General features: G+C 46.3%; 5 protein-coding genes across 15 annotated transcripts; 4 read left to right on the top strand and 1 right to left on the bottom strand.

The window, feature by feature from the left end:
- Positions 1-4,673: 4,673 nt before the first annotated feature.
- On the top strand, positions 4,674-14,720 carry LOC136509251 (uncharacterized). Its single transcript, XM_066504074.1, has 7 exons — positions 4,674-5,012; positions 10,139-10,224; positions 10,772-10,960; positions 11,987-12,095; positions 13,514-13,628; positions 13,963-14,146; positions 14,253-14,720. The coding sequence occupies exons 4-7, from the start codon at positions 12,068-12,070 to the stop codon at positions 14,556-14,558; spliced, it is 633 nt and encodes a 210-aa protein (XP_066360171.1). The 5' UTR covers positions 4,674-5,012; positions 10,139-10,224; positions 10,772-10,960; positions 11,987-12,067; the 3' UTR covers positions 14,559-14,720.
- A 1,376-nt stretch (positions 14,721-16,096) lies between these two features.
- LOC136508261 (uncharacterized) lies at positions 16,097-21,291 on the bottom strand. Of its 3 annotated transcripts, none has more exons than XM_066502911.1 (4): positions 20,873-21,291; positions 19,119-20,387; positions 18,939-19,018; positions 16,097-16,444 (listed from the first exon to the last, which is right to left on the bottom strand). In XM_066502911.1, exons 2-3 carry the CDS (start codon positions 20,355-20,357, stop codon positions 18,980-18,982), a joined length of 1,278 nt encoding a protein of 425 aa, XP_066359008.1. In that variant the 5' UTR covers positions 20,358-20,387; positions 20,873-21,291; the 3' UTR covers positions 16,097-16,444; positions 18,939-18,979. The 3 variants fall into 3 exon arrangements, with proteins under 3 accessions (XP_066359008.1, XP_066359007.1, XP_066359009.1); XM_066502910.1 differs by having other exon boundaries at positions 16,098-16,444; positions 19,123-20,387; positions 20,868-21,291; XM_066502912.1 differs by having other exon boundaries at positions 16,098-16,444; positions 19,123-20,387; positions 20,873-21,023.
- Positions 21,292-40,023: 18,732 nt separating this feature from the next.
- On the top strand, positions 40,024-51,242 carry LOC136508728 (uncharacterized). 5 transcript variants are annotated; one of them, XM_066503494.1, is made up of 21 exons: positions 40,024-40,456; positions 40,563-40,704; positions 40,816-40,864; positions 41,953-42,031; positions 42,135-42,197; positions 42,277-42,387; positions 42,469-42,705; positions 42,797-42,885; positions 42,966-43,037; positions 48,067-48,234; positions 48,352-48,625; positions 48,724-48,826; positions 48,904-49,043; positions 49,115-49,196; positions 49,274-49,409; positions 49,559-49,713; positions 49,810-50,339; positions 50,433-50,496; positions 50,577-50,671; positions 50,763-50,838; positions 50,945-51,242. In XM_066503494.1, exons 4-17 carry the CDS (start codon positions 41,995-41,997, stop codon positions 49,991-49,993), a joined length of 1,851 nt encoding a protein of 616 aa, XP_066359591.1. In that variant the 5' UTR covers positions 40,024-40,456; positions 40,563-40,704; positions 40,816-40,864; positions 41,953-41,994; the 3' UTR covers positions 49,994-50,339; positions 50,433-50,496; positions 50,577-50,671; positions 50,763-50,838; positions 50,945-51,242. The 5 variants fall into 5 exon arrangements, with proteins under 5 accessions (XP_066359591.1, XP_066359592.1, XP_066359593.1 ...); XM_066503495.1 differs by having other exon boundaries at positions 50,574-50,671; XM_066503496.1 differs by having other exon boundaries at positions 42,469-42,729; positions 42,839-42,885.
- A 591-nt stretch (positions 51,243-51,833) lies between these two features.
- Positions 51,834-54,581, top strand: LOC136508872 (uncharacterized). 5 transcript variants are annotated; one of them, XM_066503650.1, is made up of 7 exons: positions 51,834-52,071; positions 52,187-52,263; positions 52,353-52,784; positions 52,888-52,969; positions 53,046-53,461; positions 53,553-54,077; positions 54,161-54,581. In XM_066503650.1, the coding sequence occupies exons 5-7, from the start codon at positions 53,201-53,203 to the stop codon at positions 54,389-54,391; spliced, it is 1,017 nt and encodes a 338-aa protein (XP_066359747.1). In that variant the 5' UTR covers positions 51,834-52,071; positions 52,187-52,263; positions 52,353-52,784; positions 52,888-52,969; positions 53,046-53,200; the 3' UTR covers positions 54,392-54,581. The 5 variants fall into 5 exon arrangements, with proteins under 5 accessions (XP_066359747.1, XP_066359749.1, XP_066359748.1 ...); XM_066503652.1 differs by lacking the exon at positions 52,888-52,969 and having other exon boundaries at positions 52,353-52,420; positions 53,276-53,461; XM_066503651.1 differs by having other exon boundaries at positions 52,353-52,420; positions 52,506-53,461.
- Positions 54,582-55,447: 866 nt separating this feature from the next.
- LOC136508209 (uncharacterized) lies at positions 55,448-68,219 on the top strand. The gene is made up of 2 exons (XM_066502849.1): positions 55,448-58,401; positions 67,606-68,219. The coding sequence occupies exons 1-2, from the start codon at positions 57,414-57,416 to the stop codon at positions 67,758-67,760; spliced, it is 1,143 nt and encodes a 380-aa protein (XP_066358946.1). The 5' UTR covers positions 55,448-57,413; the 3' UTR covers positions 67,761-68,219.
- Positions 68,220-69,466: the final 1,247 nt, after the last annotated feature.

The raw sequence follows: 69,466 nt of genomic DNA, 5'->3' as shown, positions 1-69,466 counted from the left end.
GGACGCCTGGTTATTCTGAGACAAATAAACACAAAGGAAATAGCCCAACCAAAAGGTACTATCTGGTCCAGTGCAGTTTAGTATTTTCAGTTTGCCTACTGTCATTGGTTTGTTCAGTTATTTGCTATTAGTGTTGCGGCACGATCGTTATCTGGTCAGTATGGATATTGCAGTACAAGCTGTAATGTTGTCGTCAGAACTGTTGCCTGAGCTGCAAGTCGAGGAAGCTCTTAATTTAGTGTGAACTATGAAAACCTGTTCCATGTGTTGCTAGCTTCATTTGTTAGCTACCTATTGATTACAATGGACCTGGCATCATTCCTTTCAGAGGAAGCTCTTAATTTAGTGTGAACTATGAAAACCTGTTCCATGTGTTGCTAGCTTCATTTGTTAGCTACCTATTGATTACAATGGACCTGGCATCATTCCTTTCAGGCTATAATAGACATGATTGGGAGTGCATGGGCCACGAACCCGTCAGGGAACAAATTTTGGTCCTATATTATTGCACAATGCAAAGATACAGGAGCAGGAAGGTCTACCTAGAACAAAAGTAAATTGTGGGGAACGTGAAATGTATAGTCCTTTTACTTCTATTTTATGTTACAAATCCATTACTTATATTTTTGCTAAAATTATTTGATTTCTAGGAATATGGGCACCTGGAGGTCAGAGGCTGCTACATTCTCTAGCCATCTGATGGCAGTGCTTCCTTTAGTAGACGGTGCATTGAGCAAAGTATGTGTTCTTGAGAGACTTCCACATAAAAATTACACACCTGTAGGCACATTGGCTGGTTTTTTGCCGCACGATTTGACATATATATCTAACCTTGGATATGTATTATCAACCTGCCTTCGCAATGCACTAAGTAAAATGCATGAGCTTAATTGGGCATGCACTTATATAGCCTACACTATTGTTGTCCATATATAAGATAGTAATATATACCACTGTCATGTTAAGGTTTAAATAGGTGATGACAGCAGGTCAATGAAAAAATGAATTAACTGCAGGTTCCATAATAGTAGCTCTGTTAAAAGGCTATTGGGGTTTTGTCATAGAAATTTAGAATGAGATCCAATCGAGGTTTGTGTTTAATCATCCTCTAATACTGCTAGAGAGCCTCTAATAGAAATAGCTAATATGTATTGGTAGGGCATAGCAGGTTAGCACTATGCATGAGTTTTTTTTCCCAGAGCCTCTGAAAAAGTGTCTAATATACTTTTTTAGAAATGCATATACATGTACTGCATAAAAAGTCTGTAGTTTGAAGGACATATCACTATCTCTAGACAATTGCGAATACTTTGAAACTCCCACTATCTCTAGACAATTGCGAATATTTTAATTAACTCAATTAAATTTTTTTACCATATAGACGTCTTGTGGAGATGGAAATCTTTCCCTGGGTTTTTACATTACTTTGAAATCGGTAGTATGTCATGCAAACTGCCACTTTCTAGGAACGCTGTAAAATTGAGACCATTTCATAAATTTCCACTATGAACTGAATATTCACTGCTTGAATGGATGAAATTGCTTCAAGCTGTAAGATCATTGGACATGCTCTGATGCAGCACATAAGTACTGTTTGGATTCATTTGCAGGTCTGTTGCTATGATAGGCCTGTTCCTTTGGGTTATGAGTACATGACTCTCGGATGCGAAACCTATCTATTCACGTCTAGGAGCTTGGTAAGTGGTAGAAGATACAATATGATTGTGTGGTGTTTTTATATGTCCATTCCTGTGTCCAGATTCTTGATGTAGTCACCTCCATGGCCGTTTGGTTTTCAAGAGTTTGTGAAAGTTCACAGCTCTAAAAAGTCGCTGAGTTTCTATATCTGTGTTGGACAAAAACTTGATTTGGTCAGGTTTTATCTCTGCATGGTTTTAACTCCCGAAAGTGCTCTGGACATGGGCAGCAGCCCCTTGCCCCTTTCTCCATGTGGTTATACAAATTCAGTACTATGTTGCTGTTATATTTTAATTTTTGTTCACAAGGCTCAAAAAACTATTCCGTTGTAAGTGCCATGTCAGGATGGTAAAAAAGATCAGCTCTTTCATAACTATTATTTGTCTATAGTTTTAGTGCTACCAAAATAAATGATTGCTGAGTTTCAAAATCGGTGTTGGACAAAAACTCGATTTGGTCAGGTTTTATCTCCGTGTGCTTTTAACTCCCGAGATATGCCCCGGACATGGGCAACAACCCTTTGCCCCTTCCTTCATGTGGATATACAGATTCAGTGCTATGTTCCTGTTATATTAAATTTTTTATTCACAAGGCTCAAAACCGTTGTAGGTGCCTGTCAGGGTTCTAAAAAGAGCACCTTCTTCATAACTGTTATTTGCCTATAGTTTTAATTAGTGGAAACAAAATAGCGATCACTGAGAAACTTTGTTATCTTTTGTACAAATTTATTAGACTGTAAGTGGCATGTCAGGATGCTAAAAAGAGCAGCTCTTCCATAGCTATTATTTCTCCATAGTTTTCATGCTACCCAAATAGCTAACACTAAACAAGTTTCATGGTTATCTTTTACAGGTTGGGATGAAATAAGAGGCAACTAAAATATATGAAGTCCAATTGTTCTACAACCGTCAAAACTCCATGCAGATCGACCCCTCCAAGGTTTGGTCTCTTCATAGATGCACTAGCGATAAATGTATGTTATTGTTTCCAGCATTATCAACCTTCCATTACAACTGTTTCTGTTCAATTTCAGACCCCATTCATGGGGCCATTGAATTTCAAATAAGAATTTGCTCAGGTTACATTCTCCTCCTCCTTACAGTTACTATCATAGTTACCATTACAATATATCTTTATGGGCCTCTTAGCCACGTGCGTTGTGTAGGCAGTCATCTAATTATGCTTATTCCATTTGTTTCGATTGACTACAGATTTCACATGTTGCTGCTTCCACTAATTGGACTTCATTCTATTCGCTTTAATGTCCATCAATTTCATATACGCAAATGCATTCTGTGCAGACAAGTTCAGATGTCCTCTCGCTGTGATGGCTGAAGATTCAGCATTTGCAATGCCCTATACAGCCCATTCAGTGGTTCTCACAGCATGCAGCGCAAAAATCTAAGGTTCGATTTTTCTTTCCCATTAACAATCCAGCAGAAAGAAGAGGTTACGCATTCCTGTAGTGGAAATGAGTTTTGCATCCTCATTAGTTGTTTCCCATTATGATTGGATGACCAGCTCACCAGCAGGACCAGGAAAAATTCGTAGACAACTCTTTGGTGACAACGCAGTCAACAAAAATGTAACTCCATACAACTTGTGTTTTTTGCTCCCCACTTATCCCACCATATTGAAACCCACCAAATTAATTTACCTCTTTTCTGCAGGAAACCATTGTACATACTCCGAATGAGATCGGTCCAGTCTGTTGGTCGCAAAACAATCTCATAAATATGTTCTTTTGGCCTATCCTCATCGGTACATATCATCTGTAATATATGCATAGCCATGCTTGAACCTACTGCCATGCTATTTTCTTAAGTATATTCAAGATTTTTCTTGCATGGGGGCGCGCCCCGCCACTAGTAGTAGAAAGAAACGCATGCACGCACGCACGCAGATAGCAGGGATGGATGACGTACTTGATACTGTTGGCGTTGCCGGGCCACGCGCGTACATCATCCTTACCGAGATCTCCCTGGTACGCGCCGCCAGCTGGGTGCACCGCGGGGACGTCGACGGTACTGGTGGTGTTGGCAGCAGCAGCTGGGTGCCGGCCGGTGCCCACTTGGGCGGCGGAATGCGTGCCCCCACCGTGGTGCCCGCAAGGAAGAGCGCGAGGATGGTACCGGACTTGCCCATCGCCATCTCCGCACTTTCCCTGTGTCTGTGTGTGGTGTGCGTGCGGTGCTGCGTGGCTGATCTGGCCCAACGAGGGAGAGGGAGAGGGAGAGGTAGAGACAGAGAGAGAACAGAGGAAGCGCGTGCATCTGTTGGCTTTGACTCCTGACGACCTCAGCTGATCGAGACATGCATGATCCGCTGGTTTTAAAAGATCCTCCCAATTATTATGTAACATAATTTTAATCGTGTCAGCATACATTCAACTATGTAACATATATATATATATATATATGTTAGTGTAACATATTGTACATTAAATTAACGTGTTAGGTACTAATCTTTTTTTTATGCCGCTGGAGACTTCGTATGCTGCGGTGTCATATAGCTGGTTGATGGGTTTGCACGTCCGAAAGATTTTTGCATGCAAAGGAACAACAGAAAAGGAAGGGCCTCCGCCCATGATTTGTCAAGTATATAGTATAGTCTATACTAGTAGTCTGGCCCATAAGGCCCAAGTGCCTATTGTATACTCCCTCCGTCTTAAAATAAGTGTCGTTCTCGTTTCCCGAGAAACAACTGCCGGCGATTATATATTAAAATATATAAATATTTATGCTAAGTAATTAGTATCATCGAAAAGATCTTTCAGTCTAGTTTTTTAACAAATTTATTTGAAGATATAAATATTGCACGTATTTTCTACAAATCGAGTCAAACTTGTGGCACGAAAACCCAAAACGTCACTTATTTTGGGACGGAGGGAGTAAATGTACAAGTATCTGAATACTACAGTCTGGATGATTCTATTTTGTGTTGTTCTACTAAATTAGCATGGCATCAGAGCTAGGTCTTCCACCGTCGCCGCCGCCGCCGTCGTCGGCCAGTCATCACCGCCGGTGAACGGTCCTCGGTCGCGGTGCCCCTCATTTTTTTTCGTTGCCAGGCCAAAATCCTCTGCATCCGAGGCCGCTGTCCTTACGCGGCCCGTCCCCACGCTGTCCGTGCGGTCCTGGTCGCGCCGTTCGCGCGGTCCTTCGTCGTCTACTCGTGCGGCTGTCGCTGCACCGTACCTGCACACCCGTGAAGTCTGCGCGGCTGTCCGCCCACGAACTGGCATCGACGTCCGGCGCCTGCACATCTGCACCCGTCCGGCCGGTTGTTTGTGCAGCGTTGCCTGCTTGCTTTCTGTGAGAGCCTCCTACCCCTGAGAAGCTAGTTGTTCGTGCTTGCTGTCATTGTTGCTACTTGGCTGTCAGAACTGTAAATGGGTTCATCCGCTGCATCAATCTCCACTATGGCACCTTTTACCTTTGCTGCTCCTGCTCTTGATATCAAATTGACTGGTCAGAATTATAGAGAGTGGGCTTATTCCTTCAGAATGCTTCTTCTTTCTGTCGGTGCCGGCTTCGCTTCACATCTTACAGATTCCCCGCCTGATGCTAGTGACAAAGATGCAAAGGCTTGGAGTGATGTTGATGGCCATGTAATGGCTAATCTAGCCATGAATGTTGATCCAACTATAAGATATTCTCTGGAGGATTTCAATACAGCTAAAGAAATGTGGGATTTTCTAAAGGAGCGGTATCAGCAAAGTAGCTCTGCACTTCGCTATTCCACTCTCAAACAACTTCATCATCTACAGCAACAAGATCTATCGGTTGAGGAATATCATACTGCTTTTATGAAACTATCTAGTCAGTTAGACTCAATGGTGCCAAAGCCTAATTCAGCTTGCAAGGAGTGTGCGTTCAGGGATAAGTATGAGCAGCAAAACAAGATATTTCACTTTATGATGGGCCTTTGGTCCGAGTTTGAGCCTATTCATGCTAAAATCCTTGGGCGCTCCAGTCCTCCTACCATGGCTGAAGCACTTTCAGCTGTACTTGCTGAGGAGACAAGGCTTCGCATTATAGATGCTGCTCCTCCAATTCCTCAACACTCTGTCCTAGCAGCACCTCCTCAGTATGTTGTCATGGATAGCTCTCTTGTTTCTAAAGAGAAACCTAAATAAAAACCAAAATGCAAGCATTGTGGTGGAAAAACACATACTGAAGAGCGTTGTTTTCAGAAATATCCACATCTCTTGAAGGAGTTTAGGGCCAAGCGTGCAACATCTCATAAGGGCACTACAGCAACTGTTTCTCCGGTCACTCCACCGGTGCCTCCAAGTACCACTACAGCAGCATCACAGTTCTCCACACCTGTTGGTGCCTACATGTTTGGTGGCTCTATAGCTTCAGCTTCCATTTCAGGTACTTCTGTACCCTGGGTCTTGGACTCAGGTGCCTCTTTTCATATGACTTCCGATAAATCTCAGTTGGATTTTTGTCGCCCTCTTCCTAAAAATCGACATGTTCAAACCGCTTATGGTAGTTCTTGTATTGTTACTCATCATGGCAATCTTGCCACTTCTGATTTCACCGTTTCAAATGTTTCTTTTGTGCCCCAACTTTCTATGAATCTTATGTCTGTCGGTCAACTTACTGACATGAATTGTTCCGTTGTGTTTGATGATACCTCTTGCTTTGTTCAGGATCGTCGAACCCAAGCTCTTCTTGGTACTAGCCATCGCCATAAGAGTTCCTCTGGCCTCTACATCCTTGACCGTCTACATCTACCGATGTCTTCGTCAACATTTTCACCACCACCATCATCACCATCGTTCGCTTATCCTATGGTTACTTTTCCTCAGTGGCATCACCGTTTGGGCCATTTATGTGGCTCTCATTTTTCCAGCTTAGTTAAGCAAGGTGTTCTTGGCCAAGTGTCCATAGATCCCTCTTTTGAATGTACTGGTTGTAAGTTGGGAAAGCAGATACAACTGCCATATCCCACTAGTAAATCTAGAACTGAACATCCTTTTGATCTTGTTCATTCAGATGTAAGGGGCCCGGCTCCTTTTGCTTCAAAAGGTGGTCACAAATACTATGTTATCTTTATTGATGACTACTCTCGTTATACATAGATCTATTTTATGAAACATCAATCTCAATTGTTGTCTATATATCAAGCCTTTACTCGTATGATACATACTCAATTTTCATCTACTATTCACATTTTTCGTTCCGATTCTGGAGGGGAATACTTGTCAAATGCCTTTCGTCAGGTTCTTTCATCTGAAGGAACTCTTGCCCAATTATCATGTCCTGGTGCTCATGCACAAAATGGTGTTGCAGAGCGAAAGCATCGTCATATTATTGAAACAGCTCTCTTTTGATCGCATCTTTCATGCCTGCTCACTTTTGGGCCGAGGCTATCTCAACTGTTGTCTACCAAATTAATCTTCAACCCTCCTCTCGCCTTCAGGGCAAGTGTCCTGGAGAAATTCTACATGGATCCCCTCCTAGCTATGATCATCTTCGTGTGTTTGGATGCAAGTGTCATGTCCTTCTTGCTCCTCATGAACGCACTAAACTGACCGCTCAGTCAGTTGAGTGTGCTTTCCTAGGATATAGCCTTGAGCATAAGGGGTATCGTTGTTATGATCCTTCTGCTCACTGTATTCGTATTTCTCGTGATGTCACCTTCGTTGAGTCTTGTCCTTATTTCCACACACCCACCTCAAAATCATCATCTTCAAATAACTCTATTTTCTTTCTTTCATTACCTCCTATCTACGTTGATTTATCATCACCTTCCTCATCTACTCCCCCTATGGACTCTCCCACGCCTCCACCTGATATACATATTTCTTCTGATCCCGTTCCTTCACAATCTATTCTTACACGCCCACGCCCTCCCATTCATTTCCAATATAGTCGTCGTCCTCGTGCTCCTTCAAATCCTGAGCCATCTTCTAGTCTTCATGATCCTGAGGCCAGTACCACAGACTCTCCCCATGATCCTTCTTCTAGTCCAGACACAAATTATAATCTTAGAAATCGAGCCACCATTCATGCGCCCGATAGGCTTGGTTTTCTCATTTCTGGTGTTGCTAGTGAACTCGAACCTTCTTCATATAAGGAGGCAGCAGATATTCCAGTTTGGGAGCAGGCTATGTCTGAAGAACTTGCAGCTTTGGAATGTACTGGTACTTGAGAGGTAGTTCCTTTACCTGCACATGCTGTCCCCATCACATGCAAATGGGTATTTAAAGTTAAGACCAAAGTTGATGGATCAATCGAACGATACAAAGCTCGCCTAGTTGCTCGAGGTTTTCAACAATCTTATGGTCGTGACTATGATGAGACCTTTGCTCCTGTTGCTCATATGACTACTGTTCGAGCTCTCATTGTTGTGGCTGCCATTCGCTCATGGAGCATCTCCCAGCTAGATGTTAAAAATGCTTTTCTTCATGGTGATCTACATGAAGAAGTCTATATGCAACCACCCCCAGGTGTTAAGGTACCAGATGGTTATGTTTGTCGCCTTCGTCGTGCTCTATGGATTAAAGCAAGCACCTCGTGCATGGTTTGAAGGATTTGCTTCAGTTGTTAAAGCTGCCGGTTTTACTCCTAGTGATCATGATTCTGCACTTTTTGTCCATGTTTCTGAGCGTGGGCGCACACTACTCTTACTCTATGTGGATGATATGTTGATTACTGGTGATGATACTGAATATATTGCCTTTGTAAAGGCACGTCTTCATGAACAATTTATGATGTTAGATCTCGGTCCTTTGAGGTACTTTCTTGGCATAGAAGTCACAATGACATCTCATGGCTATTATCTGTCACAGCAGAGATATCTTCAGGACTTGATAGCTCGATCTGGCCTTTCCGATACTCGAACCATAGCAACACCTATGGAGCTTAATCTTCAGCTACGACCCAATGATGATACACCTCTTGCTGATCCTTCCAGATATCGTCATATTGTTGGTAGTCTTGTCTACCTTACTATAACAAGACCCGACATTGCTCATGTTGTACATATTCTTAGTCAATTTGTTGGTGCCCCCACATCAGTTCACTATGCACACTTGCTTTGTGTTCTACGGTATTTACAAGGGACAGCAACACAGTGACTATTTTATGCCAAGTCAAGTCCACTTCAGCTGCATGCTTACTCTGGTTCTACATGGGCAAGTGATCCTATAGACCGTCGCTCTATCACTGGTTATTGCATATTTATTGAAACTTCTCCGATTGCATGGAAATCAAAGAAACAAAGCTTAGAGCTCTTGCTACTACCACCGCTGAGCTAATTTGGCTTAGATGGTTGCTGGTTGATCTTGGAGTTTCATGTGATAACTCTACACCCCTTTTGTGTGATAATATGAGTGCTATTCAAATAGCAAATAATCCAATCAAGCATGAGCTGACCAAACATATTGGTGTTGATGCATCATTTATTAGATCTCATTGCCAACAATCCACAGTTGATCTCAAATATGTTTCATATGAGCTTCAAGTGGCAGACTTCTTCACCAAGCCTCAAACAAAGGAACATCATCGCTTTTATCTTCTCAAACTCAATGTGTCTGATTCTTAATCAGCATTCACCTTGAGTTTGAAGGGGGGTGTCAAGTATATAGTATAGTCTATACTAGTAGTCTAGCCCATAAGGCCCATAGTCTGGCCCATAAGGCCCATGGCCCAAGTGCCTATTGTATACATGTACAAGTATCTGAATACTATAGTCTGGATGATTCTATTCTGTGTTGTTCTACTAAATTAGCACATTGAACCAATCCGCAAACTCGCTGAATATTGCTTTGCAATACACTCTGTAGCTCGATAAGAAATACTCATCATAATCTAGCAAACCAAAACTCCATGTCCAGTTAGGTGGACCTGGTGGGCATGGAAGTGGAAAAGCCTGGGAGCTGCAAGATAGCTGCATATCGGTGGTGGCCCTGGAGAATTCTGCTGCACATCTCCCTTGCTCTCAAGCACATAGTGAGTCTCACGAGCATCGACAGCAAAATATGACAGAGCCATGCCACTATCACATAAATGAATCCCAATTTTCTGTAGTAGGCCCCAATGTTGAACTTGACAGTAAGCATACCATGTTCGATCAGTTGGTGGCCAAGGAACTTTGTAGTGTATGTCCATTCGGCAGCAACCAAATAGAAGAACATCCAGTAAAGGAGTATACCAGCAGTCCATCGAACCCCAGTTGAACACCCAATTGAGCAGATGTCAACTGCCTAGCAGCTAATTTTCGGCCCATCCGATGGCCTGGTTCATGACATCTTGTTCAGTATATTAGGTTTGGGCTGTTTAGTTTTCTGATAAGAATGCCTATACCAGTATACCACTAGTGCTTTGATCCACTGAGATGCTTCAATGTGAGCTTTTAAGCTTTTGTATGTAGTATACTTTGCATGTATTCTATAGTTTGACACTCTTTTCTTTGTTGCATGTAGGCAACATATGGGAGGGGAACTCGAGATGAGGTTGATGAATTCATTTATCAACTATGTGATGTCACAGGAGATGGTGCCTTAACTAGGTATTGCTCGAGAGAAATTATTTGCTTCTGATATATTGGCATGCCATGTGTGATCATGTCCTTTGCTAAGCTGATTCAATAGTTGAATGCTTCAAATTTGAAAATTGCCTTCAAACAAAGACATTGTTTCTGATATAGAATCATGTTCGGCTGATGGTTTCTGCAGCTGATAAGCCGGGTAGCCGGCTGATGCTATTTTGTTGTGAGAGAAAAATACTATACCATGGCTGATAAGTTCAAGCGAAAAGAGTGTCAAACTATAGTATACATAAAAAGTTCAATTGCTATGAATGAGGGGTTGGAGTTTCTGGTTAACATGTTTCAGGTAGTTTTTTTGCTGGGCGATATTGGCTGAGATGAATTTGTTTGCATTTAGTTGAATTCATACTCTGTGTTTAACAAATCTTATGATTTATTGTTTGTTTTGTTTTTTCTATTTAGACTTTTAGGCGTTAATTGGTGTTTACTCTTGCATTTACCTCTCCGTGCACTGCCAGGTCTGATTTGGAATCTGTCTTGGCATCCGTTTATAAAACTATATTTGCAGTAAAGAAGGAAGTTGCTGAAGGTTCCAACAACAGACCATTTGAAGCATTCCTCAACTCTGCAGTATTTTCAAAGGATGCTGAAGGGGTCTCAGAGAAGTCTATGTCATTATCAGACTTCAGGAACTGGTGCATTCTCTTGCCATCCTTGAGGAAGTTCCTTGGGAATTTGTTGATGCCCCCTGATTCAGGTCTGTCTTATTCGTGCCATTCTGTTAGTATTCCTAAGCAGCATTTCCGTAATTTTTGAAACAAAACAATCAGACCCATCTGATGCTGACATTTTTTGCTAGGTCATTCCTCATTAGTCCTCACATCTAGGAATTTACACCATGATGTCCGGGTGAAGTTTTTGCACTATTCTCTCAAAAAAGTTTATGCACTTACTCTGCAGCTGGAGTGTTAGGAATAAGCTCATAAACCTGTACAAAAGGATGTAGATGCGATCTTACATCTAAGTAGTTTGCCATGCACATAACTATGTGAAAATACAAAGACATAGTGTTGAAGAACTTATACTATTTTATTGAAAAATGGGATGCCATACTACATTAAGACTATTCCTCTAAAACTTGTATCAGAAGTAGTAGAGGTAGAAGTTATTATGGAACCATTGCTTTTCTAAGTATCAAAACCATATCAAATCAAATAGTCTTGAGGCATACTGTTTTCTCCTCCTACAAACTTTTGAGACCTCTTTCTCAAGCATGCCTCATTCTCAACCGTACTTTTATGTTTTATGCCTGGATTAATGGCAGATACAGACATATGTTTTGCTGAGTTTCAGAAAGATGCCAATATGACTGATTAAGTCATAAATAATGTAATTTAATATACAAATCAATTAATTAAATTAAATAAATGTTCTAAGTGTAGTGAATTTGATATTTTCTTACTTGATTCCACAACATGATACCAATTAGAACTAATATGTTATTTGGCTTAGTGTTTTTTACGTGTTTACTAGATTCAGTTATTAGGACATTTCCTAGATATGGTGCTTGTGCTGCATGAGTGCCAGCATTTGTCACTTATGTCATTTCACACTTGCCTATTCATTCTGAAGCAATTTCAATTGGTTCTGCACATGGTATCTTTAGTTGTACGCTTAGTCGCTTATACATCTAGCATGCTTATTAGCATTTGAGCAGTATAAATGAAATACAACGTACATGATATATCATGTCACGCTTTTGCTGACTTTACTTCGTTTGTAGGTGTTGGCGTTCGGACCAGTGGGTCCTAAACCAACGAATAAATTTGTGGCTGCATGTCCCTGTCCCGGATGGTGATGCAAGATGACACAAGGGGTTTATACTGGTTCGGGTAAAGAGTGCCCTACGTCCAGTGGAGGGGGGAGAGTTCTTGTATTTCTTGCACCGAAGTGCTTGTTGTAGGGGGTTACAAGCGGGCGAGAGAGGGAGCTTATCCCAGGTCTCTAAGAGTGGAGTGTTTGATTGCGTGAGATGTTGATCTCTTGCAATGAAGGTGTGTGTTACCGAGTGTGGTGTGGTCTGATCGCAAGTTGTCTGATCTTTTTCGGTGCCTAGAAAGGGTCCCGGCCACTCCCTTTTATAGCCGCAAGGGGGGCACAGGACACTGTACAAGTATACTACGTGGCATTCCTTAACATAGAAGGCAGGTTCGAGCCCTGTAGTTCTTCACTGTAGCGGCATGGTCAGCGGTGTGGTCTCGGTCCTTGGTGTACTGGAGCAACGCGTCGGTCACACCTGATCCTGTATGACGTGGGAACTCCTGTGGATGTCCGGCGGGCATGGCCTCTTCTGTAGAAGACGTGCCGATCCCTGTGTGCTTGACCGGCGTGGAGAGCCGAGGCCGGGTCGGGGCGATGGCGTGGGTGCGTTGATTCCGAGGCTACAGGAGCTTGACCCTATACGACGTGGGGACTCCTGTAGGCGCTGGGCAGGGCATGGCCTGCTCTATAGACGACGTGCCGATCCCTGTGCTTTGACGACGCAGAGAGCCGAGGCTAGGTCGGCGCAGAGGCTTGGCCGTCGTGGGGGCTCGGCGGGCGCCGGTTCCGAGGCTACAGGGACCTGAAGCGGATAGCCAAGGCTCAGAGGGAGTAGTAGTCATGTGCGTTGATTATGAGGTTACAGGCGGATGTGACCCGCATGCCGCGCCGTAATGGCCGGCAGTTAATGTCACGCAAGGGTTGGGAGACACAGTGCAGCACTGGCCTCGGTCGTGGGCATAGTGCAGAGCACAGCGGCCAGTGACCCCTGCCCTGTTCCGTCATGGGCAGCGTGGCAATGAGGTGACCCCTGTCCCATTGGTCATGTCGCCGTGCTGCGCCGGAGTGCGGCTGTCGTTGCTGGAGTGGTTGGGAGCATTGAATGGGTGTGACGCCCCGTCAGAGGGATTAGGCAGAGCGGAGATTGCGGTGTAGCTGCCCGAGCCGGCCTCGGGCGAGTCGGCCGGTTCCTGGGGCCTCGGACGAACTAGAGGATTGACTGTTGGGTTACCTCGGGCCGAGCCTGCCTCGGGCGAGTCGGAGAACTAACCGTAGAAGGCTGGCTGGCCGAGCTTGCCTCGGACGTGGTGGGGGCTGCCTGAGGGCATCTTGGCTTTGGTACTTTTCTTTGGGGTCTAAGCAAGTTTTTTCGGATATTGCTTAGGGTACTCCTTATTATGGTACCCGACAGTAGGTAGACCAGGGTTTGAAGTACCACTGCTTCATTATCCTGAAAACATCTCCACTGATTTGCTGCTTCTAAATAAAGAGCATGCCTGGCATATTGGAGGAGGCTTTTCCCAACAAGAGGTGCAAGAGTGGAAGCTTTTACATCACAGTTCTCTTCATGGACAAAGCTTCAACACTTTCTTAGGCAAAGTAACGTGAGTACTCTTCAATTTTGTAGATCTGCTGGAGTGAAAGCCACATTTTTAAAACTTTATTCATAATAATAATAAAGATGTGTTATTATATATGGAAATGGCATAATGAAACTAAGTTCCATCCTTATGATATGATTTTGGTCACTTTTCTTTGTTTAGCAGCCGCATTTATGCCAATTGTCATTGCTAATAATGGGCAAAAGCATGGCAATTTTACAACCTATCCTCATGATTCAAGAGAGTCCTTATTCTTGCCCTATCACTGCTCATACTTTCCATCTGAATAATTTTGGACTTATATATGTCCTTCTCTGATATGTTTCTTGTTTTATAGGAATGGAGATGCTCAGACTGTTCTGATTGTTAAGGATACAGAAGGTTCAGTTTATGGTGGATATGCATCGCAGCCTTGGGAAAGGCACAGTAATTTTTATGGTGACATGAAGACATTCCTCTTCAAATTATATCCTCAAGCATCCATTTTCCGCCCTACTGGAGCAAACAAGAATTTGCAATGGGTATGCTCTGCTCTGACATATCCTGCTTTTTTTTCCTTCACTGTTTGTGTTACTAATCATCTCCAGAATATAAAGGGTAGTTTACATCATTAGCTTATTTTGGCAGTGTGCTATAAACTTCAGCTCTGAGAACATACCCAATGGTATTGGATTTGGAGGGCAGCCACATCATTTCGGACTCTTTTTATCTGCAAATTTCGATCAAGGGCACTCATTTACTTGTAGCACGTTTACCAGCCCTCCCCTTTCCAAGACAAATAGGTTCAGCCCAGAAGTTATTGAATGTTGGGGTATACAAACGAGAGGATCACAAGATGAAAAACTGGAGCTAGTCAAGGGGACAGTCCTCGAGAGATTCAAGGAGGACCGGAACATGCTGAAGATGGTTGGTTTGGCAAATGCGAGTGATTAAGTGCGAATATAACAATGATGTACATGTTGGAGAGCCTGTACAGCACATGTTCATGACACCATGTCTCTGTGTTCTACTGATCATATATTGCTTTTGTCGAATTTATCACTCAAAATATTCATTTGATCCACACTTTGTAACAATTGACCTAGATGATGGTCTATCATAAGTTCATCTCATTAACTTTAGTGGGATGACTATCCCATTCGTCGTACTAATATGCAAGTGAGGATGAAGTAGCGATGGATCAACCCAAGCTATGCCAAAGAACTAGCTCAGTTGGTTAGTGCTTTCCGACGACACCTCTTTGGGCTGGGGGCAAATAAAAATTCCCTCGCTGGCGTAGCCAGAGTTCGGGGTTTTTTTTCTGCGATCGGGAGAATCGCTTTATTCTTAATGAAATACGGGTGGGGAGCCTCTCCCCCTTCGATCGTGTTTTTTTTTATCAACCCAAACAATTATTCAAACCAACCTAAAATATGACAAGTGATAAGGTAAATGATGATCTTTACAAAGACCATCCCTTCTTTCAGTCACCGGAGGCAAGATAACAATGGTAGAAGTCTCGTAGGAATGACTAAAAAAGCATTGGATTGTGCACATGGTATCGCCAGAGGCAAGATAAGAATGGTAAAGTCTCATAGGAATTGAATAAAAAACGTTGGATTATGCACATGGTACATGTAGGGAATTGACAGTGACGTACTTATCTGTCAAGCCTTTGCATTTGAGGTTTGTGTGGTTATGATACAATAGTAAAAGGCCAGCTACCAACACGTCTGTATGAAATATTTGTGCCACAGTTTATTAGGGTCATTGCTCAAAAATAATTATAATGAACAAAATAGTAGGTTTCATAACTATTCCATTACAGGCTAGAATTGTAGAGTACTGAACACATTTACCAGAATTGACGAAAGCCAGGGTTAGTCGCTATCCGTAAAGAAACTCGATTGTTCCTCCCAATGGTTCTCTAATAGTTTTGACAGAAGTGTTAGCTGCAGAAAGAAGAGACATATGCTAATAGCCTAATACAATGCACACTTCACATCTCAAATTGCACGGCTAAAGTTCGGGTCTTGTTAAGCCATAGTAAACCACTAGAGAGCTCTTAGAAAATTGGCAATATCAGAACATGGGTAATGCTGAATTCTTGGCAAGGATGCTACGATACATTTAAAGAAGATTCGGGGGGCAGAAACAAATGTTTGGTTTGTGAGCGAGGAAATCCAAAACTCTTGTACGAATTATATGGACATAGCCAAAGTTTATTTAGTATAAAACAAGTGAATGTGATCTATAGACATGGTCTGACGGGTGCCATTTATGGCGCTGCAAAACACTTTCTTTTATGAATTAGTAGTAGTAATACATATGACAGAAAAAAATAATAGTAGTAGTAAATCGGTCACTGCCCTTTTCTATGCAGAGCGGTGGATGCTATGTCAAAGCCTGCAACGAATAACACCGCGAGTCTGCTATCCGCCACTGTAAATCAAGCAAAGATCCTACTGATCCCAAACCAGCAGAAGAGTTTAGGCGCCACGCAGAACGTCCCTAAAGCAGCAACGTAAGACCTTGCCATTTCTTTGGCAGAATTTGAAAAGATGGTGTTCAGTTTCCACCTAAACGTCACACTTTACCGATAGAGGTATACTAACAATAAATTTGTCAAGATCCACATTACAACAATTTTCTGGTGCCAGAGTGCAGCACGTCTATAAAGATTTGTAAGGAACAATATATAGTAACATAATACGGCAAGGTACTGTGAAAGTTAGCATAAGCAATGATAGTATTTGTCACAACTGGGAATCTCATATCCTTTTGATACTGCTATAAACTGCTATGCTGGTATAAACTGGTAGCCAAGTGTTGGTTTACGCCTGAAAAAGGGGTATGAGAAGAATATTGTGTTAAATGCATGATTATACCCATTGAATCAAATTGATTAATAAAATATATAAAAATATAATGTGCAAAAAGAAATGGGGTATGAGAAGAATATTGATAATATCAATATTGTTGACAGAAAGCACAAACATAGCACTTCATATCATCAATAAAAAATATAAGCTAGTTCTAGGATTACTTCGTTTCGACCATTTTAATATAAACCAATTATGTAGATTTGCAGCATGCCACCAGTGTCATGAAAAAAAATCCCAATCCCAACACATAGTTACTTTGGTCAAAACTACATAAACGTAGAAATCACTAGTCAGAGTGTCAGACCCAGCAGTGTGTTAAACTAGCTAATACTTGATCACTGACAACCATTCATCCTGCCAAACTCACCCTGCCGAACTCAACTTGCTGCTACGGGTGAAGGAGGCCAACGAAGAGAGCTTGGGAAGGGCGGCAACAATATGGCATAGAGGGATACGGTGCATCAGTTGGATATAATGTGAGTAGGGCTGTGCCTCTGTGTTGAATACAGTTACCCAAATGTGAACGATTGTTTCAGGATAATGAGAAAAGGGGGCACTTGATAATTAGTTATTTTGGGATAACCGGTGGCTGGGCAGGCCATTGCACACATGAACCTTACACTAAACTAAGGCATCCACCTCTACTATGGTAGGCTGGTAGCACAAAACAGTAGTAGGTAATGAGACAAATGGGCAAAATCTCTATATGTAGGAAGCGCCTTACAACATCATACCGGAGTTGCTGCGGAGGTTGTAGGGGTGGAAGAGGGGAGGACGTGGCTGAAAGCCCCGTCGTCGGCGCCCTGGCGCCATGGCTGCTGCTCGCGGGAAGGAAGAGGGAAGAGGCGGCTAGGGCAAAGTAATTCTCCCGGCTCCCTTCAGGAAGCCGGAAACAATAATATGTTTCTGCTTAATTCCTCCAAATTGTCTTACAAAGATATATATATATATATATATATATATATATATAGCTATCCCTCTCATCTAACAATAGGAATTATCAATATGGTGCTAAATATGATAAATTGGGCCTTGAGCCCCTAATCCCTGCGCCCACATTAGCCACTAATGGGCCTGCGCCTGGTATAGGAGATGCCGGTCATAACATCTCGGACGACGCGGTGGGCAGCGGCGCGGTGGAGGAGATCGGCAGCGACGCGGAGGGCGGAGGGGCCGACATCGTTCCAGGCAACGCTGATACCAGGTTGATAGGACTAGTAGCCCTACCGGAGTTGCTGCGGAGGTTGTAGGGGTGGAAGAGGGGAGGACGTGGCTGGAAGCCCTGTCGTCGGCGCCCTGGTGCCATGGCTGCTGCTCGCGGGAAGGAAGAGGGAAGAGGCGGCTAGGGCAAAGTAATTCTCCCGGCTCCCTTCAGGAAGCCGGAAACAATAATATGTTTTTGCTTAATTCCTCCAAATTATCTTACAAAGATATATATATAGCTATCCCTCTCATCTAACAATAGGAATTATCAATATAGTGCTAAATATGATAAATTGGGCCTTGAGCCCCTAATCCCTGCGCCTACATTAGCCACTAATGGGCCTGCGCCTGGTATAGGAGATGCCGATCATAACAAGCATCTTATTAATTTTGCAACCATTCTGCATTCAGTAATAAAGGCAAGGGTGGAAAGCTCCCACACAAAGTGAGGTCTGGTGAAGGAAATATCTAGGAAAATGCAGTAATGCACATTATAAAGGCTTGTTTGGAAGATGGGTTATATAATGCTGCAGTATAATTGTATAAATGACGTAAATTTCAACTAATAGATATGAAAATAACATAATGTGACATTAAAAAAAGGAATGAAACAATTAATTGGTTGTGCGAATTGGATTTGCATACAAAACAAGGGCTTGCGAGTAGCATAAGAACTGGCGTGTAGGATTACAAATAAAGAGGGTATTGGCAAACTGAGCACAGCTCAGGTGGTTGGGTTTCTTGTGGTGGAACATGCCCATCCAGGTTAAAGTACACTTGAGCAGTGGCAGATTTTCAAGGAGGGGCCAATAGTTTTCAAGTTATCTCTGTGTATAAATCTCTAATACTTCCTAAGTACTAACCATAGACATCGTTAGGAAAATGCAATTGCTAGGGGGGGCACTTTGGCCTCTACATAGCTCCGTTACTGCACACAATTGCTCGCATTTTCCTAGATTTATTCCAAGATTTAATGGCCTTGTTTTTTTTACAACAAGATTTAACGGCCTTGTTCTTTCAGTGGTAGGCAACATACTCATTGACAGTGAGGCTCATGTCATGACTTTGTCAATCTCGAGACATAGGGGTATGGTGTGTATGCTTGCATTCATAGAGATGAGTGTACGTACATGTATGCATGCCTACGTTGTACTGTGATTTAAAAAATAATAAAGGTATTGGCAAATTCTAGTCCAAGATTGATGAACCATGTGTTGGTATAGAAAACAAGGGATGAAGGACTAGCCTCATTATTGATCTTGCTCTTCATATTCCACAAACCATCCATCAGCATCCCTTGCTCTTCTGAATAGTAGTCCTCGGTTCCTACAAGCACATAATGGAACAATCTTCTAGGTAGCCCAAAACAAAACAAGTAACTGTACGGAGAGACAGTGCAGAAAGAAAATAAACTAAATACACTTACATACCACAGATCACGATTGCAGCAGCTGAAGATATAGTGGATGAGGCTACTTGGTCCCGGTGCACGGCCATACAGGCTGCAATTATCAATTGCTGGTGTCAAACTGCCACTACTGAGGTGGTACTGTGCAAGATAGGGTTGTCTTGAACGCTTGTAGACAACATTGTCACCCTTGACTGTAGGCAGGATCTTAGAGGAGACACTTAGGTTCCTTTCTCCAAGACATAAGGTATTGCCTCCAATGTTGTCTACTGGGATAAACCTTTGCAGCACAAGGTCTGCGAGTTTGCAAACTAAAATTTGTGACACTAAAAGGTCATTGTGTCCAAGCACCAAGATCTCTGTGCCACATTGTACCAGACCATCAGGCTGGATGAATTTGCCTGTGGGGATTGTGGCAATCAACTTCGGTGGTTGTAGTTGAGGATCTGCACCGGCCCCATCCTGTTCGGGAGGGTCAATCTGGAAGACCTGGTGCATTTCATCTAATCTGGGAGTATACACTTCGCAAAAAATGTATAGCTTTCCCTGGAACGACAATGGTGAATAGATCAAAGGGCATTGCCAGCTTGACAGGGTCCATTGCCTATCCTGGGAGGTAGCATAGGCTACACGCGCTACGTCATGAAGCGCAAGCATGATGGTCATGGCTCCAGCTTTGAAGGAAACAGAAGCACAAACAAATCTTACAAGTCTTCTTATCCTGTGTAGTGTAGGGCCGTTGGGTAGCCAAGAGTCGACCTGTGGCTGTGGGAGGAGGGTCCCTAGGGGTGGGAGCTTAGTGATGTCGCCGGTGAAAGGGTGGAGAAGGCAAACGGTGCCTTCCTGGTCTGAGTTCCGCAGCAGAAGCAGGAGGCCATCAACTGAGTCAATGGCACAGTGATCCCCTAGGAGCAGGATCTGGACGCAGACCAAGGTCCCTGTGTCGAGGTTGAGGAAGTGGACATACCCATGCAGGTTGGGGTGGCCTGGGTACAGGTAGTGGCCCTCGGGAAGCAACATCCAGCGGCGCGGGTGGAAGCGCGGGTCAGTGACCCCGCGGCCACTCGGGGAGATGGTGCTGGACCGCCAGCTCGTGCAGACGGCTCGGAAGCGGACGTAGTCCAGAAAGTCACTGTCAAGCAGGCGCGACGCCACCATACGGATAAGATCTTCAGGCAGTGACGCCCAGCAAGATCCAGGGCCCAAGGTGCGGCGGCACTTCCATGTGCTGCCCCCAGCTGCCTGAGACGATGACATCTTGAGTGATTGCAGCTCTCGTTTGGCGATCTGATCCACCAAGACAACAGTCAGAACAGAAAAGATATAAGATTAAAATTCTTTGCATACACGACCTGAATACTGAATCAAGCCTCAAACATTGGTAACTGATAGTGGCAGAACTAGGATTTTAACATAGGGCAGTCCTATGCAATGTTTCACATGCAATTTTGTATAATCCATACTCAAAAAACGTTATACAAGTACAAATTTGCCAATTCAGTATAATCCATATTAAAAAAGCACCAGGTGTGGACTTTACAAGGTCTCAAAATGTATCAAGTTCAATTCTGAAACAGTACCCATAAAATGGCAACAGTATTTTCATTCTTCCTTAAAAGCAATAATCCATATTCCTAAAGAGCAATGCAATATTTCCAATACCTCGACTATCTAGCAGCAGTAACATAAAATGGAATTGTTAGGAATTGAACTAAATGCTTCAACTGTAAATGGCAGTGTCTAAGTAGCAGAAGTTTAAAATTGAACCTCACCACTTCATCAATGACTAGATGAGATGAGACCAAGAGCAGTGGAGAGCTGCGCGGCTCTTGCCTGACAACTGCAGACTGCAGTCCTGCAGAAGGGCTGTCGGGGCTTACGGCTGATCGAGGTAGTGAGGAGCCAAGGGGGTAGCGGCTGTCTGCCTAGCCGTGTGCTCGAGGCGCGGCAGCCGGAGACGCGTATCAACCAGCGGCGACGGATCTGTCTTGGACGGGAACCCTAGCAGGGTGTGACGGCGGATGGCGGGCGCCGGAAGGCGGTTACCGACTGGGAAATGGACCTTGGACTTGACGCAGGTGTGGATCCATTGGACAGACGGACCCTGAGCACGAGCCGGAGCTGGCGGTAGCGGCGGGCGCGGCGAGTGAGAAGGGGAGCAGAGCGGCCGAACAGTTGGGAGAGAGAGAGGGCCTGGCCTACTCTTTTCTTTTGAGTGCTCGGTATTTTTTGGCTGGTCGGTTTAGGCCGAATGCGGGATTTTTCCAGTTTCTGTACTTTTTCCTTTGTGAAAATGAATTGAATCCTGTAAAATTCCTATGTTCTAAATAGACTTTGTTTAGCATTCGGAGGGGAGGAATGTGCCGAGCAGTCTTCTCCGTGTCGCATTTTTCTATTGGGCCTTTTTTTTTCTTTGACTTAAGTGGAAGATTCGTTGTAATCTATATATCTAAATTTATATCTATATATATATATATATATATTGGCATATATATATCTCTATATACCAATATATATATATATATATATATATATATATATATGCCAATAATAAAACAGTGATAGTCCAGGGCGGGTGTCCGGATACGGACGGACGCGTCCTTATCCATCCGGATCCTGTGTTCATCCGCGTTTATAGAAAAAAAAAATCTCACTGCTCATTCCCCTTTCAGACCTGCGGCTCATCCTCATCCACTCGCGGACTCGCCCACGTCGCTCGTGTAGCTCTAGTCTGCGCGCCTCCACTTGCCGTCGGAACGGCCAGCGCTGTCCCTGGCGCCGGACGCTCGCCCGACCTGCTCGTCGGCGCCGCCAGACGCAAAGAGCCGCTCGTTGGTGCCGCCCTCGCCTGGGCCGCTCGCCGGCGCCACCCTGTAGGAGCCAGGCGTGTCCATGCCCGTGCTTGCGCCTCCTATCGCGGCTATGCTCCATCCACCTGCTGTGTTCCTGGCCGAGGTCCGCGCCGCCAACAAGCTCTGCAGCAAGCTCCGCACACTCCGTGGCCTCGAGCTCCACAACAACGAGCACCATTCGTCCAAGCAAATATATTTTAGAGAAATGTTGCAACTGGCTTCTAGCGGGCCGTGCCATCCCTCCTCCTCCTCCCTTCCTCCCTCCTGTCCCCACGCCCTCCATGCCACCGTAGATGATTGATACGACAGTAGCTTATGGCAAGGTAGGTAGTAACTGAGCCCTTCTCCTCCTTTCGTACACCTCTTGTGGATTTGGATATGAGGAATGCAACTGTGCCTAGGGTTTCAACGAGCTCTGTTGTTGTAAGCTTGTTTCTGTTGTTGTAGTAGCGTAACGCTTGTTTGATGTTGTTGCACACTTATTGTTGCAACGCTTGTTTGATGTTGTTGTAATAATATGTTCATGGTGTTTCAATTGCTTCAACCTATTTGTTGCAGTACTTTGTTCGGTGTTGTTGCAATAATATATTCATAGTGTTTCAACTGCTTCAACCTATTTGTTGCAATACTTTATTCGGTGTTGTTAATATGTTCATGGCGTTTCAACTGCCTCAACCTATTTGTTTCAGCAGTCTGTTTAGTGTTGTTGCAATAATATGTTCATGGCGTTTCAACTACTTCCACCTATTTGTTGCAGCAGTTTGTTCGGTGTTGTTGTAATAATATGTTTATGGTGTTTTTAGGTGTTTTTGTAACTATTTCATACATATATTTTAAATATTTTATTTGTCTTCAAACGTATGTTGTAATTATTGCGACCGGATGTTTCAAAACTGGATCAATTGTTGCAACTCACTTATCATCTTTGTACTATCTGCTCGACGCCAGGCGTGACATGGAGGCGTTTGGTGTTAGGCATAGGTGGTGGTGGTCCCCATGAGTCCCTTGTGCTTGCGGACCGATATAATTCTCCTCGATGTCAAGCGTGGCATAGAGGCGTTGGGTGTCACGCATGGTCCCCACGAGCCCCATGTGTTTGTGGACCGGTGCAGGGCTAGCAGGCGCGAGATGGGTGGCAGAGGCGCGAGCGTGCAAGCGCAGCAGTGTGAGTGCGCGTGCAAGCGCATCAGTGTGGATGCGGGTACAAGAAACATGAAAAAAAAAAATATAGATACTCCTACGTCCCAAAATAAGTGTCGTTCTCGCTTCCCGAGAAACGACTGTCGGCAATTATATATTAAAATATATAAATATTTATGCTAAGTAATTAGTATCATCGAAAAGATCTTTCAGTCTAGTTTTTTAACAAATTTATTTAAAAATATTAATATTGCACGTATTTTCTACAAATCGAGTCAAACTCATGGCACGAAAATTTAAAACATCACTCATTTTTGGACGGAGGGAGTAAATAACAACGAGAGCAGAGAGGAACTAAGGCCTTGTTTAGTTGCCAAGCTTTGGATGTGCAAAGTTGGCAAAATGTAATGTAGCGCCACGGTAGCATTTCGTTTGTATTTGGTAATAATTGTCCAACCGTTGACTAATTAGGCTCAAAATGTTCGTCTCGCAAAGTACAACCAAATTGTGCAATTAGTTTTTAATTTCGTATACTTTTAGTATTCCATGCATGTACCGCAAGTTTGATGTGACGGGAAATCTTCTTTTTACATAGTGACAAAGTTAGGAGTTTGGGATGAACTAAACGAGGGATAACTCAATCGATTGATTGGACTAGGCGGGCAGCAGGCACCGGCGTCCAGACGCATTAGCCTTGTTTAGCCCTTGTTTAGTTCACGAAAACTTTTTTCAAAAAGTGCTACAGTAGCCATCACATTAAATCTTGCGATACATGTATGGAGCATTAAATGTAGACGAAAAAAACTAATTGCACAGTTTGGTTGAAAATTGCGAGACGAACGTTTTGAGCCTAATTAGTCTATGATTGAATACTAATTGTCAAATAACAACGAAAGTGCTACAGTAGCCAAATTTCCACCTTTCACCCAACTAAACGAGGGCTTAGTTCCCCTCTAAAATGAAAAAGTGCAAAGATTCCCCATCATGTCACCGTCACATCAAATCTTTAGACACATGCATGGAGTATTAAATGTAGGTAAAAAAATAACTAATTACACAGTTTGCTTGTATTTTGCGAGACGAATCTTTTGAGCCTAATTAGTCAATGTTTAAACAATAATTGACAAATACAAACAAAATGTTACAGTACTTCTAGCACCTCCCAAAAGTGGAACTAAACGAGGCCTAGTGCGCCGGACGTTCGGGCGCTATGACAACCGGTAATAAAAAGACGAAATTTCTGTGTACTTTTTTCCGTTCGGACGCTCAAGCTGGCTCATTACCAAACGAGCAGGCTTATTATAAAACGAGTCGAGCTTGAGCCGAGCCATTAATGAGCGAGTCGAGCGAGCTAGCGAGTTACGAGTTTTTGTTGTCCAGCCTTAGCTAGAGCATAAGGACACTTCCAATACAGAAACCATCATGGTTTTTATATATATTTATTGCCACGTGATTTTATGAGAAAAGAGAGCCAAAAACAAAGAAACCGAGTCTTATTTAGGCTCCGTTTAGATCCAAATTTTTTTAGATTTTGGCTACTGTAGCATTTTCGTTTGTATTTGGCAATTAGTGTCTAATTATGAACTAATTATGTTCAAAAGTTTCGTCTCGCGATTTCTCACCTAACTGTGCAATTAATTTTTTTTCGTCTATATTTAGTACTTCATGCATGCACCGCAAGATTCGATGCGACAGATACTGCGCAAAAAAATTTTAATCTAAACATGCCCTTAGACTCGACATCTTCACACATCACGAAGTCGCATGAAACTATCAGCCTGTTCGAGAGGCCGTATCGTATCGTGGATTATTTACTGCTGGCTGGTTTGGTGTGAGAGAAAAACGCTGTTTCCGAGCGAAAATTTACTATGGATTAGAGCAAGCGAACAGCCTGTATATCGCGCCGCGTTGGGAAGGAATTCATGGTTTCCATGGGCACCTGCAGATCCTGTGCGCCCGCGCGCGGACGCAGACCCACTCTCGCCGGCTCACCACGGCCAAGCGCGCCCGCCGCGAAGCCTCGCCGAGCCCGCCGCAGGACCTCGCGCGCCGCCACAGCTCGTGCGGCCGCCGCGGAGCCTCGCTTGCCGGCTCGCCGCAACGCAGCGACGACATCCTCGCGCGTCGCCGCGAAGCCCCGGTAGCCGGCTCGCCGCTGCTCAGCAGGTTCCCCGTGGGACCTCACGTGCCGCCGCAGGCCTCACTCGCCGGCTCGCGTGCTGTCGCGGAGCCTCGCTCACGCGGACCGCCGGTGGTACCTCGCGCGGCAGGCTCCTCGCTCCGGCCCCAAGCCTATCGCACCGCAAGGGCCGCTGCCGATGGCAACGGCAGCGGCAAGGATGCCATCGCGGCCGCCGGCCAGGCGCTGCCGCTCGCTGACCTGTGCGGCTGCGCTGCCCTACCGCGCATGGAAAGCACGCACAGATGGGTTGCTGCATCTAGCGGGCGGCGTGCGGGCTCCATGGCTCCTCCGGTGCCATCGAGACCAACTAGTACTCGTCCCAGGCTCCCGGCCGGTGGATGTACTCACTGCTGCAAGGAGAAAAGTACTGCGAGACTAAGGTGAGCCATGGAGCAGAGGATCTGGTGAACTCACTGTGATAGAAGGTGAATGATTGGGTAATTTTAATCTGGACTCAATTGTAGAAATATTGCATTGTGAAGCATAATTTCTTAGCACAAGGTCTTAAAATATAGAAACCATCTCTAGTTTCTGCACTGTTAGCGCCCTAGTATGGTTGGGTTCAATCTGTCGGAAGATTTCCTTGACGAAGTGGCGGTACCTGTAGTTCCAGCCAGTAGAGGACATATACATGTATTCTGTTATTTCTGTGAAAAAAGAAAACAAGAAAAAATTACTTGAGAAGACGATAACGCAGCGGCCGCCGCTACGGCCTTGCCGAAACAGCCTTTTTCTGGCCCAAGAACGGTCGCAGCCACGGGAGGACCACGTAGTTAGGCCTTGGAGGGTCCCGATGCGTACGTCATTAATTAATCCACCCAAACTGTTCTGTTGTACCTACTGGTTGTATGCTAACTGCCTGATTAAAATAATTAAAGGGTATTTCCTACGCTGCTATCCATTTAGTAAAAATGAACTTGAAATAAGATAGGTGATATCTTTTGAATGATTGTTTAGTCATATTTATTAAACGACATATTTGCTTTGTAGTGAATAAAATGATATAGTCGAGACATTTATGCCCCTTAAAACGTGTTGGCTAAAAGGTCAGATAAATTGTAAGATCATTTTAGCAACATAGCATGCAACATAACTTTATATCGTAGTTTATAGCTTAATCTTTGAATTTAGGGCTTATCATATTATTGATGCATGTGGTTTTACTGATTTGAAAATGGTTTTACCGAATTAAATGAGATTTTTTTTGAATGCATCAGAACTTTTTTATAGGCATACCCTATACTAAAATCCTAGGTCCGCCACCCCAGAGGCTATTCTTAGAAGGGCACGAGCTAGTCTCACCCCTCCGAGAAGAACCCTTGGACCACACTGACCAACTCCTCCGTTGATGGAGCAACCTCAGCAAGACCCTCTGTCAACCGAACCCAACCATCCAAGCAGCTGTAATAATCTTGGTTTTTCGAGAAGCCAAAAATCCAAACTTTTTATTTTTTTTCCTGCAATGTGTGAAGCATATAGTTGCTAGGTCAAGCTTGCATTCATATATAATTGTTTTTAGGAGTTTGTCGGAGTTCTTTAATTGGTTTAGGTTTTTTATCGAAGTGCACAAATCCATAGCAACCTCCTTTCAATCCTTGCGATTGCCTTTCATCTCCTTCTCATTCCTCTCGAATCTCCTCTGGAATTCTTTACAAAATTCCGTGAGTCTCAAAAGGAAAAAATATTTTTCTTTTCATTTCTCCCATCAAACTCTCTTCGAATCCATTTCAATTTCTTTGAATTCATCCAAGTTTCTAGGGGCATAAAAAGGGAGATTCCATTTTCCTTTTTTTTCTCCCTCCAACCCGCTTTGAATTCCTCCGAACTCTCTTTTGAATTCATGCAAAATTACCTTGAATCAATAAAACGTTTTTCCTTTTATTCTCCAAATCAGTTCACTCCTTCCTTCCTCTCTTCTCGGCCCACGCGGGTAGTAGCAGTAGCAAGCAGCCCAGCCTGACACACCTAGCGCCCTCGCCGCTCGCAGGCCATAATCGGCCCAGCCAAGCCACGACCCAACCCGCACGCGCGGTGCCCCGTTCCAGCCTGGCCTCCTTCGCAGCCACAGCCCCGCTGGCGCCACATCCCGCGCTCGCCTTGTCAGCGCCCTGAGTTGGCCCACGGACGTAGCCAACCCAGCACGTGACCTCGGCCTACTCCACTTCGCCTCCCCACATCACGACAGGCTAGCCTCGTCGCATCTTCTCCGTCGCTGACTCCTAGACCCCACCATGTCATCCCCTTCCCTCGCCTCTTCCTCTGCTTTTGCGATGGCAGAAAGCAGAGCACCAGCGCCAAGGGAGGGAATCCAGGCCAGCCACTCATCCTGGGCATCCACCCGTGTGCCACCAACCCCCCGCGCACTAGATGCGTGCCACGTCCATGATTTGTGGCCGCTCGCACCCTCCTCAGCTGTAGCAGTGCCCGCCTGCCACCATAAAGTTGCCATTGTAGCTCCGTCCCGCCTGCCACCAGTGCTCCTTTTGACCGGCCGCCACTCCAAACGGGAGCGCCAGGGCACCCGACGCCTCGCATCGCGACCCCAAACCGTAGCGCCGAGCCATTGATTGCCCTCCATGTACCCCCATCCCCATCTCCTACCATTCACAGTCGCCACGGCCATGCTCGGGCTACAAAAGCCCCAATCCAGTGCCCTAGGGCTTCCCCACTCCCCGTGCCGCCACTAGAGCCCTTCCACCTACCCTGCAATAAGCTAGAGTGAAGAAGGGAGAGAAAGGAGGAAGTGGAAGGAAGGAGCAGGAGAACCCGAGTTCGCCGGAGCCGAAGAGGACGTTGATCGTCTTCGTCGCCAATGCAGGTTTGCCGGCACTGCATCACTTTGCCACGGCATTGACTCTCGCTGAGCCGTTGCTTGCCACCCCGAGCCCCGTGGTGAGCTTCCACTGCCTTGCCCTATCCTCACCATCGTGTTCACGCCATGGCGCCGCAGCATTCCCCACACCAAGGGAATGCAAGGCCGATCCTTTACGGCCCCCACGACAGTACAACACCCTAGAGCACGACACACTCACACGCACCTCCATGAGACAAGGCACCGTCCCTATTCTAACCCCCTGGAACTGATAGTGTTAGGCGTTAGGGAGACCGACTCGGTGAGCTTCGTCTCACCTAGGAACAACCCGTCCTTCATTTGACCTAGGAGCGTCGGGCATGTTTGCCTCATCTGACTACCATGTTCCCATGCCGCCACCGCAGAGAGGTTGTGCCCGCTTTGTTCCCGCCACCATGAGTCGGTAGAGGTTCTGTCGATGGGGGATCTATGGGTAGTAGGATCTTGCAGAAGCCCATGCTCTACGAGCAATGCCAAATCAGCCTCTTGGGTAGTAGGCTTGGGGAATTGTTTCTGCATCTGCCTCATTGCGACGAACTCCGGATTCACAATCTCCTTCAGGGTTTGTTCCTCGTCAACAGCTTTACCCTTACCCTTGCTGCCCTTCTTCACCATTAATCGAATCCTAAGGGGGCGACGGAAGCAAAGAAGAAAGCTAAGGCTTTTTATGACACCGAAAGCAGAGAGCTAGGGTTTGTAGAAAAAGAAGCTAGGGATTGAGTGGATTGGGGAATTTTTCCGATGGCAAGAGCAAGTGAAGCAAACAGTAGCAAGACGGTTATTCTTATAAGGAGAAATTATGCGGCCCACGCGGCCCAGACGACGCGGTTACCAAGAATGTCCCTTCAACTTACCGGCAAATACTGTACGCGCCAGAAAGAAAGCAATGATCCGTTTAGAATATAACGGTTGGATGCTAGAGTCACCCGTTCACAAGGAAACAACACTGACAGAATAAATACAACAAGTCCGTTAGAACCTAGTGTACAGCCAAACAGAAGCAACGATCAAATAGAGAAAAAGAACTCGGATACACTGACGAACAACCCAGCCACCAACAGAAACAATGTTAGGGCATGTTTGGATTGCAGGAAATGTGAAGGAAAATCGCAGGAAGAAGAAAACGGAGGAAAAGAAGCTGGACTGAGTGTTTGGAATGGAGGAAATTCACTTTCCTTTCCTTTGGATTCCTGTAGCTGGATGCCGATTTCATAGGAAAGAAAACATCCACCATGTCCCCTTGTTTTCTTTTCCTTTACGATTACCAAGCGAACCAGTGCTTGCTGTCTCTACAACCTGATGACAGACCATGATTAGCAGAGGAATCGAGGAAAAGGATAATAACGCTAAAGTAGTACTACAGTAGATAGAAAAGACCGGGGTGCTCAATTGAACCACATCAACTAGAGTAGGAGGAAGGATAATATCTGGCATGTGGGCCATCCATGACGCTTCAACTTATTTGTAGCTTTTTTTTATAAAACGAAAGGAATTTTGTTTACTGTTATGCTTAGCCTAAGCCATTGAGTTTCTAGCAAAACTCTTAAATTCCTATGCTAGCCATGTTCCTTTGTTCCAAACGCCAATTTCTATAAATTCCTATGTTTTTCCAATCCTGTGTTTTCAACCTCTATTCCCTTCCTATTCCTGTGTTTTTCTCTGTTCCTCTATTTTGCATTCCTCCATTCCAAACATGCCCTTATTCTTTATTCCACTGGTCAAGAAGACATTGGGATTATAATAGAGTACAAGATCTGATGAATTCGACAAAGAAAGCAAAGAAAATCATTCAGCGCGGCAGCAAAGAAAACAGTAGAATTTGAGCTTACAACCCCTCCACCAAGATTCAATATTACAAAGCAAGATAAAACAACCTAAATGTGTTCGCTCCAAAGAAAGGACGCACATCCAAGATTGCTATAGGTGGCAGAGTGACGCATAGGTTCTCCAAGTTAAAAGCTCGATCTGCCTCAACAACCCGGCATCAACTCCCAACACGTGCTGATCTGCACTAGACTACACCAAAATGGCATAGCATAGAGCAAAACAAGGGCTGATCTTCACTGGACTGTCGAAGAACAACCCAAACCACGCGCCAATCATCACTGTAAGAAGAACAAGAAGGATGGAGGGCAGGCACTGGAAGATGAGGCAGCGCAACATGCACCACCTACATCACAAGCCCTACACCATTTGCCTCAATGCTCCTTATAGCTAAATACCACCCCGAGATTAGCCTGCTACTAATCCCAATCACAAGACCTACACCATTCACCAACAAGGATCAACAAAGAAAGAAAAACAAGCTCGGGGGCTGGTCAAGCTCGCAAAATACAATACCCATGGCTACAAAAGATGGAAAGAAACTACAAGTGATATGCAGCAAGGAGCATCAGGCCAACAGTGTTTATAGAATAACTCAGGTGCACATACACCAAGTCCATGAAGAAAAAAACTCTAAAAGGACAACCATATGAGCCACCAGAACTACAGTGAAAGGTCAGACGTGACTAGACCAGCACGAGGGAACAGTACATACCCAGGATAGCCGCAGTACAAGATAAAGCATATCCAAGAGAATATTCCACATCAACAGTACAACCCGTGAAGACGTATATTGAATCATTCAACAACCAGTACGACAACAAAGTACAGCAACCAGTTGCCAAGCAAACAACTCGGAACACAAGAAAGAACTTGTCACCAGAAAAGGGTCAAGCACCAGGACAAGACAGAACAAGAAAACTCATTTATTTCATTAATCATAAGGATGCAAGATTACACAGCTTACAAAGTCACAGTAGACCTACAAAAACAAACAGAGGGAATCTCTAAGTGTTATGACAAGGAGCCCCGTGGAATTCGACTACCACTGAAGACCACAAGTCACAAAATATAAAGCAGAGCCAAGGCCACAATAAAATCATCGTGGTAAAGAACACGAAGACCCTGGTCAATGCCTAACAGAATATAAATAACCCGGATACACTACAACTTCAAGAGACGTAGCAAATCCTGGGTTGTGGACAGGAAGACAACTCGTCAAAGCTTGAGACATCGTGGATGAGCACCCCGATTCAACGATCGACCAAACCCCAATAAATATTGAGATAATAGGAGTTCGGTGCAAACATTGACCGCCAAGAAGGTGGAGCGCACCACATCTGTCAACCTAGGACCGGCAACAGTGACAGCCCAAAGATTGAAAAGCAGATAGAGCAGGCATGGAAGCCACCTCACAAGGGCTCTTCTATCTGCTCCCTCAAACTTCTCAGGAAAATCTCCCTGAGGGATTAGTCTGCTACTAATCCCTTACACAAGAACTCTTCTAACTGCTAAAGCAAGTGCTATCAAGCAAGCATAAGCCCACCAGCATATCCATGAATGAGGAAGAACCAGAAAATTTTCCTACTCAAGGCAAACAACAGATCACCAAGGAGGTATTTATAGCCATTAGAAGGACACGAAAGGCCAAGGATCACGAGAAAGAAAAGAAGGAAGAAACAAAAGGGCAAAACAACAAAAGAAGCAAACAGTGTCAAAAAGCAAGATTCTTGGCAACTATACAACATGTGAAGCACAAGAGAACATACACCCATGGATATATAGAATCTACCCGTGATCACACAAACAGACACTAAAAGACAATCCAAGACCCTTCAATCGGCTTCTTTACAAAAAAGAACCCGGTGAAGGCTCAGGGGCTACAAGTACCCACCATGGAAAAAACATATTTTCGAATTCTTGACCCTCTAGCTTTTTGTACCAAAAAATAAGAGGCTCGGGGGCTACACTCAATGAGTGCAATTTTGATAAAATTGCACTCTCTGCGATCAGGAAAGAACCCGGAGGACGTCAAGACGAAGAAGACCCTCTAGCTTTTTGTACCAAAAAACAAGAGGCTCGGGGGCTACACTCACTAAGTGCACTTTTTCTAGAAAAAAAATGCACATCAGCCACAAGAAAGATCATCTCAAGATTTCACTTCAAGAAGAATCCGGATCAAGTCTACAACAACCTAGCTCCCGAAGCTCAATCATGAAATGCTCGGGGGCTTGTCGATGGGAGATCTATAGGACCCCCCATGGGCAAGATATTAGGGAAGTGGGCTGTCTCCAACAGGCCCACGGCCCAATCATCAGAAAAGCATGGAGCAAAGCAACGTGCAGAGCCAGAATTACAACTCGGACTATACAAGGAAAGACGCCCAAAGCATAGCTTAGGACTCTAACCTTGCATCCGAGTAGGGCTCAAATAACCCTCTGCAACACCTAGACTATAAAGGGCTGCTGAGGGTACCCCCTGTAAACAACGCATACTCAATGCTCAAAGCAACACGACGCAAACAGGCTAACGCCGACTGGACGTAAAGGCTATTACTCGACCAAGTCGAGGGCCCAAACCAGTATAAAGCGTGAGTCTCTTTGCGTAAACTGCCGAGTTCCGCTATTCGTCGAAGCCCGAACAACTGTCTCGGGTTCCCCTATGGCAGGCTATTGGTGGTAAAACATCGACAGGTTCCAAGACCCCCACAGTGAGGTTTGCCTTGCCATAGAACGTACCAAGCCCCCCTTTTTGCCCCTAGGAAGCCTTGAAACCATCATTGGAGACCGCCTTGCCGGTGCGGCCGTGCGCCGAAGTACCGTCGTGCTGTGGTTGTTCCGCTTGACTCTGGCCACCTTGCGACACAGGGAGGGGCCGATGAAGTTTGCTACATCGAACGAGCATGGCCGCGTAGATGGTTGAACCCAGGACTTGTTCTACCCTAGTTCCCTGGAGCAGCAAGCTCGGCGAAGCCCGCCATGTATGTCGCCTCGCTGCAGATACCGCCGTGGGTTATGGTCATCGGTGCCGCCATCTAGACCCTACCTTGACCCCAATAAAAAGGAAGAAGCTGCCTTTGGCTCCGATTTGAGGCCATAGCCGCCTCACCACAACCTACAAATCGCCCAGCACCATCGTTGAGCCGTTGCTAGCGTAACCAACCCCACCTGGGCCACTAGAGCCACCCTTAAAGCCCCTAGTCATACTTGCCGTGGAACGAGGATGCCGATAGGGCATCATCAGAGCCTTGTCGACGCTCAATAGCCGACCCCGTCGACCCCACCCCATGCCGTCGTAGTCCGCCGCCTCACTAACGCCGACCAGTAAGATCTCCAAGTGCCCGCCTTGAGCCCACCAGCGTGCTCGTCATGGCCCTGCGATGCCGTAGATACCCTTAGCGCCCTCTCTGGGACACCAGGAACGCGTAGCCGCGTGAGCTTGCTGCCGGCTTTAGCCCTCCAACGTGCTTGCGCTAGCACCTGAGTGCCCTAGGAGGCCGTAGCTATGCCATAATCCACCGTCGAGCCACTCCGGGCGAGCTCACCGTTAGCAAGGCGCCGGAGAAGAGAAACAGAGGAGCCGGAGCCCCTCCCCGTCACCGTGTTGTCGATGTTTTACCATCGACAGTTTGTCACAGGAGACAATGATTTATACTGGTTCGGCACACCGAGAAATCACGGTGCCCTACATCCAGTCTGGGGTTGATAGTATATTGCGCCCTGCGCTATCTGTGGTGTTTTCTCTATTTTTCTCTATCTCTTCTCTATCTTCCGGTCTGAGGTCCAGTGTGTTCAGGGATGCCGATCTAGGGAGCTCTGCCCTTCTTTATATAGTTCAGAAGGCAGGAGTCCTAGTAGGTAACAAAGTAGAGATCATAGTAGGATTACATGCAACTAGTCATAGTAGGATTACATGTAGAGAATCCTAGTTGGACAAGATCTTCTTCTCTCTTCTCCGCGGAGAACCCCATGGGTCTCGCGTCGACACGTGTGCACCTGGTGCACGGTGCGCCACGTGTGCGTGTACGGGATGATTTAGGAATACGATAATGAGCGAGAGGTGAAGGTGGAACAGGATAGACTAAGAATGGGTTGAGATAGATGAGAAATTGTTTGGACAAGGATAAAATAGAGCTCAATTTGAGAATTAATTTTGAAATGATTTTGAAAATAGTTTGATTTTGTGTGATTTATTTATTTGAATTTTTGGGATGTTACGCTGTGCCTGTCTCTGTCTCTACTGGAAACCCACTCAGGTCTCGTGCTCCCAACTCTCCTCCTCATGCTGCTCCTGCTGATCCTCCTCCTCACTATCATCTAGAACACTGTCTGAGAGGCTAGGAAGATCAAACTTTGGTGCAGACTGATCTGGAGGAAGTGGTGGCAGTCCTGCACGCTCTCTAGCCTCCCTGTGGGCCTCCAATTTCTCTAACCGGTCCTCATAAGCTGTCCTCGCTTCATAGGTGCAGTTGGTGAAGATGGCCTTCAGCCACTCTCCAAACTTCTTCATCATCTTCTTCTTCCTGGAGCCAGAGCGAGACGACTCAGGGATGTCCGCATGTGTAGTAGAGGAGCCTCCCGTGGTCTAGCGAGCTGCAGTAGACTGGGTTTTCTCAATCTTGTAGACGGTGTGAATCCCGTCCTTCGGAAAGCTAAGTCCGGTGACTCTCACAATCAAGAACAGGAGATAGGGAGCATAAGGCAGCTCTCTCTTCCCATCCTCCATAGCAAGCCTCAGCTTGTGCCATATGAACCAAGGAACATTAAACTTGTCCCCACCTGGAGTGAACCGAGTTAGCATGCTCCTCCGAGGCTGCTCCATCCTTGGAGTTGATGGTGTTCCTAATAAGGTTGTTGAGGATGTAATAGTAACTCTGCAGCCCACTCTCCTCTAGCCATCAACAGTCCTATTGTCCCTCCACATGTACTTGGTGTCACGAACTCAGCCCTGGAATGATCATGGATATAAGTGTAGGTGCGGTGCACCTCTCCAAAGCCAAGAATCTGGCTGAAGGTGACGAAGTCAACACGGCAGTGTCGACCATCCGTCATCCAATGTATCTCATCTGTGGACTAGTCATAGAAGTAGGTGGCATGGAAACCTCCTCATTCCAGCTGGAATCCCATGATGTCGGAGAGCTCAAAGCGGTCACAGACCTTGATCACATTGTTAAACGTAGGCTCTTCCTTGTCATGTATCTCATCCCGGTCAATATATTGCATATTGCAGTCTTTGTCTCCTTGGCACAAAAAATAGCAGTGGCATAGAAGTTGGAATAAAAAACATTCCAGGACCTATAGTCAATGCCCATGTCCTTACGCACTGCATAAGGGTTGATCTGCCTTGCTTCTTCAGTCGCCCTCCATCTCTTGGAATACTTGGTGAGAGGATGAATATAAGTGTCATCCGGAGGCATCATGAGCTTTGTCAGGTGCAGTTGAACTTTGTCAGGTGCAGAGAGGAGGCCAGTACAGCCACAAGGAGGAATGATGTGTCCCTCCATCTCCAATCTCTCCTCGCCCTCGATGTGCTGCTGATGCCTCCCCCTGTCACTGACAAACCTCAGAGCTGCACTGCTACTGCCAGCAAGCTTCCCACGACCACGACGAGGGGCCTGCTTGTCTCTCGGCTCCGTCATCTTCCTCTTCCCCTTTGGTCATCTCCGTGCTCCATCTATGCATAAGATAGAACTTGATAAGAAACTGTATAAATGGAGTAGTCTTAATAAGCAAGAATATTTAGATCATGAACTTGGAAGCTAGCTGGGCTATCTCTAGGATCAGCCGAGAGGAGGAGCAACGCTTTGTTGATGCTGTCGCTGCGTGCACTACTGGACTCAGTGAATTTGCCGAGTGCCAGGGGCACTCGGCAAAGCCCAATTTACACTCGGCAAAGGCTTTGCCGAGTGCTGCACTCGGCAAAGAGCACTCGGCAAAAAAAGAGTCGGCAAAGACGTCTTTGCCGAGTGTCTTTTGTCGGGCACTCGGCAAAGCCTTTGCCGAGTGCCGACACTCGGCAAAGTTGGAACCGAAAAAAAAGCCGAAAAAAATAGGAATTTTTACCCAAAAAAAATGAATTTTTTTTTAATTGGTGGAGGCCCCCACCGGTCAGCGCCCATCCATCTCCGGCTTTTTCGCATAAATTTCACGGCTACGCGGCCGACGGGATTCGAACCCAAGACCTCCCGCTGCGCACAAACCTACTCTACCACTACACCACACTGTCACTTGTGTCTAGATTCCGTTTTAGTTCCCAATATATTATACTAAATCGAGTGTAAATTGCTTATTTGAGACCCTAAATGAATTCAAATCAAAAAGTGGTCAACTACAAAGTTTCATAACTTTTTGAGATCTACAATTTTCATTTAGTAAGTTTTTCCATCCGAGGTCGTTTGAAAAATTTGAATTTTAAATTTGAGAGATTCAAACGTAGTTTTGCATGATAAGATGATTTCAAATCAAAAAGTTGTCAACTACATAGTTTCATAACTTTTGGAGATCTACAATTTTCATTTAGGAAGTTTTTTCATCCGAGGTCGTTTGAAAAATTCAAATTTTAAAATTTTCAAATTCAAACGTCGTTTTTGCATGAAAAATGATTTCAAATCAAAATGTTGCCAACTACAAAATTTCATAACTTCTCAAGATCTACAAAGTTTATTTTGGTCATTTGTTCATCCGACATAGTGGTAGTAACATTGTTCACAAATCATATATATCTCTCTTCTATTTTCATGAAATTAATATGAGAGATGTATATTTTATGAACAACGTTATTGTCGCTTTGTCAAATAAAGAAATGACCAAAATAAACTTTGTAGATCTTGAGAAGTTATACAACTTTGTAGTTGAAAAGTTTTTCATTTGAATTCATTTAGGGCCTCAAAAATTAATTCGAAAAACTGATTTGCCGAGGGCCAAAAAAATGCACACGGCAAAATACCTCTTTGCCGAGTGCCAAAATATAGGCACTCGGCAAAATACGGCTTTGCCGAGTGCTAGAAAAAAGGCACTCGGCAAACTGAGAGTAAATTGCTTGTTTGAGGCCCTAAATGAATTCAAATCAAAAAGTGGTCAACTACAAAGTTTCATAACTTTTTGAGATCTACAATTTTCATTTAGTAAGTTTTTCCATCCGAGGTCGTTTGAAAAATTTGAATTTTAAATTTGAGAGATTCAAACATAGTTTTGCATGATAAGATGATTTCAAATCAAAAAGTTGTCAACTACATAGTTTCATAACTTTTGGAGATCTACAATTTTCATTTAGGAAGTTTTTTCATCCGAGGTCGTTTGAAAAATTCAAATTTTAAAATTTTCAAATTCAAACGTCGTTTTTGCATGACCAGATGATTTCAAATCAAAATGTTGCCAACTACAAAATTTCATAACTTATCAAGATCTATAAAGTTTATTTTGGTCATTTGTTCATCCGACGTAGTGGTAGTAACATTGTTCACAAATCTTATATATGTATCTTCTACTTTCATGAAATTAATATGAGAGATATGAGATATGTAGATTTTATGAACAACGTTATTGTCGCTTTGTCAAATGAAGAAATGACCAAAATAAACTTTGTAGATCTTGAGAAGTTATACAACTTTGTAGTTGAAAAGTTTTTCATTTGAATTCATTTAGGGCCTCAAAAATTGCTTCGAAAAAATAATTCGCCGAGGGCAAAAAAAAAAAAAATGCACACGGCAAAAAGCTTCTTTGCCGAGTGCCAAAAAAAAAACACTCGGCAAAGACGTATTTTGCCGTGTGTTTTTGTTTGCCGAGTGTATTTTATTTGGCACTCGGCAAACACGGTATTTGCCGAGTGTCCGATAAAATACACTCGGCAAAGCCTCGGCACTCGGCAAATCGCCGGTTTCCGGTAGTGGTGCATCCCGACCTGGAAGGGCGGCCTTCTTACGGGCACGGGTCGCGCGACTCTGACCCAGACGACGCTCTCCGCTATCCCGATCCACGTGTCGATTTGTTGCTGCCTGTCTGCCTGGGCTATCGACGAGATTGACAGCCGGCGACGCGCGTTCCTATGGATCGGGACCGACTCCGTCTCGGGCGGGCGCGGTGGGCTGGGGATCCCTGACATGAGGATACTCGGCTACGCTCTTCGCCTACGCTGGGAATGGCTACAGAGGACCAGGCCGGACTCGCCATGGGCGGCCTTACCGTCAATCACCGAACGCAAGGTCAGCTCCATGTTCCAGTGCTCGGTCACCGTGGAAGTGGGTGATGGGACCTCAGCGCGCTAATGGACCGACTCGTGGTTACCTGAGGGGACGACTGAAACGCTCGGTCAAGGATGCCTTGGCAGGACAACGCTGGGTGCAGGACATCACGGGAGCACGGACGGCCCCCGTGCTCATCGAATACGTCCACCTCTGGGCTATGGTGGACAGCGTACAGCTTGATCCCTTGGTCCCAGATCGCTTCGTTTGTCAATGGACGCCGGACGGACAATACACCGTTCGCTCGGCGTACAGGGCCTTCTTCACAGGTTGGACGACCATGGCTGGCGCCAAGGAGCTATGGCGCGCGGCTGTCCCTCCCAAGGTCAAATTCTTCTTCTGGCTGACCTTGCATGGGCGTCTTTGGACGGCGGAACGCTGCATGCGGCACGGGCTACAGTCGACTGTCCCCTGCGCGCTCTGCGATCAGCACGACGAAACCACAGATCACTTGCTATGCTCCTGTGTCTGGTCGCGGCTCCTCGCGGCAATGATGATCACTGTGGCGGCTCCGCACCAGGATTCTTGCCTATGCGACTGGTGGCTGTCTTCTCGTGCCGATCTTCCTGAGCCGCTTCGACTCCTTAGTACTGCTCATCTCGTGGACCATTTGGAAGGAGCGCAATCGGCGAACGTTCGACCGAAAGTCCGCCACAACCTCTGAGCTTGTGGTCACCGTCCTGCAGGAGGCAGACGCCTGGATTGGAGCGGGATTCAGCAGCTTGAGGCCGGGTCGTCGCAGCCCACTCGCCACCGTAGCGCAATAGTTTTATTTTCTTAGCACAGCCTTAGTAGGCCACCAATTGCTGGTGATATGTGTCGTGTGCCACTCCGGCATGCGGATGGCGCCTCGCCGTTGCGCTGTTAGGAACGTGTAAACTCCCTATTTTCCACTTAATGAAGCACGTGCTAATGCTAAGGCACACTTTCGAAAAAAGAAGCTAGCTGGGCAAAGCTACAGGCATGTGGCACTGCCGCACCCAACAGCTTCACTATAAATTAGGCAAGGGGAGACTACGCACCATTGACGTGTCATTGGAGAACAGAGACCCTGTTGCGTGATGGCACAAAAACATCTACTGTATATCAGTATATGGGAAGCTTGTAAGGAGGTTGCGTTTCGCAGTATAGGCAAGCAGCTTCGATTCAAAGGTTATGTCATAAGTCTCTTAATCACCATCGACGAAGATCTGGAAAACAGAAATTAAAGACAAAAATGGGCTAGTGCTACAGCAGGCAGGACATAAGCTTTTGTTTCGACATTCTTGCACATTTCTAATCATAATTTACAGTTTTGTTGCAGAACCCCCGTCATGACCTGTAGTAAAAAATAAATGGGTCCAATTAGATGGAGGAGAGGCACGAAAATTAAAGCTTTCTAAATCACAAACACAAGGTATATATATGCTACGCAGTATATACAAAGAAAATCAGCAAATAAGAACCTGCAACCAAATACACGGGTGAGCACATCTGCAACCACTAGCATGAGTAGCAATAGAGAAAGTTTAGTCTAGAAATGGACATTGTAGTATAATTAGCCAGTATAAACAAGAAGTAAGAGGTAAATGTCCATGTCATATGATGCAAGAACATATTAATGGACGAAATTAAAAAGCCAAAAAGATGGCCAGCTCCTCTGCTTGCTCTTCTATCCACGTCGGCTTAGATGTTTTACACCGTGCGATCGGTTCATTGACGGCCACCCTCTTATTACGTTGGTAGGTGGGTGCCTGATTCTCGAACTGTTCTGTCCTCTTACCTTTCAGCTTCTCGGTTTGGCTTCGGTCGGACTCCACTTCCGTCTTCGTTTCTGTCACCTTTCCTTCCGATTCGGACATCAGTAATTGCGTCCTCGGCTTCTCCCCAATCGGCCTTTTCTCTTCCCTTCCCTCGGGCTGTTGGTCCGCTGCTCGCCCGCTCTCCTCTCCTTCCGCCTCCTTCGCCGCCGCCGGTTCTTTGTACGCTGCCGCTGCTGCCCCTCCTCGGCGACCTCGCGCCGCCGCAGGCTCGCGCCGCCGCAGGGCCTGGGGTGCGGCCCCGGCTCCGCCTCGTCCGGTGCTTCTTTGTACGCTGCGGCTGCTGCCCCTCCTCGGCGACCTCGCGCCGCCACAGGCTCGCGCCGCCGCAGGGCCTGGGGTGCGGGCCCGGCTCCGCCTCCTTGGGGCTGCCCAGCATTCTACTGGCAGTCGTCGTCGGGGCCTGCGGACGGCCGTCGCGGTTCCGTCGTCCAGGGAAGCGGCTGTTCCCGCGGAGAGCCTCGCTGTCGTACTGTTCACTCTCCTCTGTCTTATCCACCCTTCTGCGCTACGTGCGGTCCGGTTCGCTCTTCGGTGTGCCAATGTCTGATTTGGTTGCTTCGTTGCCCCTGTAGGTTCCCCTCGTCGTTGTTGCTGCGTTGATTGTCGACACACGCCTCTGAGCTGTGGCCAGGGGTCGCTGCTGCGCCGTTCAGCCACGCGTCTGTGCCACCGGAGAATCTCGCCGTCGTGCAGTTGCTGCGCGTCGTCCAGTTGGTGCGCGCTGATTTTATTCACCTTCTTCCGTCTCATTGTGTGTTATAGATGCGTTTCGGTTCTCTGTTTCCTCTGCCCTTGCTTGATTCGACCACTCCGTTCCCCCTGCAGGTTCCCGTCGGCGCCGTTGTTGTCCCTGTTGGTTGCCTGTTCTTTCCAGGTCCGTTCTTCAGCCCGCCTGCCTTGTGCGTCTCCTTTTCTTATGTTCATCTAAGATATTATACATCCTCACTGATGCAGCGTTTTGGGTTTCTTATCTTGCACGAACGTCATGTTCGTGTAGGCTTGCGTGAGTTTGGAATTTTAAAACAAGGGGGGTCTGTGTGTTTTGGACAAAACCTCAAAAACAAGGGGAAAATGTTCTGTTTCCGCATGTCCTACTTAGCTGTTTTACAGGCTGTGGCGCAGCATTGCTGCCTTTCTTATGTCTCCGTTATACGTCAGACAGTAGAGGATGGGACTAATTTGTATGGTGTTGAGCTGCAGCTGCCCCAGCACGCTGCTCAAGGCCCATCTGCCACCACACTTTTCTTCTGGGCTCCCCCGGGTTTACCAGCCCCTTCTGCTTATGAGATTGCATCTTTGCAAGCCCTGGTACACCTACAGGCCACGTTTGGTTTCATTATAGCTGATTACAGTATTCATGGTTTATTGTTGTACAGGAATTTAGCTCGCCATCTTTTCCCACTTGCAAATAGAGGTATTCACCTAGCTAGGCTGGTTATTGCTACTTCCAGTGATGCTGGCGCACCCTGTCCGCTGCTCCTGGCAGTTGCGCAGCAGCTAATTGATCAAGTAGGTTCCGTTATAGACGGAATGGTGTCTTAGCGTCTGATGGTGCTCTCCAATTTTTGTTTTTCTGTTTTCCTAAACTTTGTTTCGTGGTTCATGCTTCCCGCCTGTCTTCACACCATGTTACGCCTTTTTCTTTCCTGTATGTTGACTAGGTTTCCCATGGTTCCTTTTAGTTTGCTTCAATGTTTCATAGTCCTCAGTTTAGTTCCCACAGCAGTGTGCCTTTCTCATTTGTGCCTAATTTACTGACCCTCGATAGGTTCATGATTCCTCATTCCTGGCTAATTGACTCATCCACACCGACTGCATGCTTTGTTTTAGTTTCTTTGCGTTTGTGTTTTGCTGTTCTTACGTGCTTCGACCACCCTTTGTCTATAACAACCTGCCTGGGCCTACCAACTGCTGCCTCACTGTGTCGGTTCTTTGGTTCTCAAAAAAAAAACAAAAAAAAAGGTTCTTTGTTCGCTATGATTATCTGCGCAGTGCTCGCCTTGAATGGAGTCGTCTGTTCCATGGGGTGGTCACCTGCACAGTATGTTCTTTTTATTCTACTTTACCTGCTTACTATATGCTGTTTGCTTCGGTTGTTGCACACGTTCCTATTTGTTGCACTAGCTTACCGGTTGCCCTGCCAGTGGACAGCTCGATGCGCCTGCGCGCCTCTGCTGCCGCCTCCTCGGCTCCCCGCACTAGGCAACGTATGTACCTAGCGCTATTGCGCATCTCCTCTTCCTTCTAATACATTATTAAAAGGTTGTGTGATGTTTCTCAACTCAGCCCGTGCTTCGTCCCATCCTGCTGATACGTCTGTTCTGTTCTCGCTGCACCGCGATTCCTTACAGCCAGATTCGTCGCTTCCATTACCGCTGGCCCATCGCGCGCCGCAGCGTATGTGCTGGCTTCTTTCTTGTTGCTTATTTTACTGCCCATGCGCTACCGGACTTTGTTAATATCTATCCTTTCTATTAGGTATTGCACCCTCTGATGAGCCAGGCGGCTCTTGTCCTCCTGTTCAGCCGGACCGTTTGTTACGGTTAGGCCCTTCTACTGTAGCTCCACCAAGATCTCGTGCGCGGCGCCGCCTTTTCCAGCAGCAGCCCGACTCACCGACGCATGTCCAGTCGTCGGCCCCTTCTTCTCGTGTGGGCGGTTCATTGCGGTCAGGGTCTTCGCCTCAGCAGAATACAGCAAGTCGCGTCAGACGCCGTGCGTTCTGCTTGCCATTCCATGGTTTGTGGTCCTCTTGTCAGATTACGAGTGCTATGTCTAAAAGTCCGACCTCCTACGTAGGTACCAGCACATCCTATGTTATTCGAAGTTCTGATCCCGCAGCTTCCAGGCAAAAGAGGCGACGCCTTCTACAGCAGCACCGGCTGGTTTGGGGAGGTAACAGTCGCGCTTGCCTTCTAGATATTATCCGCATCTTACTCGCCGAGCTGGCCCTTCATGGTTTCTTTCCTCTTCAGGAGCTGCTGTTGTTCGTAGTGCAGACCTTGTCTGTGGCCAGTTTGATCCGGAGTTTGTTAATGCGCTCAAAGGTACAGACTCAGCCTATGCTCCGCGGCCTATGCCATCCTTTGCCTTCATATAGCAACGTGTTGCTTCTGTCATTCCATCTATCGTGCCATTGTTGTTCATCCCTTTTCTCCTCCTTTGTTCTGCAGTATCCTATCGTGAACGGTCTTACTATGGAGGACCTTCGCATGAATGTTCTAGCTGCCAGGCTGTTTTCTGGCATGCTGAAAGAGTTGCAAAAGAGTCACGCCAGGGTTCACAGTATATCATCTATAACAAATGCTGTAGAGGAGGCAAGGTTATCATACCTCCGTTCCCACCTCAGCCAGAACCTTTGGCTTCGCTTGCCAGGTTCGATGGTGGCACTGCTTCTAACAAGTTTATGCGGACCATCAGGCAGTACAATTGCCTTTTTGCTTTCACGTCTATGGGTGCAAACATAGACCAGTCCATCAACAATGGTGGAGGCCCTCCTGTCTTCAAAATCTGCGGTCAGATTCATCACCGCATAGGTTCCTTGCTGCCCCCAGAGGACAGTCCTCCCAAGTTTATCCAACTCTATGTTTATGACACATCGAACGAGGTTCGCAACAGAATAGGTGCGCTCAGCCATGATGACAGGCGAGGCACGGATTTCGATCCCACTATTGTTCAGGCTCTGGCTGATATGCTTGATGAGCACAACCCTTTAGTGCAGCAATTCAAGATGGCTAGAGATAGGCTGTCTGAGGAAGACGCTGAGGAGTTTGTCATTCGGATTGTGGGGCCTCGTGATGGAGACCCACCGCAGTACAGCCTGCCAGCCACTGAAGAGCTTGCCATGCTTGTTGTGGGAGACTTTGGTCCTGAGGCGTTCGAACAAGATAGTGTTGTACAGACACGGGCAGGTGAACTGAAGCAGATTTCAGCTCTTCATCCAGCCTTCATGGCACTGCAGTATCCTTTGCTCTTCCCATATGCTGAGCGTGGGTTCCAGATTGGAGTTCTATATGCTGGTTTTACGGCAACAGAAGAGAATACGTACAACAAAGTCACAACGCAGGATTATTTCTGCTACATGTTTCATTATAGAAGGAACCAGCCGAATCCATACCTTTGTTTCGGTGCATTATCGAGCCAAGCTAAAGTTGATGCAAGAGCTTGTGTTGATGAAAATAGGCTTAGTTACTTAATCAAGAACCAAGCAGATATTCGCATGGAAAGTATCCAAGGCATCTGTGATGCTATTAGTAAAGGGTCTACGCACGGTAATGAAATGGGTAAAATGACAGTGTTACCGGCTTCGTTCACTGGTGGCAGGCGCTATATGATTCAGAATTACCATGATGGAATAGCTATCTTCCGCGAGTACGGCCCCCCAGATTTCTTTGTTACTTTTACATGCAATCCTAAATGGTTGGAGGTCGCAGAAGGTATATTTGATCCTGGTCAAAAACTGACCGACGGATCCGACATCATCGTAAGAGTGTTCAATATGAAACTGGAGGAACTTCTACAGGATATCAGATCTGGGACTATGTTTGGAGTATGCACTGCAGGTAATGTGTTTCTACGTTGCCTGCTCATAGTCCCTAGCGTTCCTACTAGGTGCATGCTTCCACTAAAGTCTCCATCTTGCCTTTCGTTCTCCCTTACTTCATGTGCCTGTGTTTCCAGATTCTAAACATCATGTCTGCTTCTCCATGCAGTCCTGCACACCATCGAGTTTCAAAAACATGGTCTCCCGCATGCGCATATTATCTTGTGGACCGCATCAGACACATCAAATCCCACTCCTAGGATGATTGATACTTACATATCTGCTGAGATACTGGATCCGAGCATTGATCCGTTAGGGTATGCTCTTGTTGCCGAACACATGATCCATGGGCCATGTGGTCCTGACAATCCCAGGTGCCCCTGCATGAAGGATGACAAGTGCTCCAAGCGTTTCCCCAAGCCGTATCAGCCAGAGACCTTCTGTCAGTTCTGATGGATTTGCTGTGTACAGAAGAAAGCATAATGCTTTTTTTGTCGAGAAGAGTTGCTTCAAAATGGATAATAGATGGGTCGTTCCACACAACATGTCTTTGCTAAAAAGATATCAGGCTCATATTAATGTGGAGTGGTGCAATAAAACCACTTTCATTAAGTACCTATTCAAGTATGTGACAAAGGGTGCTGATTGCAGCAAAGTTTATTTAGAAAGAGTCAGGCGTGGTGTTGCTGTGCCATATGACAGGCAGACAGAGACGGTTAATGAGATAAAGGAGTATTTGGACTGCCGATACATTTGCGACCAAGATGCGTGCTAGGCGGATGTTTGGGTACGACATCCATAGACACCATCCAGCTGTTGAAAGAATGCCTGTGCACCTTCCTAATGAAAATTTTGTCACTTTCAGTGCAAGACAGAGGATGGACAGGCTGCTGTCTGTAGAATTCCTCAAAAAAACAATGCTAGCAGAATGGTTCGCGTGCAACGAGTTCAATCCTGACGCTCGAACCTTGACGTACACTCAGTTTCCTTCTGAGTGGAGATGGGAGCACAAGGAAAGAAAGTGGGAAAAAAGGAAAACTCACCGAGGTAAGATAGGTCGTATGCACTATGTTCATCCTTCAGTGGGTGAAAGATATTATCTACGGCTCTTATTACTGACTGCTAAAGGATGTACAAGTTTTGAGGATGTGAGGTTCCATAACCGGTTATACCACAAAACGTTCAAGGAAGCATGTAGATCGAGAGGCCTACTCGGCGATGATCAAGAATGGTACGACGCCTTTGACGAGGCTGTTGCCTAGGCCACCTCTAGCCAATTGCGCAGCCTTTTTGTAACAATGGTGCTTTTTTGTGAGGTTGGAGACGAAAACACTTTCTTTGAAAAGGTTTGGAGACATTTATGCGACGATATCCAATATCAGTATAGAGAGACTATTGGTGATCCCAACTACCAGTTGCCTGATGACATTACTAGAGACTACCTGCTAGATGAACTAGCAAAATTGTTTGCACAAGGTGGCAGGGACATAAGGAAGTTCAATCTCCCTTCTAAAAATCATGCTGCGTATCCTGAATCTTATAACCGTCTCATTGAAGAGGAACTTTCCAATCCTATTGACCCTCTCCTCGACATGGACAATCCCACAGCCTCTCTGAACGCTGACCAGACACATGCATTCACTACAATTGTGCAGAGGGTATTAGATAAAGAACCTGGACTCTTCTTTGTATCAGGATATGGAGGAACTGGGAAGACCTTCCTGTGGAATCGCATTGTTTCTTATGTAAGAGCTAAGCAAAGAATAGTATTAACTGTAGCTTCATCTGGAGTAGCCGCGCTGCTTCTTCCAGGAGGGCGGACAGCGCATTCAAGATTTAAAATACCATGTGATCTAGACGATGACACAATATGTGACATCAGTAGAGGCAATATGTTGGCTGAGCTTATTGAGATGGCAAGCTTGGTTATTTGGGACGAAGCTTTTATGACAAATCGAAGAGCGTTTGAGGCTCTTGATCGAACCTTTAGAGACATTGAGAAAGCCGTAAATCCTATTGCAGGCGCTATCCCATTCGGTGGAAAGGTGGTGGTTCTTGGTGGCGATCTTAGGCAGATTCTTCCTGTTGTTGAAGGACGAAGCAAACTGGAGGTCCTCGATGCAGCTATAACCAAGTCAAGGTTATGGTCGCATGTTGAAATGCTTACCCTCAAATAGAATATGCGTCTGGTTTGTCCATCGTCCCTAGCCTGACCATCAGCAGCAGGTGGCAGAGTTCAGTCAGTGGATACTACAGGTCGGTGAAGGTAGGTTGCCTTCCGTTGCCAAAGACGGTGAATCTGAACCAACATGGATCAAGATCCCCAGAGACCTTCTCCTTCACACTGACGGCGATAAATTGTAGTGCATTGTCCAGTCCACGTACCTAGAATTAAGTACAAGATATTCTGACTCAACCTACCTTGGTCAGAGAGCGATCTTAACACCCACAAATGAGCTTGCTGACACGGTCAACGATTATGTCGTCTCCTTGATTCTAGGAAACCACAGGGAATATTTAAGCTCCAACAACATTGCCAAATCAACAGGCCCACATGAAGCTTATGATCTCATGTATCCTGTTGAGTTCCTTAACTCCCTAACTGGTAACAATTTCCCACATCATCGCATAGTACTTAAAAAAGGAGTACCCATCATGCTGCTACGTAATCTTAATCAGACAGACGACCTGTGTAATGGAACCAGATTAATCGTGACCGCTGTTGGACACTGGAGTATTGAGGCACAGATAATGAATGGACGCCACAAAGGCCGCTCTTTTGCTATACCGCGTATCACTTTGCTGCTCAAGAGCAACAAGTGGCCCTTTGTTCTACAAAGGCGTCAATATCCGATAAGAATTTGCTATGGAATGACTATCAACAAGAGTCAAGGGCAGACCCTATCAGCTGTCGGTATCTACCTTAAGCGGCCAGTTTTCAGTCACGGCCAGCTTTATGTGGCTGTTTCTCGTGTGACAGCAAAACAAGGCCTCAAACTACTCATAGAGGACGATGAAGGCAACTGTACTGATGAAACCAGAAATGTAGTATTCAAAGAAATTCTGCAGTTTCTGCCTACCCAGTGACTACACCATCGCCTGGCCAGTGACAGCAGCATCAGCTTCTGTTCGAGTCCAGCACCTAGGCTAGAACCTTCCATAGTCTAGGGGTTTAGCAAGTTCCCCTTTTTATTAGCCTATGAGTTTAGCGCCAGTTGTGCCTTGTATACGCTCTGCACAACGAATTTTGTTGCTCTATGTACAAGACAATTTTTCCGTTAGCCACTTTTGGGTGCCTCTTCTTTTGTAAACAGTTGTAGCTCCCCCATAGCGGCCACAGAGTGCCACCAAATACTTAGTTTCCTAGCCTGTCTCGCTGCCAGCTACAGACTTCCTCTTTAATATTTTAGATGCCGCCTCACGCGCTACCCTTAATACAGTTTACGCGGTTTACTACATTCGCGGCCCTGTTTCCCATACTGTTGATGCCTACTGCGGTTGCCCTACTATCATGCACTCATTTGCCTGTGCAGGTTTGCAGCATCCATGCCATCATGAACCAGACAACTGACCTCGGGAACCTGACGAAAGGCCGTGAAACAAGAGCCATCACGGTCAGGGTTATCAGGAAGTGGACTGTTAGAGAAGATGGAGACGACGGACCTCCATGGTTTATTGGGATGGTCTTAGCAGATGCAAAGGTAACGCAGTGGACATACCCACACCTTTATTTACTGCCTGCTGTTACGAACAAAGAGACCTATTATTACCACAGGTTACCCTACATAGACGGTCTAATACAATTTCTGTTGAACCAGGCAAATTGTTTATATGCTGAGATTCCTCGAGCGGTAATGCCTAACAAGGAGTACCTGCTAGATATAGGCAAAGTTTACATCATCAAGAAGGTCATTGTTAACAATGCTAGGGACACTTACAGACCAATAGACAAATCCTTGATGATACAGATCACAGACTACACATCCATTGAACTGGCAAAAGACTACCCAGCCACCATTCCAGAATATGTATACAATTTAACACCCTTTTCCTCCATCGTGGCCGCTGGCAAGACTGTTTTCAAGTACACAGGTACATAACTTTGTCACCAATTTGATACAAGTTATCGGTTATTCCTCTGTTTTTTGCCTGCAATACATCTGTTTGCCTGCACTAACACTGGTCTACAGATGTCATAGGCTACATCACTGGCTTTACGGCGCTGCAAACCTTTGTCCCAAAAAATAAAGAAAAGGTCACCAATCTTAGAAAGGTCTACATAAATAACCTAAGGTACGTGCCCCCTCTATGTTCGTTACACTCCGTGCAGCCATGGAACACCACCTAACTATAGTTGTATTCCATTTCAGTGATGCCATGCTTACAGTGACGCTGTGGGGTGACCATGCAATCAACTTCAACGTCGAACATGTCTATAATGAAACAGCTGGGAATGTGATTGTCACTTTATTTGTCGGCTGTATACCACGCAGAGATTACAAAGACTATGGTTTGTGCTTTCTATCTCTTGCTTTACAGGTTCCACCTAGACCATAATTACAAATACATTCTTTGTTCCAGACAAAATATATCTTAGTGGCAGCTCCGCGCTCTTCTACTATTTCAATCCCAACATCCCAGAAGCAGCGCCCTTTCATGCGAGGTGCTTAGCACACACGCATCCTTCTTTGTCATTCATGTTCTTCGTCTGCCTTACATCCTCGTCGGCATTCGTTGCAGGTTCAGCAGCCAGCCTGTTTACATAGACCGTCCTGTACAGACACAACAGCTAGCGCTTCCGCCGGTGCTCAAGCCAACACTCAAATTCATGACTGTGGCTGATCTGGATGCTATTGAAGATCCATTCGAATTCGAGGTATGGCACCGGCATATTCTCATACATCTCATCACACCTCGCCATAGCTACAGATACAATAATAATCATACTTATTCATCTTAGCACCACCATCCTTCCAATACAGATAGAGGATTAGCAGACTAATACACCTGCCACTGTGGTAACAGGCTGGAACCTACAAATGCTCAGTCATTGTGGCTTCCATACCAGAGAACAGCACCTGGTGGTATATGTCATGTAAACGCCACAAGAACAAAGCTATTCAGCAGACCGATCGTACATACAGATGCCCAGTGTGTAATGGCTCAGATACTATACCCAGGTACGACCCAATCCAAAAGAAAACGCTCACCCTTACCGCAACAGCTATTCCCTACGTTATTATCATACTGCCAATGTAAACCTATGCAACACACAGGTACCTCCTCTCTTTCATCGGCATGGATGATACTGGTGAAGCAAGGTTCTTTGCATATGACGAGGAGGCGACACAGATAATAGGCAGGGAGTGCCAATCAATTATGAATCCATTAGCACAAACTAGCGGCATACCTCAGCAGCTACTAGAATATAGTCAACAGAAAATATGTGTTTTCTATTGACTTAAGCAACTCTACACTGAGACAATATGTGGTCAAGGCTGTTCTACAGCGTCTATCTAGAAGGCCTGATCAGCCTGGTTCATCCACAGGCACGCTACAGATTGAATCAGGAACAGCCCCACAGAGTCTGCCAGCATCCCCCCGAACACTCGATGCACCGCTATCCGACAACGCCACCCTCCAGGCTGAAACAACTACCACCAGCAGTTAGTGCTTCTTACCCACATTTCATTCAGTCCTTTTAATACATTTTCTCAAACATCTAACGATCTCCTTTTCTGGTGGTAGACTCCAAGTCCCATCAACTGAAACCCAAAACTACCTCGAAAGCAAAAGATCAGTCAAGGTAATTCGATACAGATATAGTTACCTCCGGATCTGCTGTAACCATCCACGGATCAAGTGGCTAAATCTGTGCCTCTGTATGAATTGAAATTAGTTCGCAGCCCAGGTCAACCAAGGTCCGCAGGAATCTGTTTCCAGCTCTATCGGCTGCAGACGAGGCAAGTATACAGAACAATGCACCTCTCCACTAAACTATTTTACACTTCATCTAATATTCCCATTTGCATCCTGTTAGCAGACCGTCGTCCATGATACTGCAGCGCTTCTCACCGCCTCTGTGCCAGACGCCGCCCTCTTGATACCTGCTGATCCATTAGAACCCGCTTCAAAAAGGCAAGTTCCAGCACTAGCTGAATCATTCCACCAGATTTATATTGATTACACCATACACAGGTTCGTAATCTAATTCTTGGACCTATAACAGGGCTAAATCCACCGATGGTCAGAGCGACACAGACGATGCCTGCAACACGTCCTGTGCTTCGCTTGAGTAGCTCCAGGTACCGCTCCACATCTCGCATCGCACATAGACAACCGTCCTCATTTTCCAAAGCCATCTGGGCCAAATAGCACACACTCCAGCTGATTCCTGCTCACCAACTGCAGGTTACAGATAAGCAACAATATGCCAGCCGTGAACTTTTGGATGGTCCATTCTACAACAGCCTGTAAACACCACTTGGCGGCTTTGTTTGCGGGACCATCTTTGTAAATATATGGCCGCACTGGTCATCCATCTAGACTCTACCTGTGTGTACTAGGCTTGATGGATACGGACTGTATCCGCAGCGAACTGTTCCTCTGCTTACTGTCAGCTCCATGCACCAGACTCTTTTTAAGAACCACCGCCTAAATTTATGTACCGCTAATGCTGAATGACCGTGGCTTAAGCCCTCAGGGCGCATGATCCTCCCTTCAGATAATCGTGTTACCTTTCACTGCAAACTTTCTATTTTTGGCACCCAGCTTTATACAACGCCTTACGAATACCTATCATGCAGGAGTGCTACTTAACAATATATATGCAAACCGAGCCACCAGCTTCCAATCCTGGTCGATGAATTCTAGTTCACAGAGCACCTCGGCCTTAAAGTCAAAGCAGTAGACAGTAAACATTTAGTTTGTGTTATTAAATCAAAATAAGCTCTATATGTCACCAGATAATTTCCGCACGTTTCCTGTGTTGGTAACTAAGAACCGGTTTCGCCAGTGAACAGGCTGTCACTTCTTAGTGAAGCACCAGTTTTTACTGAACGGTTTACACCTGCACCTACACACCCTGCACAACACAACAACAAACCCCAACCTCGCTTATACCGACGACGAATCAGGCCAACTACGCACATGGGCCTCATTTGAACGTACAGCCTACGCAGACCAACAGAAGCCCGTATAGGGCCCCGACGCAGTCCACCAATTACCAGCCCAAGGCCGTCACCATCCTACAGAGCAGCTTCCATCGTTGACCTTCGCAAGGAACAAAGCATGATCTATCTTTTTCGCCATCTTTCTTTACCACCCTCCCCTGCCAGCGCCAACCACGTCGCCCCTCCAGAAACCGCCAACAGTGCAACCGGCCGGCCAGCACCATTCCCGCTCCATTCCCTATCCTCCTACACAGCACGGCCAGTCCTTCACCGGAACTGGCACTGGTTGGCACCAACGCCTCAACATTCGCTACTGTGTTGCCTATGAACCCTGCCGCTCCGCTCAGCATCGGCGACCATGCACAGGTCAGTAACCTTGTTTCATGTTTCTAACCACGTCGCCTCCAGCCCTGCCCCCGTGAGTGCATTTTTGGCCGCCAAAACTCACCCAAGATTTGTCCGCCTATATCGATTTGCCCAGGAAGAGATACTTCACCTTCAGCAACCCTCGTTCCCCACGCTACAGTTCCCAGCGGCCTTCATCACGCCTAATTGCCTGTAAGTTTTACGCTTAGCCTTCCCATGCTGCCACTTTAGTGACCATGTTTCCATATCTATGCTCATCCTTTGTACGCATGTGCACCTAGAACTATTCTATATACAGCGGGTCGCCGGATTCAGCACAACCACATGGATGCAGGAAACAACTCGCGAGGTAAACATGATATGCAAGCAGACCAGGTATTAAGCTCAGATTTTTCCCAACACTAACTCGACTACACCTGCTCTTATTACTTTAGAAATACAAATGCGTTATTCTATTATAGCCAGAGACAGGGAGCCACACACAAATAGAGCTAGAGCCAACCTAATTCTAACAGAGCTGAAGCACACCCTGATTCCTTATGTTACAGACCCCAATATCCAGTTCCAAAAACCCAACTTTATAATCTACCTGCAAGATCCTGGCGTACAACATCTCCTCCTTTCCAAACAAATGCTACAGACTCACACTTTTACACTGGATTTGGTGGCTTGGTCGACAGAAAATGAAATGGCACAAATACCATGGATGACAGGTACAAACTACAGCCAACATTCTAATCATTTTCTACCAAAAAGGTACAACCACGCAATGGCCAAAAAAAATTTCCCAACGTCTCTATTGTCTCCTATACCCAGGACCACCCACAGCAAAGTCGTTCGATACCAGTTGATCCATTGGCAATTCTGCCATTACCGTCAACAGCCACGCGAAGGAAAGGTAACTTACCTTTGTCCACACAAATCATAACGATAGTATACCCCAGACAAAACACTGAAACCCTTTGTGCAATCAGGTAAACAAGCGCTCAAAGATACCTACGCTGAAGCTCTAGGCAGCGCGTAGGACTTCAGAGCACCTGATTTCAGTTACCTAATCATAAATGACATCAAGGACTTTTACAGCAAAAGGGCACATTACCTATGCTGTTGCAGAAACATATCTGTGCACATGGACACTCTTCTTCAACAATTCTCACACAAATTGAACGCAGCGGCAGATAACCTATGCTATGCCATACACAAGTTTGATTACAGGGACCATGACAACGACAGTGCCTACTTCTACAGCGTGGCTCAGTGGCTCCACCAACTCTTGTTACACGCAGACGGACGGGCAAAAATTCTCCACGACATTATCGACCTAGCACAGCGTCAACAACATCCATCTGTCAACATAAAAGCGTTTCAGAAAATACCCGATCCTCTAGAGGTACGCCCAATCGCTTTCGTAACCCAAGTATGTCCATCATGTTTTCCCACATTTACAAACTTTATAATCTGCAACTACACCGCAAATGCAGACAGCGGTACCACCGGCATTTGCTTCGCGCCTCAAAACCATCCATGCTGCCGCAACTAAGAAGGTATATGGTCAGCAAGCTGTTGTGACTGCTCACGAAATAGTCCCAACTAAATTCGAAGCCTTCATCACCATGGGGAATCTGACTGCACACTACAATGAAGTCCCCTACGCTAATACTGCAACAGCTGAAACATTGGCAATCTACCATTCTCTAAGATACATTACAAACGTCCTCAGCTACCGAATCATTGATCTCAACTACCCATCCTTGTCCACCCTCATACATGCAGTCAACCAACAAAATGCTGACATCACCAGGTTCGACCACTGTGTTTCAGGCATCAAAACTAATGCCGACCTTACACACCAGTTAATCTCATCTCTTCCAACCGAGTTTAGACAAGCAGCAAGTCATATACCACAGTCACAGGAACTATGCGATCCACTGGACGAACTAACTCTTACCGTAGACTACTACCACAAAAACGTGCAAAAGCTACATGGATACTATGAAACCAACAAGGTACGCTTCTAACATCCAGCTAGGTGTCTCATCTACTACCGCTACATCACATATTCATAAACAATGGATGCCTATGCTTTCAGCAAAAATACATCTCAACCAGACTGCAAACAGAAATGCCGAAGCCTAGCAGGCAACCACTGGGATTGGATGAATGCAGCAGAAGAATGAGATACATCAGCATCGTCATGCATCGCGTATCACCAGACCGTCATCAACACCACCACACATCGACATCGCTGCTATCACCGAAGACAACTATTTGTGTACGCCGGCTTAGAGATCAGCTACCGTGTATGACTTTTCCACTATAAAATACTTATCCCTGTAATATATTTCGATACACCTGTATAACCTCTGAACGTGCTACTACGCGAGCGCGCGGAATCGCGCGCCAATCGACTAGTGACATATATAACCAACAGAGCTCCTGCAGGGTAGTTTCTATTATGTTTTTCCCTCTTGTACATCTAAGCTTCTAGGCTGTGGACCCGTGTGTTTTTCTCTGGGAAGTGTCATGCGTCCCAAAAACTTCATGCCTTGTTGTTTGGAAACTCTTTTTTCTTGAAAGGTAGAGATCCTACAATCCCTTTGAAAAAAAAAATGATCAATGGATGCAACCCGGCCCATAGCTCAATTAGCTGGACAACCCACGTTTTAAATATAACCTAGGAAATCGACATGGTTGTATCTGTTCTCCCTACATGGAGCAAAGAACAGACACTACGCTATGAAACATACTGGCGTAAATAATCTGTAAATTAGAACTTGAGTTGGGAAATCTTGTGAACTTAGGCATAATTCTCTTATCCATAAGTGACCATAGGTTGGATGATGATACAGTAGTAGAAAAAGCTAGCAACACACATATATCTGTATGAAATATTTGTGGCACAGTTCACTAGGGTCATTGCTCAGAAATAATTATAACAAACAAAATGGTAGGTTTCATAACTATTCCATTACCGGCTAGAATTGTAGTGCACATTTACCAGAAATGACGAAAGCATGCAGTTAGCTGCCATCAATCATGAAACTCTATTATTCCACTCTAATGTTTCTGACAAAAGTGTTGTACTGTAAGCTGCAGGAAGGAGGGCATATGCTAATACAATGCACACAAACAAGAGGGGAAGCGTCTCGTTCACCCAAGTTCATATCATTTGAGTTCCTATTTTACAAAGGTATACATATTCATGATAGTTCTTGGCAGTTTAATCTATGAAACGTAAACACATTTTCACATACACAGAATTTAATTTTCTCAACTCCAAAAGTGATATAGGTCCATTACTTTCATATTACCAGACACAAACTAGCTGACTTACCGACTGAGAATGAATAGTGAGGTACCTAGTAGGATAATCAGTACGGTTGACCTCTAAGATTGATAACAAAAACATTGAACTCGCCAAGCAAATTAATTGTGGGAGGGGTTTAGGTCCAAACAAATAGAGAATGGCAATCTCAAAACTTCTGTATACACCCCTTCATGTAGGTTGTCACTGTCACTTCTTGATCCCAATCAGGATGCAACCGTTGGTGATGGCGATCGCCGGTGCGCCGCATACCATCGCCTCTCCCACCCACGTTTCCTCCGATCATCTCCATTCCTTCCGCTCCCCCTTCTCCTCCCCATCCCTCTCCTCTTCCCCACTCCACCTACCCTCGAAGGCGAAGGTTCGGAAGCCCGGTGATTCGCGTTCGGACGACTATTTCGCGGTGTTCCCGTCGATCGGCGAAACCGCGCTCCTCCATGGAAAATCAAGTGCTGGTAGAAGTTGCGGCATCGAATTTCCGATCAATCTGGCGGAGCGGAGATTTGTGCTTCGATCCGAGCAGCAGTTCATCCCGTTTGAGGCCATTGGGCGGGAGGAGGTCAAGCTGAAATCGATTCCAATTGTTCTCCGCTGGAATTCGAAGGGTGATGAGGGTGCGCAGCCATCCGTGGCGGGAGAACAGAGAAGGGGAGCAGGGCAATTCGGCAGGAATGGGCCTACTGGTCGGCGCCCCTGGTTCCGGAGACCGCCCAAGGTGCAAATAATCCCAGGAATCCTTGGACCGATCCCGTCATTTGGGCCACGCGTCGCACATCTAGAAGGGGGTGAACCAAGGGTGAGTGATGCAGCCGATTCCAGTCACCGGGCCACCCCACCTACCCCATCCACCCTCTCCGCTTCGTTTCCCCAGATCCATATTGGGGGGCCTTCGAACCCTAGCTCGTCTCCTCCCCTGCCGCCCCAAATTCCTCAAAAATCCACCCACAAAGCTAATATATTACGTTTTGTTGGTCATTTCTGGAAGGCACCAATCAAGTCCTTCGCTTCGGCTGTTCGCACCGACCTTGCGAATACCGTGAGCGTGAAGATGAATCAAGGGGATGGTAACAGGAGGTGGGGTGGTGGAGGTGGCGGCGGACGGTGGGGTGGAGGAGGAGGTCAGTGGAGAGGTGGAGGGAGATGGGGGTGGAAATCAAAATCGTGGTGCTGGGAGGGGAGGTCCGGGCGGAGGCCATGGACGCAATACATGGGATCGCAATGCTGATCAGAAGGAAGCAAAAAAAGCAGAGGTTGATATTGAAGCTCAGGCATCACAGGACAATGACAAAGCAAAATGGGATCAAGAGGCAGAGAAAGCTGAAGGAAAGAAGGTTCAAGAGGAGGTTGCTGATCAGGGCAATCAACCTAAGACACAAGGCACTAAACAAGGTAATGATGAGGCGCAGTCAAATCCTACTAATCCAGCTAATCCTGCTCAGAATAGAGTTGCCTGCGAAATTTGTGGCCTGTTCAATCATGTGACAAATGACTGTAGAAGGCTAATTTGTGAGACCTGTGGGTTCAACAATCACACCACCTACGAGTGCAAGAGGTGTGTTCCTTGGAACACTGGACCTGAATTGTGTACTGCACAAGTGGAGGATCAAAGTTTCTTTTATATACCTGAATGTATCGACCCTAGGATGTCTAAAGAGTAAAGAGAAGGAATGTATAGGAGTCATCAATATAATTCAGGGGTCTGCTACTGCAAAAGATGTGGAGCGCGAGATGATGTTTCTGGCTGGATCTAGTCCTTGGAAATGGAATGCTAGGCAGGTTGGTGAAAAAAGATTTGTCATGAGATTCCCTAATGCTCCAATGCTCAGGGAGTGGAGTAGAGTTAAGGCTCTGGCGATGAATGAGGTGGACGCTTTCATGAAAGTAGAGCCATGGACAGCAAGAATAGGTGCTAAAGGGGTCATGCAACAAGCTAGCCTGGTTTCGTATTGGGAATATCCCGGCGGACCAAAGATCTGTGAAGACCATCTCTCAAGTTGGTGGCTTGGTTGGAAAAGCAATGGAGATTGACGAGAGAACTAGGTTCAAGGCTGACTATGTAAGGGTGAAAATAGCATGCAGAGATGTAACAAAAGTGCCAAAAACTGCTGATGCAATGTTGGGGATCTATGAATTTGAGTTCTCTTTTGAAAGAGAAGTCCCTGAGACCCAAACTGGCAGGATGCTTACTAGCGGCATCAAGGTGGGTGAAAAGGAACCACCAGTCAAAAAGTATAAGCATGATGAGACAAACAAGCAACCCAATACTGCTGGAAGTGTTAATCAATCTGAACAATCTCAAGATGGGGCTGATCCTAGCAAATTGGGCCATACCAAATGTGGAAATCAAGGAGTCAATTCTGCTCCCCCAAAGATGCACAACACTGGTGCTGATGGGGGGGAAAAGAACAAGATGGATCAAGACAAGACTGTAGACTCATCCAAGCAACCTGCAAGCAAGAAGCCACCTCAACCTACTGAGAATGCATCACAAGAGGAGAGGATACCAAATCTGGAAACCTCTGAAGAATATGACTATGACAGTGATACTCTTAGTGAGAAGCTCAGGAAGATTGATGCTTATGGGCTTGTTAATGATGAGAAGCATATCAGTGATGGTGATAAGCAATTCTGGCACATGGATGTTGACAAAGAAACTGAGCAAGGTCACCAGGCTATCAATGCTATGATCAAGAATCAGAACACTGATAATAATGTGCTAAAAGAGTCAGAAAAGGGGGGAAATGCCTCAGCTGCAATTTCTGTAGAGCAACAAAACATGGATGTTGATATCATCATCAACTCTCAGGAAAGTGTGAGAACTAATCAGACTGGAGAACCTGTTGAAGAGATACAAGACAAAGTTATTATGGAAGATACCACTCATGAAGAGATGATGGAGCAAGTCATTCAAGCTGAAAGAAGGAGAAATGCAAGACTCAAGAAGGATATCATGCTCACCACCATGGATAAAAATGAGGCCATGGCAAAGAAAAGATCACTGGAAGGTAACCTCACCAAACCACCAAAACTTGCCAACATAGATAATGTTGTTTTACATTCTTTAGCTAAGTCTATGGGAATTGTTGTCAAGAATGATCAATTTGCTACTTTTGATATGATTAAAGATTTGGAAAATGCTAGAAGTAGTCTTGCTGATAAATACTTGAAAACAGATGATATGGTTAGTTCTGTAGAGTTGGGTGAGTTTATTCCTGATCTGTGTAGTATTGATGAGAATGGAAGTTGTAATGAGACGGATGATTTGGAAGAATTGATAGTTCAAAAATCAATGAGGAAAAGTGGTTCAAAGAAAAAAAGAATCAAGTTCTCCCCAATGGGGAAGAAGCAAGACCAGGAAAATCCTGGCTTGCAAGGTTCAAGGAACATTAGTATTCCTGTGAACCTTGAAAAGAGAAAAATGAAAAAGAAAAAAAATGATGATCCAAGGTTTGATATGGAATTGTAGAGGCCTCAAAAAGAAAGGGGTTGCTACCTTCTTGAAAAATCTCATTCTGGATCACAAATTTCATTTTGTTGGTTTACAAGAAACAATGATAGCTGATTGTAATGATGCACTTTTGAGGAAATTTGACAATGATAAAGAATATTTATGGTTGTGGAACCCTTCAAAAGGCAAATCTGGTGGGATTTTAGTAGGAACTCGATTAGAAAGATTTGATGTTGGCTCTTTTAAACAAGGAGAATTTATGATTCAAATGAATCTATGGGACAAAATTTTGAAAGTTAAATGGAACCTCTTGGTGTTATATGGTGCAGCACAAGATGAAAATAAATTGGCCTTCCTGGCAGAGTTATCTCAATTCTGTGCATCAAATAATGAGCCTCTCCTAATTGGAGGGGATTTTAACATAATCAGATATTCTAATGAGAAAAGTCCTATGGATAGGATACACAGACATACTGCTGTTTTTAATTCTCTAATTCACTTCTATGAATTGAAGGAATTAGAAATGACTGGTGGAATGTTCACCTGGTCAAATAATCAAAATCCACCTGTCCTGGAAAAGTTAGACAGAATTCTAGTAACTAAGGAATGGGAAGACATGTTTCCTACAACAATTGTGAAAAAATTACCAAGAGAAGTGTCAGATCATAACCCCTTGATCATCTCTTCGGGGGATAGTGGAAAACTCCCTTACATCCAGTTTAGATTTGATCTGAATTGGCTGAAGAATCCAGATTTCTTTCTAAATGTTGAAAGGATCTGAAACAAGCCATGTAAGCTGAAACTACTTTGGATAGAATTTCACAAAAAATTAAGCTGATCAAAAAAATCTTTAAAGGATGGGGGTTTAATCTGCAAGGAGTACTGAAAAAACAAAGAAGAGAATTCCAGGCTGAACTTTCTAATCTGGAAGAAATTGAAGAAAGGACTGGGTTGAATAATGATCAGATTGGTAGAAAAGTATGGCTTCTATGTGAAAATATGAAAAATTTAGAACAAGAAGAATCCTATTGTCGTGAGAGATCTCATGAAAATTGGCTCCTCAAGGGCGATATTAATACAGCCTATTTCCACATGTGCGCAAATGGTAGGAAGAGAAAGAATACAATAATTAATTTGGAGAAAGATGGCCTAGTAATTGAAGGTGATGAGAACTTAGTGAAACATGCATCAGAATATTACGCTGGCCTATTTGGTCCTCCTGAAGAATATGATTTGCGAATAGATGAGAGCATTTGGGAAGGTATCCCCCAGGTTACTTTAGAAGAAAATGAGTGGTTGTGTAGGCCCTTTTATGAAAAAGAGATTAAAGAAGCTCTAGATCAAATGGAATGCAACAAAGCAGCCGGGCCGGATAAAATCCCTATTGAATTTTATCAAGGATGTTGGAATATTGTTAAAGCTGATCTGATACTGTCAGTAGTTAGCCTAGTGGTTATGTTTTCCAGTTACCTACTATAGCTATTTAATATTTACTGTCATGTAATTTTCAGGTTCCTTGGCAACCAAGTTGATCATGGTGCCTTGGCAACCAAGTAGGAATCATAGCATCTGCTTTATGCAGTTAGAATATGCTAAGGAGTAGGTACACCACTTGCTTATATATGCAGTGGTTAGCATCTTCTTGTATCTAAGTTGTCAATTTTTGCAATTCAATACAATCCAAGCGGCCTATTGGCCAAGCTGCCCTCTGGCAGCCAACAATTGGTATCTAGAGCCGGTTGAGAGAAAGGGAGAGGCATGGCCACCTCCGCAGAGAGAGCAGCCGTAGCCGCCGCCGCTGCCGAGCAGCGTGCGCAGCGTCTGGCCGCGGCAGAGGCCGCAGCCGCGCAGGCGCAGCAGGCCGCGGAGGCCGCCGCCGCAGCAGCTTAGAATGCGGCCGCCACGACCGCGGCTCTGCGTCGAGAGTTGGTGGAGGAGGATCCGCCGCGCGATCGCCGCCCGCCTCCGCGGAGGAGCCCGGAGCGCGAGCGCAGGCAGACGCAGTCGCCCAATCGGGATCAGGATCGCCGCCGCGGACGGGCCAGGGGCCGCTCGCCGGTGATCTAGACCGTATACAAGGATTCTGGCTCAAGCTCCACCTGGCCGATGCTCACCAAGTCAAATTACCATGAGTGGGCCTCGATCATGAAGCTGAAGCTCCAGGCGCGGCAACTCTGGGACGCGATCGAGTACCAGGACCTGCCGTACCATGAGGATAGGCGCACGGTGGAGGCGATCATCGCAGCTGTGCCGCAGGAGATGCAGATGCCGTTGTCCGAGAAGGGATCGGCCAAGGAGGCCTGGGACTCCATCGCCGCCGTGCGGATCGGCGTCGATCGGGTGCGTCGCGCCACGCTCCAGCGACTCCGCAGCGACTGGGAGAAGCTCGCCTTCCGTCCGGGTGAGCAGATCGAGGACTTCACCCTTCGCTTGATGGCCCTGAAGCAGCAGCTTCTTCTCCACGGCGACAACGACATCGATGAAGAGCGCGTGGTGGAGAGGCTCCTGCGCGCCGTGCCGCCGAAGTATGCCCAGCTCCGGATCGCCATCGAGACGCTTCTCGACTTCCAGGACCTCACCATCGAGGAGGTGTCTGGGCGTTTGAAGACGGTGGACGACATGGAGGCGCTGGCCGCAGAACCGGCCGCCATCGGCGGTCTGCTGCTGACAAGGGAGCAGTGGCATGCCAAGGAGAAGGAGGCTGCCGCTTCCGCGTCAGGCAAGGAACCGCGACGTCGTCCACGCGGCGGCAAGAAGCAGCGCGGGAAGGGCAATCGCGGCGGAGGAGACAGAGGCGGTGGCGACGATCACGGGGCGGACGACGACACCTGCCTCAACTGTGGTGATCGCGACCACTGGGCGCGCGACTGCCGCCAGCCGCGTCGTGGTGGTGGTGACCGCGGCGGCAGCGGTGGCAACCAACGCGGAGGAGGCAACCGCGTTGGAGGTGATCGAGGTGGACGGCGCGGTGGTGGGCGTGACGGTGCTGTGCACGTCGCAGAGGCGGAGGACGATGATGGTGCTCTGTTCCTCGCCCACGGCTTCCTCGAGCTCGACGAGAAGGCCGAAGCCGTCTGCTCCAAGGCCACGGCCTCCCTCGACATCAATGAGCCGCGCGCGCGTGTCTTCCTCAACACCAGCGCCATCGAGGAGGCGCTCGACGGCTAGTACCTCGACAGCGGGGCCACACATCATATGATCGGCCGTCGGGAGCTCTTCGCCGAGCTCGACACCACGGCGCGCGGCACGATGCGTTTTGGCGACTCGTCTCGAGTGGAGATCAAGGGGACCGGCTCCATCGTCTTCCAGGCCAAGAACGCGGAGCAGCGCGTCCTCCATGGCGTCTTCTACATCCCAGCGCTCAGGAACTCGATTATGAGTTTGGGGCAGCTCGACGAAGGAGGCTCCAGGGTGGAGATTGATCATGGAGTGCTCCGTATCTGGGACCGGCGTGGTCGTCTTCTCGCCAAGGTACATTGCGGACCCAGTCGGCTGTACATCCTGCACTTGGAGGCCGCACAGCCGGTGTGTCTTGCCGCCAGGAAGGAGGACGAGTCATGGAGGTGGCATGAGCGCTACGGGCATCTCAGTTTCGAGGCGCTGCACCAGCTCGGCAAGCAGGAGATGGTGAGGGGGATGCCGGTGATCAAGCATGCGGAGCAAGTCTGCGATACCTACGTCACCACCAAGCTCCGCCGCAAGCCGTTTCCGCAGCAGGCGCCCCTGGACGTCGTCCACGGCGACTTGTGCGGGCCGGTGACGCCGGCGACGCCAGGAGGGCGCCGCTACTTCTTGCTGATGGTGGACGACGCCACCCGCTTCATGTGGGCGGTGCTTCTGCCGACCAAGGATGCTGCTGCGGATGCCGTGAAGCGGGTGAAGGCCGAAGCAGAGAAGGAGACCGGCCGTGAGCTCAAGGTGCTGCGGACCGACAATGGAGGAGAGTTCACCGTCGGCGAGCTGGCGCAGTACTTCACCGCCGAAGGAGTCAAGCGGCACTACTCTGCACCACACTCACCTTAGCAGAACGGTGTGGTGGAGCGGTGCAATCAGACGGTCGTGGCGACCGCACGCGCGCTCCTGAAGCAGAGGTCCATGCCGGCCAAATTCTGGGGGGAGACGGTGATGACGGTGGTGCATCTGCTCAACCGCGCGCCGACAAGAAGCTTGCAAGGCAAGACCCCCTATGAGGCCTGGCACGGACGAGCGCCGGCGGTGAGCTATCTGCGTACATTCGGCTGCGTCGCCTACACAAGGGAGCTCGGGCAGCTGCGCAAGCTCGACGACCGCGGCAAGGCTGGGGTCTTCATCGGCTACGCCGAGGGCGCCAAGGCCTACCGGGTCCTCGATCCGGCGACAGGACGTGTCAAGGTGAGCCGCGACGTGGTGTTTGATGAAGGGCGCGGCTGGGATTGGTCCAATTCGGCCGCCGGGACGTCTGCTTCCGCCTCCAGCGACTTCGACATCGAGTTCTGGGGAGTCGACGCAGACGGAGCTCCGCCGCGCACGCCGTCACCAACTTCAGGGGAGCACGATCCACCGGCCTCATCTGCTTCACCAGCAGCGGCGCCGTCACCAGCTCCAGGGGAGCACGATCCATCGGCCTCCTCTGCTTCACCAGCAGCGGAGACCGAGCAGGCGGACCCAATTGAGTTCGCGTCACCGCTCGAGGACGACGACGATCGCCTTGACGCTGTCTACGACGGCGAGCAGCTGCGGTACCGTACCATGCCCAACATCATCGGGGACGTGCCCACACCGCCGCCGGCTTCACGTCTTTTCGCCGAGCTTCACCTCACGCACGCCGGCGAGCCGGCCAACTTCGCGGAGGCTGAAGGCGATCTTGCCTGGCAGGCCGCCATGGAGCAGGAGATCAAGGCGGTTGAGCAGAACAGCACGTGGGAGCTTGTGGAGCTTCCTCCCGGTCAACGGCCCATCACTCTGAAGTGGGTCTACAAGCTCAAGGACGAGCGGGGCGGGGTGACCAAGTACAAGGCGCGCTTGGTGGCGCGGGGTTTCGTCCAGCAAGAAGGGATCGACTTCGACGACGCGTTTGCTCCCGTGGCGCGCATGGAATCCGTCCGAGTCCTCCTCGCGCTGGCGGCCCAAGAAGGATGGCACGTCCACCACATGGACGTCAAATCGGCCTTCCTCAACGGCGACCTCAAGGAGGAGGTGTACGTGAAGCAGCCGCCTGGCTTCACCGTCGCTGGGAAGGAGAAGATGGTATACCGTCTGCGCAAGGCTTTGTATGGCCTACGACAGGCTCCGCGAGCTTGGAATGCCAAGCTGGACGCCACCCTCAAGGAGATGGGTTTCTAGCAAAGCGATCATGAAGCCGCGATGTACAGGCGAGGAACAGAGGAGGAGCTGCTGCTGATCGGAGTCTATGTTGACGACTTGATCATCACCGGTGCCAGCACTCAAGCCATAGAAGGTTTCAAGGCTCAGATGAAGAAGGATTTCGACATGAGCGACCTCGGCCTCCTGTCCTTCTACCTGGGGGTCGAAGTACACCAAGATCCAGCTGGGATCACTCTGAGGCAAACCCATTATGCCAAGAGGATCCTTGAGCTAGGAGGTATGGATGCCTGCAACCCCGCCCATACACCAATGGAGGAGCGGCTGAGGTTGAGCAGGCAGAGCACGTCTGCAGAAGTTGATCCTACCCAATACAAAAGATTGGTGGGCAGCCTGCGCTACTTGGTCCACACAAGACCTGACTTAGCCTTCTCAGTGGGCTTTGTCAGTCGATTCATGGAGAGGCCGACTGCAGAGCACCAAGCTGCCATCAAGCGCATCCTGAGATATGTGGCTGGTACTCTGGAGTTTGGCCTGCACTACACTAAGGCTCCAGGGAGAGCAAGGTTTGTTGGGTACTGCGACAGTTACTTGGCTGGGGACATTGACACCAGCAAGAGCACTAGTGGCACCTTGTTCTTTCTAGGGAGCAATCTTGTGTGCTGGCAGTCAGTGAAGCAGAAGGTGGTGGCTCTATCTAGTTGTGAAGCTGAGTACATTGCCACTACCACAGCTGCAACACAAGCTATTTGGCTATTCAGGCTGCTGGCAGACCTCCTTGGAAGGAATGTGGAAGTGGTTGAACTGAAAGTTGATAGCAAGTCTGCACTTGCTCTAGCCAAGAATCTAGTCTTTCATGAGCGCAGTAAGCACATCAGAATCAAGTATCACTTCATCAGAAACTGCTTGGAAGATGGAAGTATCAGGGCTGATCACATATCCACCACCGATCAGCTAGCTGACATTCTAACCAAGTCTCTTGGAAGATCAAAATTTGAAGAGATGAGGAGAAGAATTGGACTCAAGCAGATCACTTCCAAGGACCACAAGGCTAAAGGGGAGAATTGTCAATAGTTAGCCTAGTGGTTATGTTTTCCAGTTACCTACTATAGCTATTTACTATTTACTGTCATGTAATTTTCAGGTTCCTTGGCAACCAAGTTGATCATGGTGCCTTGGCAACCAAGTAGGAATCATAGCATCTGCTTTATGCAGTTAGAATATGCTAAGGAGGAGGTACACCACTTGCTTATATATGCAGTTGTTAGCATCTTCTTGTATCTAAGTTGTCATTTTTTGCAATTCAATACAATCCAAGCGGCCTGTTGGCCAAGCTGCCCTCTGGCAGCCAACAGATACAACTGTTTGAAGATTTCTATGAAAATAAAGTGAACATAAGTAGGATCAACTATGGGATCATTTCCCTGCTTCCAAAAATTAAGGATGCTTCTAAAATCCAGCAATTCAGGGCCATTTGTTTGCTGAATTGTCTTTACAAATCAATAACAAAAACATTGACAATCAGGTTGGAAAAAATTGCTGGCAAGTTGATTCACGCCACTCAAACTGCTTTTATGAAATAGAGGAATATTATGTTAGGTATTATGTGTCTGCATGAAATATTGCATGAAACCAAAAGGAGAAATGAGGTGGGTGTGGTACTAAAATTAGATTTTGAAAAAACATATGATAAAGTTAACTGAAAATTACTGTTTACATGCTTACAGAAAAGAGGTTTTAGTGAAAAATGGTGTAATTGGATTGAAAAAGTAGTTACTGGCGGGACTGTGAGTATAAAGATGAATAACAGAGTTGGATCTTATGTGAAGAGCTATAAAGGGGTCAGACAAGGAGACCTGCTGTCCCCAATCTTATTCAATTTTGTTGCTGATTGCCTCACAAGAATGGTGCACAAGGCCCAAGAAAATGGGTTAATTACTGGACTAATTGATCATATAATTGATAGAGGGGTGGCTATTTTACAGTACGCAGACGATACTTTCATTTTCCTTAAGCATGATATAAATAATGCCAATCATATGAAGTTATTATTATACTTGTTTGAGATGCTAGCTGGTCTTAAGATTAATTTCAACAAAAGCGAAGTAATCATGATTAATGATAATGAAGAGTGGGGTCAAAAATATGCTGAGATCTTTAATTGCCAAGTGGGATTATTTCCTATTAAATATCTCGGCGTACCTGTCAGTCCTAGCAGGTTGAAAGTTAGTGACCGGCTTCCATTGGTAGAAAAAGGCAATAAAAGGCTAGATATTTGGAAGGGTGGACTACTGTCCATGGCTGGGAGAAAAACGTTGATTAGTTCAAGTCTAAACAATACTCCTATATACCATATGTCTGTGTATCTGCTTCCCAAGTCTACAGTTGCTAGTATGGATAAAATCAGGAGGACCTTCTTTTGGCAAGGGGGTGGATCGAAAAAGAAATATCACCTTGTGAAATGGAAAATTATTTGCAAAAGTAAGAAAAAGGGAGGTTTGGGAGTTAAAGATCTTAGAAAAATGAACATTAGCCTTTTATGCAAGTGGTGGTGGAAATTAGAGAATGAAGATGGTCTTTGGCAAAATATTATCAAATTTAAATATATGCAGAACAAAACAATTCATGAGGTAGGGCACAAGATGAATGACTCTCCTGTTTGGTCTGATTTATTAAAAGTTAAAGAGGTTTATTTACAAGGTAGGGGTTTGCTGACTGGCAATGGGGGCTTGACCAGATTCTGGTTAGACCCTTGGATATATGAGGTGCCTCTTTCTGTGAAAGTTCCAATCCTGTATGAGCTAGCTAACAATAAGAATGTTACTGTGTTACAGTACAAGAATGGAGTACAATGTTCTTTTAGGAGATGGCTCACTGAAGATCTGAGGTTAGAATGGAATAGAGTCTGCAATGATATTATTAACCATCAACTGATAGACCAAAGACAAGGTGGTCTGGGTTTTTGGGGGGAAAAAGGTTTTCTCTGTCAAATCTGTTTATGATGCTTTAACTAGATCAAATTCTGGGACTTACCATAAGAGAATATGGAAAGACAAAATACCTGAGAAGATTAAAATTTTTCTATGGCTTATGGCTAATGATGCAGTTTTAACAAGAGAAAACTTAAGAAAGAGGAACTGGGATGGGGACCCTAGCTGTGTCTTTTGTGATAGTGTAGAAACCATACATCATTTATTCTTCCAATGCCCTGTTTCCAAAATTGTCTGGCTGATCATCGCTAAATGTCTGGGTGCTACAAATGTGCCTCTGAATTTGGATCAATGTTGGTTATGGTGTGAGCAATGGTTCCCATTTGGGGAAAAATTCCACTCCTGGGGGGTTGGAGCAGTTTGCTGGGCAATATGGAAGTGCAGGAACAAAGCTGTCTTTGACAAAAAGCTAATCAAAAATCCAATGGAGATTATCTGTTATGTGTATTCACTCATGATGTATTGGTCAGGTCTGTATAATGAACTTGACAAAGAACAGATGGAAGGAGCCAAAACAATGCTGAGGATTGCGCAAGAAGTCATGACGGCTCAGACCTCCAGACAGGTGGATCGCCTGTTGCTACATGAGGGAGACTCAACTGACTCCGATGGGGATCGGGCATGAAGATCTCCAGGTGCAAGTGTAGCCTGTCTGGAGGCCAGGACTCCAAGCTCTCTATTCTGGTCAATCTGAAGAATTCTGACTGTCGTCTTTAAACTTTTGTTGAGGTAGTTAGATCAAATCTAACGAATCACACCACCTGTCTTGTAATATATAATGAAGTCGTTTCTAGGAGGGTGTGGCCCTAGTGGGTGCTGGTTTCTCTTCCTTGAACTGGTCTGAATCAAGTTGGAAGAGCAAAGGGCAAACTTCTTCTTCATCGAGGTGATCAGTTTGCTGGAAAAGCTGGGTGGGTGATGCTTGTTGCATCAGGTGTTTGCTTGTTTCAGTTTTCAGTTTGAGAGTTTAGCTCAGGTTCTACCTTTCTTCTGGTTTCCTGTATCTTATCTGAATGCTGTGTATTTCCGTTTTATATGAAATGGAAATGGGTTCTCCCGAGTGGAAAGAAAAAAAAAGAACACGATGAAAGATCACACCTGTCGTACAAAGCCCTCGATGTGATCGTTCTCTTTACAATGAATATTTTTGAAGCAGACGGAAATAATAAGGTTTGCACTTCAGCTGTAATTTTCGCATCAAAGAATTATTCACGGACCAAATCATTTTATTTACTTAATTATCATTCGCTCTACGAAGAGCATACATACTCACTCAGCAGCAAATTACAGCTGCGCCGCTGCTGTCGTCGGAAGCAAGCACACATAGGATTATGGCCTAATTGGCGTCCAGGTGCATCTAGAGCGCGCTGGCTGGAGGATGGGGTTCAACATGGCTATGGCGCTTTCGGGGGTATGGACATCAAATTTTGTGATCCTTGTGGCCTCAACGTTTCGAGCCCAGGCACCCCTGGCCTGACCATGTTCATTCCAGCTCAGTATTGCACAGGAAAAAGTCCGCCAGTTGACGACGAGGTCGATGTAGTACGTCTGCGGTGAATACTTGGCGTCAATGCTGCGCGGCGTTGTGCTGGCCCAGAGAAGAGACACAGCGAGCCGGAGTGTAATGAAGCGCTCCGCCTCTGAGATGATGAGGACGAAGAACGCCGATGGGATCTTGAGGTGTTGGTCGTCTGCTCCACCGCCATGGAAGTTGGCGAGGACGCTGTGGTACAGTACCGCCATACCCATGTTGATCCTCACATTGAGAAGACCACGAGCGCCGACGCCTTCTCCGAAGAAGTCCTTATAGCCCCCGCCGAACGAGAGGACAGTGGATCCGGGAATCCCGTAATGGCCATCCTGAGGCTTGAACGAAAAGAAGCCGTGCTTGTTCAAGAATCCTGATATGTACAAATTGTCGGACCTCATGAAGAAAATAAGGCGGTCGCCGCCGAGGCCGGTCAAGGTGAGCATGAACCAGGTCGCCGGCGCGTGTCCGAGGTTTTGCGGCCCGAGAACAGCATGGTGGCGTTCACGTGGTAGTCCAAATCGGACATGAAGGCCATGTACTTGTCCCTGGTGCTTGTTATGAGGTCGAAGGAGTCTGAGACGATGGTGGTCCTGCACATGAACGAACGAACGCCGGCGGCAGAAATTAGAAAATTGACAGCAGCAGGCTAGGCGGGGACAAAAACTAGTAGCTAGGTAATTAAGTATAAAGCTCGAGTAGTAGAAAGAAGCTCCCGCCCGCAGGCAAACAATGCAATGCAAAGAGGGATGGATAGGATACAAGTAGAACTCGATCGATCGTATCCTACATACTTGATAATG

This window comes from Miscanthus floridulus, chromosome 15 (assembly GCF_019320115.1).
Source record: "Miscanthus floridulus cultivar M001 chromosome 15, ASM1932011v1, whole genome shotgun sequence".
NCBI classification, from domain to species: domain Eukaryota; kingdom Viridiplantae; phylum Streptophyta; class Magnoliopsida; order Poales; family Poaceae; genus Miscanthus; species Miscanthus floridulus.
The sequence above is the reverse complement of the archived record's forward strand: the minus strand, read 5'-3'. Positions and strand labels throughout refer to the sequence as shown.

Coding starts and splice junctions, on each gene's coding strand:
- LOC136508728 (XM_066503494.1), top strand. CDS start 41,995: ATGGAGTCGTCTGTTCCATGGGGTGGTCACCTGCACA. Junction 43,038..48,066: donor GTTTGTTAATGCGCTCAAAG/GTACAGACTCAG, acceptor TTGCCTGTGCAG/GTTTGCAGCATCCATGCCAT. Junction 48,626..48,723: donor GACTGTTTTCAAGTACACAG/GTACATAACTTT, acceptor ACTGGTCTACAG/ATGTCATAGGCTACATCACT.
- LOC136509251 (XM_066504074.1), top strand. CDS start 12,068: ATGACACAAGGGGTTTATACTGGTTCGG. Junction 13,629..13,962: donor ACTTTCTTAGGCAAAGTAAC/GTGAGTACTCTT, acceptor CTTGTTTTATAG/GAATGGAGATGCTCAGACTG. Junction 14,147..14,252: donor CAAACAAGAATTTGCAATGG/GTATGCTCTGCT, acceptor TTATTTTGGCAG/TGTGCTATAAACTTCAGCTC.
- LOC136508209 (XM_066502849.1), top strand. CDS start 57,414: ATGGAGATTGACGAGAGAACTAGGTTCAAGGCTGACTATGTAAGGGTG. Junction 58,402..67,605: donor AAAGAAAAGATCACTGGAAG/GTAACCTCACCA, acceptor TGTATTGGTCAG/GTCTGTATAATGAACTTGAC.
- LOC136508872 (XM_066503648.1), top strand. CDS start 52,030: ATGAACCCTGCCGCTCCGCTCAGCATCGGCGACCATGCACAG. Junction 52,072..52,186: donor GCATCGGCGACCATGCACAG/GTCAGTAACCTT, acceptor CGATTTGCCCAG/GAAGAGATACTTCACCTTCA. Junction 53,462..53,552: donor AAATACCCGATCCTCTAGAG/GTACGCCCAATC, acceptor CCGCAAATGCAG/ACAGCGGTACCACCGGCATT.
- LOC136508261 (XM_066502910.1), bottom strand. CDS start 20,357: ATGTCATCGTCTCAGGCAGCTGGGGGCAGCACATGGAAGTGCCGCCGC. Junction 19,019..19,122: donor TGCTGCAATCGTGATCTGTG/GTATGTAAGTGT, acceptor ATGTGCTTGTAG/GAACCGAGGACTACTATTCA.